General features: G+C 40.5%; 2 protein-coding genes across 3 annotated transcripts; both read left to right on the top strand.

Moving 5' to 3' along the window:
- The first annotated feature begins 10,767 nt into the window (after positions 1-10,767).
- LOC307156109 (uncharacterized protein) lies at positions 10,768-11,625 on the top strand. The gene is made up of 2 exons (XM_079867322.1): positions 10,768-10,839; positions 11,054-11,625. Exon 2 carries the CDS (start codon positions 11,087-11,089, stop codon positions 11,435-11,437), a length of 351 nt encoding a protein of 116 aa, XP_079723448.1. The 5' UTR covers positions 10,768-10,839; positions 11,054-11,086; the 3' UTR covers positions 11,438-11,625.
- Positions 11,626-49,766: 38,141 nt separating this feature from the next.
- Positions 49,767-53,386, top strand: LOC307155352 (C-type mannose receptor 2-like). 2 transcript variants are annotated; one of them, XM_079865957.1, is made up of 6 exons: positions 49,767-49,832; positions 50,046-50,084; positions 50,177-50,530; positions 51,575-51,919; positions 52,084-52,212; positions 53,056-53,386. In XM_079865957.1, the coding sequence occupies exons 2-6, from the start codon at positions 50,048-50,050 to the stop codon at positions 53,076-53,078; spliced, it is 888 nt and encodes a 295-aa protein (XP_079722083.1). In that variant the 5' UTR covers positions 49,767-49,832; positions 50,046-50,047; the 3' UTR covers positions 53,079-53,386. The 2 variants fall into 2 exon arrangements, with proteins under 2 accessions (XP_079722083.1, XP_079722084.1); XM_079865958.1 differs by lacking the exon at positions 50,046-50,084 and having other exon boundaries at positions 49,789-49,832.
- The last annotated feature ends 7,562 nt before the right edge of the window (positions 53,387-60,948 follow it).

Below are 60,948 nucleotides of genomic sequence, written 5' to 3'. Positions count from 1 at the left end.
ATCCCTCTGGGGGTCGATTGGAAGTCTTACCAGTGGCACAAACCGAGCAAGCCAAAACAAAACTCCGAATGTCACGAGCCATTAATGGCCACCAGAATCGTTGCTTGACCAAAAAGCTGGTGCGATTAACACCTGGATGACATGCTACACTGGAACAGTGACCCCATCGAATAACGTCGGACCGAACCCCCTCTGGCACAAATAAACAACTCGGTGGGCAACCGGGCGGAGGCATTACCCCTTCTAAGGCCGTCTTGACCTTCGATTCGACCTCCCATGTGAGTGTGGAGATAACTACTTTCTCAGGTAAAATACACTCGGGAGTCACCGGCGTTCGGATGGATCAAAAATACGAGATAAAGAGTCGGGTTTGATGTTCTTGGAACCCGGGCGGTACAATAGAACAAAGTCAAAACGTCCGAAAAAAAGTGCCCATCGAGCCTGCCTGGAGTTGAGTCTTTTGGCAGATCTAATATATTCCAGGTTCTTATGATCGGTCCAAACGATAAAAGGTACCTCCGACCCCTCTAACCAATGGCGCCACTCCTCCAGTGCTAACTTGACTGCCAACAACTCTCTGTTACCAATGTCATAGTTACGTTCGGCAGGAGATAAACGATGGGACAAAAACGCGCAAGGGTGCATCTTGTCATCTGAGGAAGAACGTTGGGATAGAACTGCACCTACCCCCACCTCTGACGCGTCAACCTCCACCACGAACTGACGTGAAGGATCAGGGGCAATCAGGATGGGAGCAGAACTGAAGCGACTCTTGAGGTTAGCGAATACAGCCTCGGCTGTATCGGACCACCTGAACGTCATTCTGGGGGAGGTCAAGGCAGTCAGAGGTGCGGCTAGTTGGCTGAAATTGCGAATAAAACGCCGATAGAAATTGGCAAACCCCAGAAACCTCTGTAGGGCCTTACGGGAATCTGGACTTGGCCAATCCATCACAGCCTTAACCTTGTCAGGGTCCATGCGTATTCCCTCAGATGAGATGATGTAGCCTAAGAAAGGAACAGACTGTGCATGAAAAGCGCATTTCTCCGCCTTGACAAAAAGCCCATTCTCTAGCAACCTCTGAAGCACTCGTCTGACGTGCTGAACGTGTTCCTGGAGAGAAGATGAAAAAATCAATATGTCATCCAGGTAAACATATATGAACTGGTCAACCATATCTCTCAGCACGTCATTGACGAGTGCCTGGAAAACTGCTGGGGAGTTGGACAGCCCGAAGGGCATGACCAAATATTCAAAATGGCCCCTGGGGGTGTTAAAAGCAGTTTTCCATTCATCCCCCTTCCTGATGCGAACCAAATGATATGCATTGCGTAAGTCCAACTTTGTGAAGACAGAGGCTCCCTGCAACCGCTCGAAGGCTGAAGACATCAACGGCAAAGGATAAGTATTCTTTACTGTGATGTTGTTCAACCCTCGGTAATCAATACACGGTCGCAGAGATCCATCCTTCTTACCAACAAAGAAGAACCCCGCCCCCGCCGGAGAAGAGGAAGGGCGAATGAATTCAGAGGCTAGAGAATCAGAAATGTATTTCTCCATGGCCTCCCTCTCCGGAACAGTAAGAGAGTATAACTTGCCCTTAGGCGGAGACGTACCTGGTATAAGATCTATAGCACAGTCATAGGGACGATGCGGAGGAAGAGAAGCAGCCCGAGACTTACTGAACACTTCCTTCAGGTCGAGGTACTCCGCGGGCACGTTAGACAAATTCACCGACTCCTCCTGCAAAACAGAACTAGACACCGAAGAACAAGCAGACATTAAACAAGACGCATAACACTTAGTGCTCCACGCAGACACAGAATTGTGGCCCCAGTCAACCCTGGGATTGTGCTGGGTAAGCCAGGGATGACCGAGGACCACCGGAGCATGAGGAGAGTCCAGGAGTAGAAATGACAGCTCTTCTGTGTGGTTGCCTGAGGTTATGAGTGTCAATGAATCAGTAGTGAATGAAATGACAGGTAGTTCTTGTCCGTTGAGTGCATTGACAGAAATCGGGTTAGTGAGTGGTATGATGGGAATCTGCAGCTTACGTGCTAATGACAAGTCCATGAAATTTCCCTCAGCCCCAGAATCCAGAAGTGCATGACCGTTGTAATACCGGGTTGCCCATTGCAGTCTCACCGGGAGGAGAGTGGAGGAGGTCTTGCTGGTGGAGATCCCGCCCGACAGTAGCCTCCTGCTTACTGCCGAGCTCGATCTTTTACGGGGCAGGTGTTGATGAAATGTCCAGTTCCACCGCAGTAAAGGCACAAGCCCCGGGATCTCCGTCGTTCTCTCTCCTCCCGGGAGAGCCGAGCTCTACCCACCTGCATGGGCTCGTGATCGAAGGTTGGGCTGACTGTATCGCTGCCACTGGCTCGAGGTGCTGGAAAGGCCTCTGGAACCAAGGTCCTGCGGGAATGTTGTTCCACTCGCTGCAGTCGAGCATCCACCCGCAGGGCCAACTCGATAAGTCCATTAAGATCCTTAGGAAGATCCAAGGCGTAAATTTCTCCCTGGATACGGTCAGCCAGCCCATGCAGGAATCTATCCCACTGCGCCTCCTCGTTCCAGTTACACTCCGCGGCGAGGGTACGGAACTCGATCGAGTAATCGGTAACCGATAGGCCTCCCTGGCGAAGATCAGCTAGTTGACGTGCAGCTTCTCTTCCGGCCACCGCTCGATCAAACACCCTCCTCATCTCAGCCGCGAGTGACTGGAACGAGGAACAGCATGGATCCTTATTTTCCCACACCGCCGTCCCCCACTGTGATGCACGTCCAGACAGTAGAGTGAGAACCAGAGCCACCTTGGCTTCCTCTGAAGCAAAAGTCTGCGGTTGCAGATCAAAAAACAGGGAACACTTGGTTAGAAATGCTCTACACAGTTGTGGTTCACCATTGTACCTCTCAGGTGCAGGTAATCTAGGCTCCGGTGGATGGTTAATCTGCGGCGGCGGGGGTGGCGTTGGCGGTGTGGGCGGCGCAGTGGGAGGCGTAAGATCTTGAATACGCTGGGTGAGCTCGGACACCTGCGCTACCAAGGCTTGAACCGCGCGTCCAGTCAGGTTCAAGTTCTCCTCCTGCTGGTCCATCCTCGTAGCGCTCCTGGACAGGAATTCAGCCAGGTCAGAGTCTCTTGCTGCATCCATGAGGTCAGATCGTTCTGTCACGTGAAATAAGGACAGAAGATGCAAATGCAAGAATAAGGTTTATTGAATGAACACGTAGTCAGAGATATAAAGCACACAGTCGATGGTCCCTGGTAGCGCAGGATGGCAGATGGGCAACCCGGATCCCGTGGTGTAAACAGGTGAGATGAAATCCTTGAAGAAGTTGACGGGAACACCAAACGAGTCCGCAGAGTGAAGAGACGAAACAGGATCCACAGAAGACGATAGGCAGAACGAACTCGACAGGAACACCACACCGGGAATCAGGAACACCAAACAAAGACTCACTACACAGGGGAAAAATCCCACAACGATCTGACAAACACAAGACGAAAGACCATGAGCTTAAATAGAGATCGCTGATCAGAATCAGCTGGCGCTGATGACAATCAGCGGCTGATCAGCGACCACGCCCACACACACACACACACACACACAACACAAACACAGCGCGAGAAGGAGTCAGTGAATTCATGAACCGTGACACCCTTGAGATGAAGGTTTGGGTTGAATAACTAGTTCTTCCAATGTTTCATTATCGGTCTCACGCTTGGATTGATATGGTAAAATCGACGTCATTGTTACTGTCTTTACAGTGTGTATAATCGCTGAGGACTGAGGAAGCCTCCGGAGCTAAGCTCAGTTATGGGATTGGGTGTTTAGCTTCTGACAAGCGTTGTAAGTGTTAGACCAATCACAACAGACTGGGCCATCTGACTAATCAGAACAAAGTAGGCTTTCAGAAAGGAGAGATTTAGAGAGACTGAGTCATCCGACAAGTCGGTTGAGAATCATTGAAAAATGTGGTGATGTGCAATGTTTATAATGAGAAAATGGATGGGTATTTTATTTTTTTTTTTTCACCTTTGATGCATGTAAACCTGTTGTAGGAGACTCCAAAACACAATTAGGAACCTTTAAAATAGCATAATAGGGGCACTTAAAATATATATATATATATATATATATATATATATATATATATATATATATATATATATATATATATATATATATTCTATAAAACATCAACATCTAAACCTGTTATGAGTGAATATTTTTTAATATAATATATTTGGATATATTACAAAATTTCCCGGCCCTCAGGCCAAACTACTGTAGATTTGTGGCCTTTCGTAGTAAAAAAGTTTGTGCACTGGTCTACAGCATCTCACTTTATTGCATTATTTTTGGGTCTCGGGTCATGTTCCCATTTTCTATGTTTGTTCATTGTATTTTTACATGTTTCCTGTTAGTCTAAGTACTTCATAGTATTAGTTTACCTACCGTATATTTTTTCATGTTTTGTTTACTTCATGCTTTAATAACTAAAACTGCTGTTTTACAGTTACATGAGCTGCATGTTACAAACAGAGCAGTATTTTTGAAGTTCTCTGGAAACATTAAAACAATCTCTGGAAACATTTTAAAAATGTATATTGCTAGTATGTCACCCAAAACTGTAAATACTGTGTGAGCTCCAGGCGCTGTTCGGTAATAGAAAGTTCAACACAAATGAAAGAGATCATGGGAAGTAACTGGTAGTGTAATCTGTACAGAGTTTCTGCTACACAGTTGCAAGAAAAGGTTTTTGAACCCTTGGAATATCCTGAACTTCTGCATTCATTACTCAAATGTCTTAACTGTGAATATCTAGTCATCTGTAATTATACTATGCCTTTGTTACTCAGAAAACCCAAGTTAAAATCAGTTGATTGGTTTGAGTATCATTTTGTCAAGTAAAAACAAAAGCTGGGGCAATTCTTAATATACTTTTCTCTCATGTCCTCCTCTTATTTATCTTTCTCCTTTGTTGCATTCAGTCATGTTCCAAAGTCATCTTGAACGTTGAATAGTTAATACAACCGAAAATTTTGAGAAAACATCACATATTTTGACTTCAAAATATGATTTTGATTTCCTGAAATGTTTTTTCACTCATGGTGATTAGTGTTCAGTTAGTATACCAGGGATGGGCAATGTCAAGCCTGGAGAGAGATTGTCCTGCAGAGTTTAGCTCCGACCCTGAAAAAAAAAAAACCTCACCTGCCTGTAGTCTTAGTAATCCTGAAGACATTGATTAGCTTTTTCTACCAATAACACACAAACACACTTTTTTTATTTTTTTTTTATTTACTAATTTACACTTATTAATTTATTATTAAAGAATAATCATTCACTGTACAAACTGGAGAGAAGAAAAAAAGTGAATATTAAACACAAAGTTTTCCGAACTTCCTCAGCTGATGTTCTTCTTTGAAATATTTGATTATGTACTGTCTTGTAAACTTGGAGAGACACATGAAAACCTGCTGTTATAACTGTACGTGTATATACTGTATACTGAGTGAGACTGAGGACCTTATTTTTAGTGAAAAATAAACTGATTCATGATCTGAATCAAAAGAACGATTCATTCACGGACCAGACACCACTTCAAGAGCTAGGGCGCATATCAAGATTTAGAAACATAATGAGCCAGTCTCTTACACAAAGCTATAACTTCAGAAGACTTAAAATCATTTTGTGTTTGCAAATATATATATAATTTTTACTTTTATTTATTTTTATTTATTTTTTTTTAAATTTTTTTTTTTTTTGACAGGGAAAAGTTTTTTTGACACTAAAAGACTGCCCCAGAACTTAATTTGCTGTCCCTGGGCAGGAGAGTACCAAATCACATTACATAACACCCCCCCCCCCCCACAAATGAAAAATATATACGACATAGCCTATAATCCATCACACCACAATAAAAACTGCAATCCAAATTACTACCAAATATCCCCCAATATACTACAAGACCTCACACACTGTTACAAATTCAATCCCCCAAAATTATAAAACCATTAAAAAACACAAAAATATTCAATGATCACAAACCTGATTCCTCTTTAACCACATTATCAAATGTAACTTGAACTGTGAAAAAGTAGGACACTGTCTAATATTGGTAAATTATTCCAGTTATTAACATCTCTCTAGATAAAGCTGATCGGCCAAACTCAGTTACTCTAGAATGTGCTTCAGTCACACCTTGACGAAGCTCTTGTTTGTCTTACAATTTCTGTACGCCGAAGAAACAAATGCTTTTAAGGGCGAAGGTGCAAGATATTTAACAATTTTGTACATTTGCCTTTTTTTTCTTTCTTTTTTTTTTTTTTTACAATTGTTGTTTAAAGTAAATAAAACAATGATGATATCTATTAGGTTTCTTGTCAAATACTTTTAAAGCTTGTTTATACAGTAAGAAAAATTAGAAAACATCAAAGGCCGCAAATAAATTCTTGCAGCTTCAAATGAAAGTTGACGCCGTATACATTTCAAATGTCTAAGTTGAGGTGTTGCTGTGCAGACTTTTTTTAAAATATGCTTTTCAAATGTTATATGAGTGTCTAAGATATCTCCAAGATAATTCAAATCTGACACAATTTGTAATTTTTCACCATTAACTATTATATATCTGGTTGGATCTCCTCCTTTTTAATTTTAAAATACATACAGGCAGTTTTCTGAACATTTAATGTTAAACAACACTGGGTAAGCCAGTCAAAGATTTAGGACATTGCAACACATAATTTGTTTTTGCCACTTGTTCATTTGTTTCATCATGTACATAAATCACAGTGTCATATGTGTATATTTGAATATGTACATCAGGACAAACATCTAGTTTAAACCTTTATAAAATACACATAATAAATAACATACTGACTACACCGAAACTGAAAAGACAAAGGCCTCCGGTAAAATTCCTTCATTTGCTTGACATGCAACGTCAATCAAAAAGCATTCATATGATTTTTCACTCTTTCTATGCCCTAAAACATGTAAAACTAAATATGACATTGTGATGTCTTTTAGCAGAGGCTTGTATTTCCAGCAACGTGCAGTACTTTTTACAGAGAATAACCTGAGGAATTGCTCAAGAACAACCTAAAGTTACATGTTTAGGTGTTTTGTACAGGCTTATCAGTAACATCATCTATGTACCAAACACCGATTATTAATTGATTAATGGCCAAATGATGATCTCCAGAGTTATTTTTTTCTAATGAGTTTATATATATATTGTATAGCTTTCTATGTCTTTTCACCAGATAAAACACTGATTAATCAATTATATGAGGGTTCATTTCAGTAAGTTGTACTATATCTTTCAACTTGTGGTGGAACGGATCACAAAATTCATGGTTCAGATCATTTACGGTTTTTGAGCCATCAGCAAAAAAGAAAAAGTGTGTGTTAGATAGGGGTTTCAAAATATATTGTTTCTACGATGCATCGCGATGCATACGAGGACGATTCGGTATCGGTTCAGTAATAGACCATAACCGATTAAAATGTACTGATGCTTTTCTGACGTCATTTGTGGCGTACGTGCTTTGTCGTGGTAGCATACAATGAAAGAGGGAGGTGAGACGCGAGTGCGAGAAAATTAAAAATGCTCCAACTACTTTAAAGCCTACATCTGGGCACATTTCGGCTTTTATGAACAACCTGGTGAGCACGACCTGCAGAAGACACGTGCTGTGTGCACTCATGTCAGGCACAAATAGAATATGCAGGAGATAATACCACTAACTTGATCAACCACGTTAGCTGTTTTCACCCCGAGCTGTTAACGCCTGGCAGAGTCTGACTGCTTTAGAGTAAGCGGATGAGCTCCAACGTCTCCCGAATCCGCAGCCAAAAACAAATCATCCACCCGCCCCAATAACTTTCTCTGATTTAAGTATCCGCACCTGATGGCCAAATTACAATTATTCTGTGTTGTTATGCGTGATTATAAATGGATGATCATCACCTTCAACAGCGGATTCGGCGACGGTTGATGCGTGCATCTTTAATGGTAACTTCACGAGTTCACACTTACATACAATTTGAGGGGGTAAAGTTTAATGCGTATTTGGCGTGCTGTCCGGAGGGAGGGCTCCGAGCTTGCTCGGCCTGAACCCAGAGTACTCCCCCCATATGTAAATGTTTTAGGACTAGAAGTGTGGAGAAGGTGTGGTAGGGGGATGCTGCAAAACTGTCAATGGATTGAGGTGAGACTGCTGAGTGTATATATATATATATATATATATATATACCTCTTACCATTGATTGCTGAGTGCTCTCCACTTGTGTTAATTATCTGAATGTGCTCCTCCCGAACATTGTTAATACAACCTCATATAATACACTGATTAATGAGCGCTGCTTTTAAATGAACATTTCTTTAAAACAAAATGTAGTTGACAGATTTTCCTTTTCTTAATGGCATAAACAAGCTTTACTCCCTTGAAACTTGAACTGGAATGTCACTGTTTCTGTCACTGCGACTTCCCGAACAGGCGAGCACGCGCGCACACACACACGTGCACATCACTTTTGAAGTAAAATTTCAAATTGAGAATGCGGTGCATCGCGATGCATCGTGATATCGAATTGAACTGAATCGATGACATGATAATCGTAATCGAACCGAACCGTGAGACCAGTGTAGGTTCACACCCCTAGTGTTAGATGCTGATTAGACAGCATGATTATTGCACAAGTGTGCCTTAGGCTAGCCACGATAAAAGGCCTCTCTAAAATGTGCAGTTTTATAACACAGCACAATGCCACAGATGTCGCAAGTTTTGAGGGAGTGTGCAATTGGCCCATGAACTGAATGTTCATTTCTCTACCATAAGCCATCTCCAAAGGCGTTTCAGAGAATTTGGCAGTACATCAACCGGCCTCACAACTGCAGACCACGTGTAACCACACCAGCCCAGGACCTCCACATCCATCATCTTCACCTACAAGATCGTCTGAGACCAGCCACCAGCTGCTGCAACAATCGGTTTGCATAACCAAAGAGTTTCTGGCGTCGTGTGGGTGAGCGGTTTGCTGATGTCAATGTTATGGATTGAGTGGCCCGTGGTGGTGGGGTTATGGTATGGGCAATCGAATGTTATGGCCAACGAACACAGGTGCATTTTATTGTTGGCAGTTTGAATGCACAGAGAGACCGTGACGAGATCCTGAGGCCCATTGTTGTGCCATTCATCCATGACCATCACCTCATGTTGCAGCATGATAATGCACGGCCCCATTCTGCAAAGATCTTTACACAATTCCTGGAAGCTGAAAACATCCCAGTTCTTGCATGGCCAGCATACTCATCGGACATGTCACCCATTGAGCATGTTTGGGATGCTCTGGATCGGCGTATATGACAGCGTGTTCCAGGTCCTGCCAATATCCAGCAACTTCACACAGCCTTTGAAGACGAGTGGACCAACATTCCACAGGTCACAATCAACAACCTGATCAGCTATGCGAAGGAGATGTGTTGCACCGAACGAGGCAAATGGTGGTCACACCAGATACACCCCCCCCCCCCCCAAAATAAACACAATGTTTATAGCTAACACGACGTTATTCAGAACATGGGCAAAGTTTCCCACAACTACCATCCCCGTCACCCGCACGACCTGCCCACATGCCCGCCCATTCAACAGTGTAGAAGCACCTTGTGCCGTAATGAACAATGTAGAGGGGAAATAACATGTTAACAAAACTGCACATTTTAGAGTGGCCTTTTATTGTGGCCAGCCTAAGGCACACCTGTGCAATAATCGTGCGGTCTAATCAGCAACTTGATATGCCACACCTGTGAGGTGGATGGATTATCTCGGCAAAGGTGAAGTGCTCACTAACACAGTTTTAGACAGATTTATGAACAATATTTGAGAGAAATAGGCCTTTTGTGTACATGGAAAAAGTCTTAGATCTTTGAGTTCAGCTCATGAAAAATGGGGGAAAAAACAAGTGTTGCATTTATAATTTTGTTCAGTGTAGTACTGTAAATTACGTTAAAAACAATGCAACTACTAGCAGGAATATACTGTTAATCTACAATAAATGCTTTACAGTGCATCAACATCAATGTACATAGCAGCGTTTACTGGAGTGTATTTCCACTGGTGGTACCTCTTCTGAATCAAAGCACCATGCCAAAATAATTTTGCTTAATTGTTTCCTCATTGGCAGAATGAGGTTTGGTGACTCCTTTTGAAACTTTCCACCCATATGTCTGCTACTTATTAATTTGTATGTTCTTCACACATGCAGCAGTTTTAAGGTTACTTAAATATTTAAAAAATGTAAACCGACAGAACAAACAGCCAAAACCCTTCATTCCTGTGAAAGCTCTAGGACATGTCTGTCAAACTGAAATACCTGGGAGGTGTTCTTCATCAGGAAGCAGTTGAAAAGTTAACAGCCCCAGGCGTAACTAAAGAAGACATTCCAAATAACAGTACATTCAATGACATATCACTTATTTAAAAACAAACTATCAAAAACATGTACATGTGGTGAATGAATTTGTGAACCCTATTTTTGTAAATGGTATTGATTGATCAGGCTTAGTTCGGTCAGGTGACTATAACATTTCCAAAAAGAATTTCAATACTCTATAACAGAGGTCAAATAGCTGAACTAATACACAGAGCTGAAGGTCAGATCATCTTCTAGAGAACTAGTCACATTAATATGCCAGTTAACCTCTTAACCAGTTTTGGATGTTTGTGGGAGTGTCTTTTCAAAAGTAAAGTATCCTGCTTGTATATAAGACCGCTTTTCCATGCAAAAAGAAACCTCACAGGATTCAGAGCGGGGAAAAAAGAAGGTAAGTGTTCACATTATGTATTCTTTACATTTTACTATAGCTAACTATCAAGATATATGTTTCTAGTGTTTCTGCAAATGTAATTCATATTTACTATACAGTGACCCCAAAAAGCATTTAGACACTAAAATATTAAACCAAATGGTTACTTTTTATCCAAACCAACTTTGCTAATATTTGTAATGAATTTTAATTCGTGTGTGTGTGCTTACAGCTAAATTCACTAGTAACTTAAACATTATACCCCATGATGGCTGGTCGTCAACCTCACCACCCTGCTGGGAATCAGTATCACCCCACTGTGCGTCAACCTCACCAGGTGCCTGGGAATCAGTATCATCCCACTGTGCGTCAACCTCACCAGGTGCCTGGGAATCAGTATCACCCCACTGTGCGTCAACCTCACCAGGTGCCTGGGAATCAGTATCACCCCACTGTGCGTCAACCTCACCAGGTGTCTGGGAATCACCGTAGATATGAAGAGCTGGGGGAAGAGCTGGGGAAAGAGCTGGGGGAAGAGCTGGCAGAAGAAATCTCTCAATATAGCAGCGAGGACGAGAACCAGGGAGACTACAATTATGGTCAAGAGGATTACTAGAGTTTAATCAAAATGATATGATGACGGTTGCACTTATAATCACAAACACCTGAGCTAATATCTGACAAACTTCCATTCAAACAGCAGAGGTGTAGCTCTCCTAGAAAGGGAATGTGAAGATCAACATACACCTCAAAATGAAGGACACTGAAATGGAACACATCAAATAAATTACTGCAGATTGAGATGCAACTGCTTGACTTTCATGCAATTTTAATACTCTGTAATATGAAATCAAATAAAATTGAACATTACAGTTTCATATGACTATTTTTATGAAGAAGGTCATGCCCAAAGGTGAATGTGTATAATGTCTGACTGATTGGCAACATTATCTCAGTTAAAGGTCCATATGAAATGCAGTGACCATTGATGCAGTGAATCCATGATAAATCCCAAACACTAACTCGCAGTTATAATTAAATGCATTAAGAGCGTGTCGATTGTATTTGATCACATAATGTCGTCGTCTGCCTCGCAAAGTTTGGAATTACTTGGATGAAAATGATATTACAAAATGGAAGTACTTTTAATCAAATTAAATAATGAAACTAAGTTATCATAATATCACCACCACAATGAGAAATCACATGAAATCCAAACAGCAGTCGACTGAGGAAAGGCCGCTGTCCATCACTGAATTAACGATTGTGGGTAAGTGCAGCTGTAGCACGAGTGATCAGATATATCTTCTGATAGCAAAATGATTTTGAGACATATACTTCCTTTAAGTTTCGTTGAGGGAGACAGGTTTAAGAACAGAAAACACAAAATGCTTTTAGAAACTTCGCTTAGCAAACCGTTATCTTTGTATCTCTGCAATGTCTGTCAGCGCAGTGCGTTTTCTCACTCGAGCATGTGGATATTATTGTTTTTCTCAACATGAACGTGAAACAATATAAACACGATAACCATATGCTGACACGAGTGCGTATGTAGGCCTACGTTCTGTACGTTAACTGCGCAGTCTGCTTTATTAGCCTTTTTTTCCGTTCAAACTAAATAAATATGATTTCAAACAAAAAGTGCCCAAAATGCTCAGAGTTTGCATGTCTGTTGTTTTTTAACAAGAACTGGAGTAGTCTATGTCAGAAAAGAAAATGAAGACTCAAAAATATTTATAGAAAATGTATCCATTTAAATTTGTTTTTATTATTCAGTTTGGGTGTTCAAGTAAATGGTGTTTTATAAAAAAAAAATAGCCTATATATATACAAGAAAGATGTTATTTTTTTAGAGATGCACCGATTATATATATATATATATATATATATATATATATATATATATATATATATATATATATATATATATATATATATATAATCGGTGCATCTCTAAAAAAAATAACAACTTTCTTGTTAAACATTATTTAAATAAACGAATATTCGATTTTTATGAGCCCAAATATTCAAATACAATATTTTTGAAATATGCCCATCCCTAGTCAAAATTAGACAATAATCAACACAATACAACACATTACAAGAAGAAGATCCGACAAATGAACAGGACAAGCATTGTGTATTTCTAAACTGTTTTGTGCACACACATACAAAAAAATAAATACAAAAAAAAATTAATTGCGGCCACACCATTGCTGGCTCTCTCGCCACAGTATCACAGGGTTGGTAAAGTAGTATTTAAAGGTATATACTGACTTTACACACTTTTGATCAGTGATAAACCTTGGGATAAGTTGTGAATTATTAGATTACATGTTGCTGTCATCATCAATAAATAACCAACAAATCATCCCCAGAATTTGGAGGTGTAGAGCTCCACAGTTGTGTTACTGTTTTTGTTAGTTTGTCCTGTCCTTAGCTATATTCCTACAATCAGTTTCACCAGGGACGAGTTGCTGAACTTTTGCCAGTACACACCACCAAATATTTTACCGGTTTTCGCCTATTTTGGCATTTTTCTGGATATTCTAGTCGGAGGGGCTGCAGTGCTGCTCAAGCACTTCAAGACGCGCAACCATGGGAAGCGAGCCAGCGAGCTCAGACAGCGTAACCTTAACAGGTTCAAGGCCAAGAGCAAAGTCAACTACACCGCCATCACAGAGCTTCAGTACGTGGACAATAATGTCATCGCTGCACATGCCGCAGAAGACCTCCAGGGCATCCTGAATGCCTTTTCCGGTGTGTACAGAGCCCTGGGCCTAAAATTAAACCTCAAGAAGACAGAGGTCCTATATCAACCTCCACCCAACCAGCCAGCTATCCAGCCCACCATAAAAGTGGGCAACACCACTCTTGAAAACGTGGACCACTTCCCCTATTTCGGCAGCCTTCTTTCCTCAAAAGCTGACATAGACTCTGAGGTTAACGATCGCCTGATTTGTGCCAGTGGAGACCATGCCAGACTTGGGAAGAGTCTTTGAAGTCTGAGACCTAACAGCCCAAAAAAAACTCCTAGTCTACAGAGCTGTTTTCCTCCCCATCCTGCTATTTGGTGCAGAATAATGGACCACCTACACCAGGCACCTGAGAGCCAGGGAACAATACAATCAAAGATCCTTATTCTAAGGATCAGCTGGGAGGACAGAGGCGCCAACATGACCAGCATCACTGTAAAATCTAACGGTTTCCTATTCCTTGTTTACTCAGAAAACTCAAGTTAAGATTAATAGATTAATTTAAGTGCCATTTTGTCAAGCAAAATCCATCTGATACAGGGCAATTCTTAATAGACTTTTCACTAATTTACTCCACTTATGCAGTTTTTTTTTCTTTTCTTTTTCTAGTTTCATTCACTCATTTTCCAAAGTCATCTTAAATGTTGAATACAATTGAAACATTTGAGAGAACATCACATAAGCTGACTTCATACGTTGACTTCATTAGTGGTCGACCAATATATCGGCCAATATTTGGCATTTTTAAAATATCGGCATCGGCAAGTTTTTCTGATTGGCCGATGTGTTGGAAGCGGGACTTTTATTTTGACGGCGCTCCAGACTTTTATTTTGTCAGGCGGCACTGAGAATGGCAGCACCTGATCACACAGCACTCACTCACATTCTCCCTCTTCATTAGTTTACGATCTCTGTCGGTCAGATCTAATACTTTGCTAGACAGAACTGGTAAACAAAGAAAGTAAATGGTATGCGAAAAAAAGTAAAGCGATGCTTTTATATTATTTGAAACATCTTTTCAATATCGCACATAAGGGCAACGGGTTGTTGTCTGAATCTTAAAAGAACACCAGTCAGCTTATTCATTAAATCTGGGCCTTGGAGCAAGTGATCATTTAGGCTGGTTCCCTGGTACTTGGTGGAGCAGTCAAAGACAACACGGAGCTTGTCTGGCTTCTAAGGATGATACACCCCATGCTGAGGGATGTACCACTTCTCTCCATCCTTTCCTTCATCATGCACTTCTTCACCTCTCTCAATGACCTCTTCCATAAACCTAACATAGTGTTCCTTGTGCCTTTCATCTTAGCAATTTTCTTTTAAAGGAGTCATAACCTAGTCTTAATTTGGATACCTACTGCTGTATTATAGTCTTTCATGCCCTTCTAAAAAATAAAAGTGAAAAAAAAAAATAATACAAATAGAGCTCCTAAAACCTTTATTTCTGAAGGCATTATTGTCTCGCGAGATCTGATGCGATGTTTTGGCTGTCGTGGACGTAGAGTCCATTCCCCGTGTTTACCTTGAAGCTAACGTTACATACAATAGCCGCATTAGTAGTTAGCTGCTGTTTGTTACACACAGTAGAGCAATAAAAACAGTCTTACCGTTTCAATTTCAGGCAAGTCCCGGATGGTTGGAATGGCACCTTTTTTCAAACGGAGCTTCGTGGCCAACTTCGCCTGATATTGGCCCAAATTTGTGAATGATTCCGGCGTAAAATGTTTAGCGCAGACACCGAACAATAAGCCAGTTGAAAGTGTTGCTGGGACAGCGTCATTAAAAATGAATTTTATCCACTGGTCCCTGATAGTTTGGTCCGTTTTTGGTATAGAAAACACATTCGCATGTTGTTTCTGGCAGTCAACCACAGAGCAACTCACGTGTGCACTCGGTTTCTACATCTTTCGCGACTGAACTGAATATGAGGGGGAGAGGGGAAGGGCGGGCTTCCTGCTGCGGTGTCCATATATGGTATATCCTGCCCCGTCTTGACGTCAAGACGGGGCTGAAATCAAAATCTCGTTTTTTAGTGCGCGTGCACGTGGGCTATTTTACAAACCCTGAGGTAAACAAACGCTTCACTTTTAAATATCGGCTTCCCGGCCAGTGTATAATCATTATGCAATCATAACATACATTGATTCTCGTGGAAAAGTGAAATTTGCAGGTTATGACTCCTTTAAGATTGAGCCTTACGATGGCAAGCTGCTTATTGTTAAGGAAGTAAGGTCTCTCTTTGAAGGGGATGGGCATATCGTAATGCCCGTGGTCGTTCTTCCTTATGCCTTGCTGCAGTTTGGTCAAGAAGAGGATGTCATCCTGAGACACAGTTTTATTATCTTCACCAGTGTCTTTGAAGTCAGACTCCAATACCTTAATAACACCTGCTGGAGTCAATGGGGAACCTCTTTAATGCTAACTCTATGACAGATGGTGTTGAAGCTTTGTGATTCATGGTGTGAAGACAAGTGACCAACAATGCTCCATTTAAGGTCTGTATGGACTGCATAAGGTTCATCATCTCCTCCTAATATCACCTGTTTTGGTGCCAAAGCCTTTGGACAGCTGTAGCCAATCAGGAGTCCAACCTCACAATCCTGCAGATGTGGAATTTTGTCCACTATTGTAGAGAGATGCCTCCAGTGTCGTGCTGTGTCACAAGTATGGATGTGAGTACGGTTCACTGGAATGGAGTCCTTAGTATAGGCAGGTTGAGGACAACGGGGGAGCTGTAGCCTCTTACTTTGAGACCTGACACCCTTTCACTCGGCATGACAACATCCTTTGCGGTCATGGTTGTCAACTTCAGTCTCACAGGACAGGAGTCAGCTTGTAGCTTGTTGCTCAGCTCTTGATTGACAAACACAGTATCACTCTGGGTGTCAAGCAGAGCATAAAGAAGTTTTTCAGAGCCTGGATTCCTCTCGGCCGATACCCACACTGTCACGATCATTGAAGTATTGGTGGATGGCTCACCATTCTCTACTTTGTGAGACGTAGTAGTAGTTGTCTCATGTAGTTGTCAACTTGGTTTGAGACTAGTGCAGAGTTGACTTACTTTCTGTAGTTTTCATCATGTAGACAAGTTGGATGTCTACCTCTACGGGTGTCACAGGATAGACGGTGACGGCAATCTTTTGCGCTGTCGCCTAGTTTCATGCAACCGTAGCAGAGTTTGTTCTCCTTCACATATTTACATTTCTCTTCTAATGATTTTGCCCCAAATTTAGTACAATTGTGAATCATATGCTTGCTGTATTTGGAGAAGAGACACATTTTAAAAATGAATTTAGTTAGCTTTTGTTTGTTTTCGTCATTTTGTTTGTTTTCCGTAGCTGTTTGGATGTGAAAGACATTAGCTCTGTTCCTTTTACTGTCCTTAAGGTTCTATTTTCTGAATATAGTGTAGTCACATGAGAGCAAAATTGAACTGTTTGGATGCCATAATACACACCATATTTGGAGGAGAAATGGCAGTGCACATTACCCTAAAAACACCATGCAACTTAGTGTTGGCTCTTGGACAACTCTTCTGATTATTCTTTTCACTCCTCTATCAGAAATCTTGCGAGGAGCACTGGTCGAGGCAAATTTATGGTGAAATGATTGTCTTTCCATTTCCGTATTATGTCCCCAACAGTGCTCACTGGACCATTCAGAAGCTGAGAATGGCGCCTATAACCAATGCCATCATTATGTGTTGGAACAATTAGGTTGCGAAGGTCTTGAGACAGCTCTTTGCTTTTACCCATCATGAGATGTGTCTTGTGTGACACCTTGGCAATGACACCTTTTTGTAGGTCATCATTTGGGACTGAACCAGCTGTTATTAATGTCCACTGACAGGGGGCTGGATTGCTTTTTAATTACTGTAAGTTTTCAGCAGTTGTCTTGGCTTTCCATGCCTTTTTGCGCCTCCCTTTCTTCATGTGTTCAATACTTTTTCCCTGTGTCATTTCACATTATTACACATAACTTAATTTCTGAACTTATTTTTGTTTGTTTCTTTGTAGGTATGGCTTACTTGGGTTGTTACCAACATCTGGTGAAAATTTCATGTCAATAGCACCTTTGGAAATATATTTACTGAGAAAAATTATGACGTGTTCAATACTTATTTTCCCCGCTGTATGCTAATGACACACTAACAGCTTCAAAGGAGATCGATACAACACTTTAGGAGGAAGTGATTTGTTCCTATTTTCAGAATTCTGATTGGCTAACGTGGGCTTGAACTTCTCGTTGCACTGCCACCTACAGGTTTGGCATGCTCTTGACGGCATATACACAGGTTGGTGTAAACGAACACTTTTCTGAAAACTGACAGGTGTGCACAATGTTATTTTTGAAAACGGAGAGGGTGAAATGTCCGTTTATGAAAATTGCCGGCCATATGTAAACGTAGCCTTGATCTCATCGGATTTTTCATCAGTTTCATGCGTGAAAAGGTTTGCTCACAGATATACGTCCTGCCAAAAAGTGTGGACATCTTCATTGCTTGCCTTTTGATGTTTGGGTAGGTCTCGTTAGGGAGGGCAGCATAGAATTCAATAAGTCAAAGCAAAGGGGTTCTGAAAAAGGCAGATTTCTTTAGCGTGGACATGTAGCTCAGGGAACGTCAAACTCAAACTTGTGCACGTCAAACTCCGCCTTCAGCATTTCCAGCGCTTCCACTGACTTTTCAGCTGGGAATGGGGCCGCTGGATTCCCAGCTGAGAGGCTTTGGGTAAAAGGGAGATGAGTGAAGTCTTGCTTTTGCTCTTGTCCCACAAGCAGTGCTAGTTTCACCTCAAATGCTTTAATGTGGGAATACATGTCACATATTAGTTTCCCCTTGCCTTGGATATGCAAGTTGAGGCCGTTCAACATTTCTGCCACATCAGTGTTGATCAGTTCTCCTCGGACACTTCAAAGTTTGAGCTAACTCCGCAAAGAAAAATTAGCATCTGTGCTGTGTCCTGCACATCATTGCTCTCATCCAGTGCTAATGCAAACCATTCTAATTCTTTCACTTTCTCCTTCAGCTGGGCATATACATTATACCCCATTTATTCAATTTGTCTGGTGATTGTACATGCAGACAGACTTCTCAAGGCATCTTTCTTATCTGGGCACACCTACGCAGCAACAGCATTCATACATTCTTTGAACAACACGGTTTCTTGATTTTAATAATTATAGTTAATAACTCTTGGAAATTTTAGTTTGAATGCCAACCTTTATTATCAAATACAGATATGATAATGATTAAAATATATATTTAAAATTACATTTTCAAAATATTTCTCTGGATGGCATTGCTCAGAGGGCCGGTCCAAATGTGGGGGCGGGCCGTAGTTTGGGGACCCCTGGTATAGTAAATTGTATCGAATTGTGACGTGATTGTTACACCCCTGATCATGTGTTAAGTTTACATGATTGATTATAGCAACCTTGTGATTTCACAGCATGGGTCTATCATTGTTTTAATAAGAATTGTTTGTTTTTTTTTGTTTTGTTTTTTTTTACGTGCACAAATAAATGTAACTATGGCATTTGCTGGACAAACTCACAGACATCAAGAATCAGCATATGAATCTCACAATCAACAAAATATTCAGTAACATGACAAATATTCTGGACATCACAAAACAATCTACTAGAAAGTCACAACAAACAGAAAAAAATTAAAGCAAATAGTAAGAATAAAAGAAAATGTTAAGACAATTCAGCTGCATCATTTATTTATGCCGCAATGCTTGCTGGGAGCCATGGATGAGTTTTGATTGGTCGCTCCCATCATGCACTGTGACTTTGTTAAATTGTTACCGTTGTTGAGATGTCATCAAACGTTGTTGTTGCATAATTTTTTTATGTCTCTGTGTGTCTAAATGATAAAGCAGTTCAAACATATGGGTGCAGAAAACTTGATCTTATCTGATAAAAAAAAAAAAAAAAAAGATGATCTGATTAAAACACTGCTGGTGTCAGATCCGCCAGCTGGAGTGCTCTTAATCTCCACCAGAGGGCACTCCTCACGACTCCTGGGCCTTCCCAATTATGGACTTAATTTCCCAGTATCCATTGACTGTTCTCATTCTGTTACCAGCTGCTCAGAGAATTGGGTTGAAGATCCCAATACAGCGTTATTGGGACAATCCAGAATCATAATCCATACAAGGAATATAAATGGTCCTCCGAGCAGGAGTCGAACCAGGGTAATATGGAAATATTACAAATGGGTTGTTGCCTTACCTACAATTCACAATGGCCGAGTTTTTCGCCCTGCTAAATAAATTATCATTTACGGCCCTCATTTGAATAAACTCAGCTGTCTGCTTCTTGCTCCCTATAACAAAACAAAATATTAGAAAAAGTTTTGCCTCAAAACATCCTATCAAATGAAGGAGCACAGTGGTAATTCACATTTTAAAGAAAGAAAGTACTTCCCACAGTATTTCTTCACAGAAGACTTCACAGGTCCCCACAGAAGTACTATCACCCTCCATTTTGTTTGAAAAAAATATACAAATCCTTTCGTATCCGGGGCGGGATAGACTAGGCTGTGAAGGATCCATTCGTTCTATCCTTCCCGGCCCGGGGAAAGAAGGACGGTATGCAGGGTTGCCAGGTCTGTGCAACAAAAGTAGCCCAAAAAGCCCATCGCCTTTTTCCCATCGGGCGGCCGAATTCTCTACTGGATTTGTGCTTCTGAGGGATGTTTTAGGGGTGTTGGAGCACTGAAGTCGTACTTACGGGGGAAACAAATATATTATACTGTAGTTATACGAGGGATACTGGGAAATTAAGTCCATAATGGGAAGGCCCAGGAGTCTGGAGGAGTGCCCTCTGGTGGAGATTAAGAGCACTCCAGCTGGCGGATATGACACCATACACCATGTTAATATTTACAGCATATAATATTGCTAAACAAAACACACGGCAAGTTTTAGGCAGACATTAGAGGCATGTAATGGATTTTTTTTAATACACTAGATGCAGCACAGTTGAAAAAGAATGTTCTGTAATTATTTCAACAGCTGGGAAAAATAGCCTTAGTTTAAAGTTAATAAGTTCAAAGGTACTTGTCAAAGGAAATACTAATCACCACAACGGACTATCCCATAATGACATGGGTTATGACTATTTGACTTTTTATTTTTATTTTTTTTATAATGTTTATTTGGGAATTAAATGTATGGTGTAAAATAAGATATTTATTTTGTGCTGAGCCAGTTGTAAATTACCACTGATAAATAAATAAAAATGTTGAAACGCACATGGCTTTACCTCAGATGCCGATAAGTTACGTCTGGGGAAAGCAACTGACATTTCACCTGATAATTCAGGTATGTGTTAAAGAGTGAAAATTGCTGTTTTACGGTTACATGAGCTGCATGTTAAGCAGTGCAACATTGTGAGGTTCTCTGGAAACATGCAAACAATCTCGGGAAACATTTAAAAAAATGTAAATTGCTAGTATGTCACAGAAAACTGTAAGTACTGTGTGAGCTCCAGGCGCTATTCAGTAATAGAAAGTTCAACACAAATGAAAGAGATCATGGGAAGTACCTGGTAGTGTAATGTGTCTGTACAGAGTTTCTGCTACACGGTTGCAAGAAAAGGATTGTGAAGCCTTGGAATATCCTGAACTTCTGCATTCATTACTAGAAAATGTGGTCTGAGCTTCATCTAAGTCACAATTACACTTAATGTCTTAACTGTGAAAATCTAGTCATCTGGAAACATATTATGCCTTTGTTACTCAGAAAAACGAAGTTAAGATTAATTGATTTGTTTGAGTATCATTTTGTCAAGGAAAAACTTTTTTTTTTTTTTTATGAGTTTTTGAGGCGGGAAATTCTTAATAGATGTTTCACTTATTTCCTCCACTTCTGCAGTTATTTTTCTTTAGTTGCATTCAAGTCATCTTGAATGTTGAATTATCAATAAAACTGATATTTTTGAGAGAACATCACATATTCGGACTTCTTAAAATGGTTTGGTTTGAACTCACCATTGTGTGATTAGTGTTCAGTGTTAGCATAGACAAACACAATCTGACTAAATTAATAACATACAAACTCTAGTCCTGTTTGAGAGTTATTTTTTTTTGTTAAGAATTGGCATTTATTAATGATACAAAAAGAAGGACAGCACTGTTGGATGGTTGAAAGACTTTGTCACCCAAATGATGTGCTGCTCTTTGATGGCAAAACACTGATAAATAATTAGACCCCAGTGATAGGCTTTGCCTTTTCTACCGAGCTTATCAAAACTTCTCTTTCTGCAGCACTTAATTAAAAGCACGTTTCTCCATTTTAATCTCTAGCATTTCACAGCAGCTGCTTGGTAAAAGACCAGAGAGTTGATTACTAAACTCGATGGATTGGTTTAAGATTTCCTAACTACATAAGATGAGATTTTGTAAGTTAGGATAAGAATCCTAAATGAAGTTAAGATTTGATTCTGTAATACAAATTTGTAAACAATTACTAAATTAACTTCTTGATCTCCTCAGAACTCTTGGCCATTTCAAAACACAAATCTTCTACCTTTTCAGCCTGAACAGCAGACCTATCGGTGGCGGTCCCATTTAGAGACCAGAAACATTACATCTGGTTTTGATGTCGTAGTCAGAAGTAATTTAAATATAATCAGTTTACATTGTAGGTTTTTGTCTGAGGTTGTGTTCACACTTGGCATGTTTGGTCTGATTAAACTGAACTTTGTTTTGCGATTGCTCTGTTAGGGCAGTTCACTTGAATAAGCATGAGCGCTGCCTGGTGCGAACTAAACAAGCAGACCGAGAACGCTGAAAAGATGGGTCTCTGACGGCTTCCAAACAAACTCTAGTGTGGTTCGAAAGAAACATGAACGCAACACGGACCAAAGACATGTAAACCAACCAAAAACAGGAAATGATGTCACAAGATGAGACCCTAAAAGGACAGAATGCTCAAGAATACGTTTTTTTTTTTTCTTCTCATCATAGGTGCGATGTTGCCCATCACAGTTCAGTACAGGTGTCAGAACCGCATCACCTCACAGCAGATCTTGGTTTGTGTGCGTGACGGAGGGATTCCTGCCACTTTTTTGACTTCGCACATTTTATAAGCTCTTCACGAGTTCTCAGCTGGTTAGAATACCATCGTATGTAGCTACACACATACAGCGAGCACATTTATCCCAGAACACAGTATTTTTTTGGATACCAATCAGGTTGTGAACATATCCCTATGCCTTTAGGTTTGTATCTTTAGTTTAGGTGTTAAAAAGCCACTGTGAACGCTAAGCGGACCAGGACTAAATGTTGTTGTTTTTTGGGGTTTGGACCAAACAAACCAACCAAACCTAACTACAAGTGTGAACACACCCTGACAACCCCATAAGAGAACTACATGGGGCACTAAAATCGAGGACACACTATTAAAGGAGAACTCCGGTCAATTTTAACATTGAGCTCATTTTTTGTACATTTGGAGTGCTGTCAATACAGAGAACAACGACAAAAATCGGTGTTGCCTACACCGTGTTATCCTCTTTTTAAAATTTGCACCCTGTTGACTTCAATGGGGCAAGTACTAAACCTGCTTTTAGCCTCTTAACATCCTTGATGTGTCATTACAAGTGCACAGAAAATGTGAGTGATTCCTTCTGAGTGAACACGAGTGAATCTGACTGCAGTAGATGTGAAAGATATTAATAAATATGATGTTTATTCAGCCAGCGCTCATACCTGTATTTACATCCTGTTTTCGGTCGAAGTCCAAAGTAGTCGATTGTCGAGTTCACGCGCATAGGTTTAGTTACCTATGATCACGCGCGTGAAATCGACAATCGATTATATGGACTTCGGCCGAAAACAGGAAGAAAATACAGGTATGAGCGCTGGCTGAATAAACATCATTTTTATTAATATCTTTCACATCTACTGCAGTCAGATTCACCCGTGTTCACTCTGAAGGAATCACTCACATGACCTGTGCACTTGTAATGACACATCAAGGATGTTAAGAGGCTAAAAGCAGGTTTAAAACTTGTCATTGTTCTCTGTATTGACAGCACTCCAAATGTACAAAAAAATGAGCTCAATGTTAAAATTGACCGGAGTTCTCCTTTAACACTAAAGGGGCAGTTTATTGCTCATGCGCTCATTGCAAGTCTTCTGAAATCAAACGGTAGGTTTGTTTGAGAAACAAAAGACTTTCATATTTTATAGTCAAGTCACCTTCATTTATAAAGCGTTTTTAACAATATAGATTGTTTCAAAGCAGCTTTACAGTGATAATAGTAAATTAAAGTAACAGAGATTGTTTTGGCTTTATAGCAGCTCTAGAATACAGTTATTGTCCAGCTAAAGTTAGTTTTGATTGATTCACTTCCATCGCAACGATCATTATTTATTAACTTAGGGTCCGCTAACACGACACCGTTCTAACAGAAAACCCTTAATGTGCCGCTCATTTGCACAGAACAGTGCCTGGTGGCTCGAGAACGCAAACCATGAAATAGGTTCCTGGTACAAGCCTTGAAAAATTTGTAATACAGAATGTTTTATTGCTTCTGCGTAGCCATGTGAACCGGAATTATCCCGACAACATTTTATCTGTACTGAGGTAAAGGGATGGGGGGATGGGGGGATGGGGGGAGGCCTTCACGAGAGAGAGAGTTGACACTTTAGGACTGCGTTGTCGTCGTGTCCAGACACTGGTCCTTCATCAGATCCGGATGCGGCCTGGATCCGGCGGACTGCGGTAAACCTCGGGATAAACAGAGAGACTAATATTAGCGTAGATGCCATGATGTAACAAGTACATCAGGATTTATGGGAAGTGTTTCCGTTTCCGGTTCCGGCTGGCCTAATCTATGCAGCCTAACATTGAATTATAGAAGTCTATAATGTGTTATGTGTATGCTAGGTCAAAGTGTTTTTAGTCTAGATTTGAAATGACAGAGAGAGTGTCTGCTTCCCGGACAATGCTAGGAAGAGTTAGGTGTTGACAGAACCGGGCTAATATGGTCATATTGAGTGGCTCAATTTTGAGTGTCATGGCAAAGGCAGTGAATGTACATGTGATTTTTTTTCTAATACATTTACAAAGATTTCAAACAAACTTCTTTCACGTTGTCATTATGGGGTATTGTTTGTAGAATTTTGAAGAAAATAATGCATTTAATCCATTTTGGAATAAGGCTGTAACATAACAAAATGTGGAAAAAGTGAAGCGCTGTGAATACTTTCTGGATGCACTGTATCAGCCTCTGTCCAACTCTCCGTGACTGCTGGGCTCCGGTGGAAACCCCAAACATGGGTCTTAAAGGAACATACCCCCAGACATTACAAATGGATCAGACTCATCACTTCAAGAGCTAGGGCACGTGTCAAGATTAACAATAAATAAGGAGTCTGTTTCTGACAGAAATAACTTCAGAAGACAGATTCCTTGCGTGTAGAATTATTTATTTGTTTAAACCTGTTTTATAAAACTCACATAAATAAATAACCTACTCACTACACTGAAACTGGAAAGACAAAGGCCTCCAGTAAAATTCCTTCATTTGCTTGACATGCAACATCAATCATAAAGCATTCATATGATTTCTCATTCATTCTAACATGTAAAATGAAATATGACATTGTGATGTCTTTTAGCAGAGGCTTGTATTTCCAGCAACGTGCAGTACTTATTATAGAGAATAACCTGAGGCCTTGCTCAAGAATCAAGCACAACCTGAAGTTACACGTGTAGTTGTTTTGTACAGGCTTATCAGAAACATCACCTAAGAACCAAACACTTTCATTTTCATTTACAGCTTAAAAAAAAGCCTTGTTTACATTGAAAACAAAAATGTTGTAATTTTACTGTATTTGACTATGGGTAAAAATGTTGCTTAACAGCCAATTTAACCCTTACTGAATACAGGGAAGACTGTAAAAGATCTAACCGGACATTTTTATTGGGCTTCCTGTTACATCTTCTGTTAATGAATGTTTATTGCATTATTTAAGTGTCATGTTTGTCACCATGATGGTGTTTTCTGTTACTCTATATACACCTTTAGTGTGTTTACAGTTTTTCACAAGTGGTTCTGTAAATATCTATACATTTTTACTGTATTTTTTCCAGAATTATTCTGAGTTTTTTTCACAATGTACTCTGTGAATCATATAATAATGAACTCATTAGGTGTCAAAATATTGTTAGAACTAAAAAAAAAAAAAAAAAAAAAAAAATGTTCCCATCCACTGCAGCATTTTACTATGATGTGATTATTAAAGAAGAAAGTAGTGAAACTCCAGTGCATTATGGGACAATCCGTTGTGGTGATTAGTGTCCCTTTGACAGGGATCTTTGAACTTATTAACTGTAAACTTATTTTCTCCCAGCTGTTGAAATATGAATGAATGAACATTACTGTTTACATCACATGGAGAAAAAATCCATTACCTGCCAATATCATGTCTGATTTAAACTTGCCATGTGTTTTATATGGCAATATTATATGCTAAAAATATACACTCTGCCAAAGGTTTTAGATTGGTTGGATTTTTTTTTTAATAATTGTATTTAAAAAAGCAATGCAACAACTAGCAAGGAATATACTGTAAATCTACAATACATTTTATTTTACCGTGTACATAGCAGCGTTTACTGGAGTGTATTTCTACTGGTGGTACCTCTTCTTAATCAAAGCTCCATGCCAAAATAATAGGCAGAACAGTGCCTTTGGTGACTCCTTAAGAAACTTTCCACCCATATGTATGATATTTATTCATCTAATTGATTATTTGGTAACACTTTACAATAAGGTTCATTAGTTAACATTAGTTAACATTAACTAATAATGAACTGCACTTATATAGCATTTGATAATCTTTGTTAATGTTAATTTCAAAATTTACTAATACTTTATTAAAATCTTGTTAACATTAGTTAATGCACTGTGAACTAACATGGACAATGAACAGCTGTATTTTTATTAAGTAACGTTAACAAAGATTAACAACAGCAAAAAAACATTATTGCTTATGGTTAGTTCATGTTAGTTAATACATTAACTAATGCTTAATAAATGAATCTCATTGTAAACTGTTACCGATTATTTTTACATACGCCACAGTTTAAAGGCTATTTATATGATCGGTATGTAACTGGCAGAGAAGCAGTGTGAAGAAACATTTAAAAATGTAAACCGACAGTACAAGCAAGACCCTTCATTCCAGTGAAAGCTCTAGGACATGCTGTCAAACTGAAATACCTGGGAGGTGTTCTTCATCAGGAAGCAGGTGAAAAGTTAACAGCCCCAGGCGTAACTAAAGAAGACATTCCAAATAACAGTACATTCAATGAAATATCACTTATTTACTTGCATGCTCGAAAACAAAAGATAAGTCTTTATTGACAAAGTTAGATCATATGGATGTAGTCAAGTCATGTCACCTTCATTTATATAGCGCTTTTATAGGATTGTTTTGGCTTTACAGCAGCACTTTAATAAAGTTATTGTGTGGCTAAAATAAGTTTTTGATTGATTAACTTCCATTGCAAAGATCATTAGTTATTAACTTAATAACCATTTTAATTTTATGAATATTTTGAAGCTTGAAAATTTTGGGTGCACAGACTTTCAATCAGGGAATAGATATCTCTCCGTTTTCAATAAATATATCTTCATTTGTGTTTCGAAGATGAATGAATTGCTTATGGTTTTGGAACAACGTGAGTTTGTGTAAATTATGACTTTTTCATTTTGTAGTGAATTAAACCTTTAAGTCACAGTATACAGTCCCATTTCATTGCATTAAAGAGTCAAACTAGCACTGTAAGAATTCCATTAAAAACAGTGCAGCTACTAGCAGGAATATACTGTAAGTCAACAATACATTTGTTTTACAGTCAATCAATAACTGTACATAGCAGTTTACTGCAACTAACTAAAGTAACTGTAACTAAAGAAGACATTCCAAATTGCAGTACATTTTATGAAATATCACTTATTTAAAAACAAACTGTATCAAAAACACGTGCACATGCTGAATGAGTTTGAGAACCCAATTTTTGTGACTGCTATTGATTTGATCAGGCGACTATAGCATTTCCAAAAATAATTGCAATACTCTATAACAGAGATCAAATAGCTGAACTAATACACAGAGCTGAAGGTTACATCATCTTCTGGAGAACTAGTCTCATTAATATGTCAGTTAACCTCTTGTAGGCGTGTCTTTTAGCTTTTTTAAGAGTTTTGGATATTTGTGGGAGTGTCTTTTCAAAAGTCTCCTGCTTGTATATAAGACAGCCTGCAAAAATAAACTACAGGATTCAGAGTGAGAAAAAAAGGAGGTAAGTTAACATTATGTATTCTACATTTTACTGTAGCTAACTATGTTGAATACATTTAATGAAATATAACTTATTTACTTGTAATCTCGAAAACAAAAGATATGTCTAAAACTTTAATTTTGTTAACAAAAATAAAGTTTATAACTCATAACTAAATAAGAAAAATATCGCTACGGAAAACATCCCTCTCTGAATACGACACGCTCCAAAACACATTACAGGCCTGTGAACATAAATTCCCAAACTAAACTAATACATGAAACAAATTAATAATAAACAAATAAAAGAGCAAAATAAATTTCAAATATTGAAAATAATAACTGCATCGGGCTGAAACTAGCAAAACACACTTACGTCTCGCCGGTTGTATGATAGGGCCCATGACATGAAAATCGTGTTTAGTCGCATGTTGTTTTTGCTATTCTGATTTTTGGGATAAATTAAATTCAGAATTAAATGGGAACCCGGAGATGCAAGCTGTTTTTTTACATGTGAGTTAGTCTCTGGGTTTCCATCCAAAATGTTTTGTATTTTGTATGCTCTTTTCCAAATATTCGACTAAAGAAAATGTGAATCTGCGCATTTCCACTACGTTATGCGCATTGTTTCTTGAGGTTTGGCCTACCTTTTGTCGTGATGAAGCCCATTGCTTCAGAGAGAGTTATTTGTGTTGCTGGACATTGTTGTATTAAATGCTGCGAGGAGACACAGAAGATAAAATATCTCACACGGCTTAAATGGCTGCTGTGCCCATACGCCAGTGCAGCAACCTCCGTATAACCTACCTGCAAGCGTCCGCACGCAAATAACTATGACTTTCAAATTCCGTATGAATGTCAAGGGCTATGTTGGAAGATTTGGTTGCCAAGGTAAGACCTTTTGTTGGGCCTAATGCATGATTTACATGCAAAAAATGGTCACAACATGTCATAAGTATGCAGATATACTGTTTCCATCACCTTAATGCACATTTGAACTAACGCAAAACTCAAGATAATCTGCGTCACATTACATTTACATTTATTAATTTAGCAGACGGTTTTATCCAAAGTTACTTACAAGTGAGGAGAGCAATAGAAGCAGTCAAACCAACAACAGGGAAACTGTAACGTGTCTGAGGAAAGCAGGCGAAGGAGAGGATCTAAGTGCAGGATTTTTAATAAAGTAACGCATAAGCAGATAAAACAGAACTCAAGGAACAAAACCAATAGGATCACAGAAACAAAAGCAACCAATACATGTACAACAACTGACAAAGTAACAAGTGAAACAGAGCCAGTGGTTGTTCTGTAGGCAAGCATCAGTGCCTTAAATTTGATGCGAGCTGCAATTGGCAGCCAGTGCAAGTCAATGAGGAGAGGTGTGACGTGCATCTCTTCAGCTCGATCAAGACACTCTTGCTGCAGCATCTGGATCAGTTCCAGAGTTTTGACAGTGGATACGGGAAGGCCTGCCAAGAGAGCATTACAATAGTCCAGTCTGGATAGAACAAGAGCTTGGACAAGGAGCTGTGTAGATCTGATAGGAAAGACATCATCCAGCTGTTAGAGCTGATGAAGGAGGATTAATAATAGAAGAGAAGGTTTTGAAAAGAGTCAGAGAGTTTGAAGAATTGTTCATTTTGTTGTGGTAGTAAGTTGTTTTAACAATAGAGATATTAGCAGAGAAGGAAGAGAGGAGGGATTGATACAAACCAAGGTCAGTGGGATCTTTCGATTCGCGACATTTCCTCTCTGCAGCCCTGAGATTAGAACAACGCTCGCAGAGAACATCAGATAACCAGGGGGTGGCGCGGGCTGGCCTGGATGCAAGCAGGCAGAAGTTGTCTAAACAAGATGTTAGAGTGGAGAAAAGAGTGCCAGTTTTACTGTTAGTATCTAATGATGTGAGCTGATTAGGGGAGGAAGTTTGGATGAGACCAAAGAGGATAGGCGAGAGAGTGAGAGTGAGCGTAGGTTTCGTCAAAAAGTGACCTGTGGAGGAATGTATGTTGTGTGTTGTGTCCTGAGCCAGGTTCAGGTTAAGAGTGAGGAGGAAGTGATCTGAGGTGTGCAGTGGAGTGATCAGCGTCAGTGGAGCAGTAGTGCATGTAAATAAGGTCCAATTGTTTACCTTATTTGTGATTAGCCGCAGTAGATACTCACTTGAGGTCAAACGAGACAAGCAGAGTATGGAAGTCAGCAGCCTGAGTTTAGTAGTCTCCAAGAACTACGAGAGGAGTACCATCCTCAGGGAACTGAGGATGGTACTCCTCCAAGAAATTGCATAGCTGGCCAGGAGGACGATAAACAACTACAAAATTGATTTTAATAGGGCTGGTCATAGATATTACATGTGATTCAAAAGAGCTATTGTCACACAGAGATGGTAAAGGATTAAATTTCCATTCGTTGGAGATGACCAGAAAAGTACCCCCGTCCCCTCCAGTTAGATGAGGGGTGTGTGAAAAAGTGAAGTTAGTGGAGAGGGCTGCAGGTGTGGCAGTGTCCTCTGGTTCTCTTACGAGAGGTTCTCTCGTATTGCGTAAGTTAGTTTACGCTACGGGTAAAGTCATCTTTCCTCGAGATATGAAGCCAAAAAATTATCCTTCATTTTTATTCATTGTCAACGCAGTGCAGCAGCTAGCAGACCTAGAGCAGGCTATCTAGCGCGCTCATTGGCTGCTCTGCGGCAACTGCATAAGCCTACCAGTGAGCCTGGCGTGACGTCACTCCCAATGATGGCGCGCGCGCCCTCTCGCGTCACAGCCCGCCAGAATGGGGGGTGGCTAGCGTATAAAAGGAAGGCTCGGAGGCTGATTCTCTGATTTTCGTCTCTTCCGCGAAGCTCTCCGCATCGCTGCACTCTGAGAGAAGCCGCCGCCGTTGAATCAAGCGCCTGCAAGCCGAGGAAAGCGTCGGAGGAGCAGGCCGTCTTCGCCGCCTTCAGCCATCCATGCCTGCTTCGCTATCCGGCGACAGTATCCTTTTTACTTGCGCTTCTGCTGTGTGTTCGCCGCTGCGACACATTTTGACTAAAAGAGCCGAGGCGTTTGCTGCAAAATGCCTCATATTTCCTGTGGCTCGTGCCGAGCCCATCTCAGTGACAGGGACCGCCACGTGATCTGCGCTCTCTGCCTGGGACGTGACCATGCAGCCACCGCCATGTTTTCGGGCGGCTGCGAGCTTTGCGAGGAACTGCCGATGTCGACACTGCGGGCTCGACTCGCCTTGTTCGACGCTGATGCTGCCACTCCGCCTGTCTCTGGGCCGTGTAAGAAGAAACGCCGCTCACAGAGACCACCGGAGTCTGATGGGCCAGCCAGGGCTTCGCCGGATCCTCTCCCGCGAGCCTCGCTCTCTCCCTCTCCGCCCCCGCTTCCCGACGCGCAGCTGCCGGCTCCTGCCCGCACTGCCGTCGCCTCAGGGGATGAAGCGGATGAGAACGCCATCATGGACAGCTGCTCTATCCTGGCTTCGGACAGCGAAGAGTGGTCCGGATCTCACCGCTCCACCTCCTCTTCGACCCAGGACTCTGTCCGGGCCCGCGCCAGTGTGGACGACGAGCTTCTCCGCCTCCTCACTCAGGCTGTCGAGCACTTAGGCGTCGCAGGCCATGAACCTCTTCCTGCCTCGCCGCTCGAGTTTCGCTGCAGGCCGCTCTCAAGCACAGCCTCCTGCACGCAGCTCTACACAGCGCTCGTCTCGACCTCCGTCTTCACAGCAACGACAGGGCAGCCGCCCTAGGTCACGCTCATCCAGCCAGCGCAGGCCGCCTCCCCCTCGGGGCCCCCGGCCTAAGATCTCGCTGAAGCCCGAGCCTGCGAAGTCCTCCTAGCATGCACAGGGAGGAAAAGACGGTTGGGTCCCGCCGCGGCTGGACCGCCGTCAAAACGCACATTTTTGCCTTTGCCAGTCCCCTTAGAAAAGGCTACTGCAGTAGTGTTCACCGCAGCCAACGAGTCAGTTACACAACTCGCTCGCCTGCACACAAACGCCGTTCTCACGGCGACCCAGAGAAATCTCAAAAAGAGTATAAAGTCTGGTTATCCGGCTCACGCCGACGGTGTTATGAGTGTAGTAAATGTGCCCACAACTCAGTGTTCACCCCTACACACAAGCACGATCTCCCCTGTGTACCCCACAGAGCACACTCTCATAAAGCGGGCACGCGCCGCTCGAGTGTTAAGGGTAGGAAATGTGCCCACGATCCAGTGCCCACACCTACACATTGCCCGCTCTGTCTCACAACTGCCTCGGGGGTTAGATCACATAAAGCTCCCCTCCACTGGCCGTGTTATGAATGTAAGTCCTGTGCCCGCCTACGAGCGCCCACACTTACTGATAAACACATTAACGCCCACGCCGCTCTCGCGCCACGGGTTTCTCACTGCAAAATGTTCTCCGTCCCAAGTGACCGAGTCATTGAGTGCTGTCCAGCCAGTTATCGCTATCAGCGAGCCCCCGTTCCCCAGCATCAACAGCGCGTGCACCGCGCGAATTCCTCTGTTACGAGTCCCCCATCCCCCATATTAGATCTGAGATATTTGAACAAAGCTCTCATGAGACGGCCGTTCAAAATGCTCACAACCAGACAAATCCTCGCGCAAATCCGCCCGAAGGACTGGTTTATTTCTCTCGATCTGAAAGATGCGTACTTTCAGATTCAGATTATACCCCATCACAGGCCATTCTTGAGATTCGCCTTTGACGGTCAGGTATATCAATACACCGTCCTCCCGTTCGGCCTGTCTTTAGCACCCTGTACGTTCACGAAGTGCATGGACTCGGCCCTCGCCCCCCTGAGAACACAGGGCATGCGAATTCTGAACTATTTGGACGACTGGTTGATTCTAGCGCAGTCAGAGGAAGAACTCATATCCCACAGACTAGCGCTTCTCAGCCATCTGAAAAGCTTGGGTCTCTCGGTCAACTGGACCAAGAGCTCATTAATACCCAGTCAGTCAATCTCTTTTTTGGGAATGGAGCTGGACTCGGTTGCTATGACGGCCAGACTGTCGACACAGCGTGCGCGCCGTATTCGACATCTCGCCGCGTATTTTCAGAAAGGCAGGTGTTTCCCCCTGAAAATATTTCAGATGATGTTGGGCCACATGGCTTCAGCTGCAGCGGTGCTTCAGCTGGGCTTACTGCTCATGCGCCCGCTTCAGCGCTGGCTGAGAGCGAGAGCACCCCGCAGAGCGTGGATTGCCGGCGGCGCGCGAGTCAGTGTGAATCAAAGCTGCGTCTCAGCCCTGCAGTCCTGGCTGGCGGCCGAATGGTACCAACGGGGAGTTACAATGGGAGTTATCTCGCACCGGAAAACGATCTCGACAGACGCCTCCAACCTAGGGTGGGGGGCGCTTTTTCGAGGGCAGACCGGTCTATGGCCTCTGGTCAGACCGGGAGAAACGCCTTCACATAAACTGTCTGGAGATGCTAGCGATCGAGAATGCACTGAAACATTTTCTCCCATACCTGCGAGGACACCATGTACTAGTCCGCACAGACAACATGTTTGGGCTACAACAAGCCCTCGTTTGGGCTCAGGGCTCACTGCGCTCGCTGAGAGCCGCGCATGTGCCCGGTCACCTGAACGACGGCCCAGACAGACTGTCCAGAGACAACGTTCCCCCCGGGGAATGGTCTCTGCACCACCAGACAGTCCAACTTCTATGGCGCCTTTTCGGCAGAGCGAAAGTCGACCTCTTTGCGTCAGACGACAACGCCCACTGCCCGATGTTCTTCTCGAAGAGCGAGGACGCGCTGGCCCAAGCCTGGCCCAGCGTCCCACTGTACGCTTTTCCCCCGATCTCGCTGTTACCTCAGGTGATCGGGAGGATCAGAGAAACGCGCTGCTCAGTGCTCCTCATAGCCCCGCACTGGGAGAACCAGACATGGTTCCCGGAATTAATGCGGCTGGCAGACCTTCTCTCTCAAGCCCGCGGTTCGATCTGGCATCCCCATCCAGAGCGCTGGTCTCTGCATGCGTGGAGAATCAACGGATACTCGTTGATTTGCCAAAAGGGGTCGTGAACACGATCACGCAGTCTAGAGCCCCCTCTACGAGACGGCTCTACGCGTCAAGATGGTCTGTGTTTAATAAGTGGTGCACGCTCAAAGTTTATGTTGCGGCTATTGCAGCGCTCGCCGACTCGCCGCGCGGCCGCGCATTAGGGAAGAATGAATTCATCATCCGCTTCCTTAGAGGAGCCAGGAGGATGAATCCCCCACGGGCCACCTCGGTTCCGATTTGGGATTTGTCTTTGGTCCTAGAGGCCCTAAAAGCTTATCCCTTCGAACCTTTGGACACTGTGGATCTGAAATACCTCACGTTCAAAACCATTTTTCTGATAGCTCTGTCTTCAGTTAAACGCGTGGGTGACTTGCACACGTTATCAGTTAACGCGGCGTGTCTTGAGTTTGGACCTAATGACTCAATAGTCATTCTCAAACCGAGACATGGTTACGTCCCCAAGGTGATGGGCACTCCTTTCAGAGCGCAGGTCATTTCCCTCTCAGCCCTACCGGCATCCGGCAGCGAGGCTGATAGTAACCTCCTCTGCCCTGTCAGGGCTCTGAGGAATTACGTCACGCGCTCCACCGCTTTCAGGCGCTCTGAGCAGCTTTTCGTTTCGTTTGGAGGGCGCACCAAGGCTCTCGCCGCCTCGAAACACAGTCTGTCCAGATGGATAGTGGACGCTATTGCGGCAGCTTACGCGTCCAGAAACCTGCAGTGCCCCTTGGGCATCCGGGCTCATTCCACCAGAGGCATGGCCTCATCGTGGGCTTGGTCCAGTGGGATTTCCATTCATGACATTTGTACAGCGGCAGGTTGGGCCTCCCCCTCTACATTTGTTAGGTTCTATAACCTGGAAGTTCCCGCCCTGCAGGCTAAACTTCTGTCAGTCTAAGTTGTGTGTATGCCCTGCCCAGACTATTGTGCGTGGGCTACTTACTCGATATAGCTCTCCTGGTTGAGCTGCACCAGAAAGGGTTGTGTCAGTATCTGTATAGACCGGCCGAGCCGCTCTACACCCCCTAACGTGTGGTTATGAACATGTGCTGGCCCACTCTGTTGGCCACCTGTTTTCCCACCTATCAGTGTTCCCCGGGCTTCCCCTGGGACTCATATTGTGGATGCTAGGCGCGCACGCCGTTGACAAGGGGTTCCCGTAGCGTAAGCTAACTTACGCAATACGAGAGAACCTCTCGTAAGAGAACGTAATCGGTTACTAACGTAACCTCGGTTCTCTCTAGAAGAGGGAACGAGTATTGCGTAACCCGCCGTGCTCGCGCCACGAGCTCATGTCGCTTCAGTCGACGAAAACCAGAGAATCAGCCTCCGAGCCTCATTTGGGCCCTCATTGGGCGTGACGTCACGCCAGGCTCACTGGTAGGCTTATGCAGTTGCCGCAGAGCAGCCAATGAGCGCGCTAGATAGCCTGCTCTAGGTCTGCTAGCTGCTGCACTGCGTTGACAATTAATAAAAATGAAGGATAATTTTTTGGCTTCATATCTCGAGGAAAGATGACTTTACCCGTAGCGTAAGCTAACTTACGCAATACTCGTTCCCTCTTCTAGAGAGAACCGAGGTTACGTTAGTAACCGATTACGTTTTATCCAGGTCTTAGTCAGGGCAATGAGGTTGAGACCTGAATGATTCGAAATAGATGTAGTGAAGTCTGCTTTGTTTACAGCTGACTAGCAATTCCAGAGGCCAATAGGAAAAGAAAGTAATGTATTAGAAGACAAAGGAAAAGTATGCAGGTTGTTAGGATTGCACGGCCTCCAACGTGTGACACGCGATTTACGAGTGTCAGTAATAGTAGGGATTTGGAAGCACATAGTGAAAACAGGTCACAAAAACAAAGATGAGAACAACCTGTATAAAAGAGGAAGGAAAGAAAAAAACATTGGTCAAGTGCCTTGTCGTTGGCCTTGCTCAGTCAAGTCAAACCACCTTCATTTATAAAGTGCTTTTAATAGTATGGATCGTTTCAAAGCAGCTTTACAGTTATAATAGAAATTACCATAACAGATTGTTTAGGCTGTACAACAGCATTAGGATAACGTTATTGTCCAGCTAAAGTTAGTTTTGATTGATTCACTTCCGTTATGAAGATCATTAGTTATTAACTTAGTGGCCGCTAACATGACACCGTTCTAACAGAAAAACCCTTAACGCGCTCCGGCCGCTCATTCGCACAAAACAGGGCCAGGTGTCTCGAAAACGCACTCCCTGAAATAGGTTCGAAGGTGCAAACGATAATCTGTTATCTCTGCGCAAACCTCAAAAATGTTATTAACTAAATGTTCTGCATTTTTAATTGAGAGCATATGACATAATTTAGATATGTTTTTAAGATGAAAAAATGCAGTTTTACAGATACTAGATACATGACTTTCAAATGAAAGATTGGTATCAAAGAGCATACCCAGGTTACTAACCGACGACGAGGACTTAACAGAGCAGCCATCAAGTGTTAGACAGTATTCCAGGTTATTAAGTGAGGAAGTTTTTTGTCCAATAATTAGAATCTCTGTTTTGTTTTTTGTTTTTTCAGAATTAAGTAGTAGGAAATTGCTAGTCATCTTTTTTTTTTATATCAACTATGCATTCCGTTAATTTTGTGGATTGGTAAGTTTTGTCAGGGTGTGAAGAAATATAGAGTTGAGTATCATCAGCATAACAGTGAAAACTAATGCCATGCTTCCTAATGATATCTCCTAAGGGTAGCATGTACAGAGTGAACAGCAACGTTCCTAGTACTGAGCCTTGTGGTACACCATACTGAACTTATATGACATCTCTTCATTTACTACTACCAACTGATAACGGTGGAGTTGCGCAGGTTGGAGTCACTGGTCTTCACACTCATCTGTCTTCACATGATGAGGGCTTCTCACAAGGGCTGTCGCAGTATACTAATCAGTCATATACACGCCAGATACGTCGTTAGTTAATTCAGCTGGCTAGACCTTATTATTTCACAGAGCGCAAACTGACAAACCATGCTAACAAGCAAGAGCCAACACGATTTCAGCAACGCGACTAGAGCACAGTAAACACAGAAACAACCAAAGACTCCTAATAACGACAACTGCACTAGAATCAACTGAGAAAAGTCACTAATCCTCTTAGAGTATGTTTTCCACTTCGGTTCGCTCAACTGCTTCTCTTAATGAGAGCTTGTTTACACTGCTTAAGTATTGTAGCTGGCCTTGGCCACACCTCAGTATTTCACAGGGCGAAACCGTTAACAAGTGAGAGCAAACGCGATTTAAGCATCGCGATTTCAATGTCTATGTTAATTCTGAGAGTTTGTTATCATGTCAAGCGTTTCCATTCAGAATTTCCTATGTGCACATCAAAATAGTTAGATGCAAATCTGACTGATTATGTACAACCCGAACATGAGCATATGTTGCGATACCTTTCCTTACCCCACTAACTTGCCAGATGAATCACCTCCCATTGTTCCGGGACCTCAGAATTAGCAAATTAAGCAATGGACAAAACATACTTATTCTAGTGTGTGTGTGTGTGTGTGTGTGTGTGTGTGTGTGTGTGTGTGTGTGTGCGCGCGTGTGTGTACATTACAGCTAACTTCACTGGCAACTTAAACATTATTCTCCATGATGGCTTTCCGCTCGTCTCTCCACACGTCTACGTATCAGCATCCCAACCCAACTGAGCATCATCCCAACCCAACTGTGCATCATCCCTACCCAACTGAGCATCATCCCAACCCAACTGTGCATCATCCCTACCCAACTGAGCATCATCCCCACCCAACTGTGCATCATCCCCACCCAACTGTGCATCATCCCCACCCAACTGTGCATCATCCCAACCCAACTGAGCATCATCCCCACCCAACTGTGCATCATCCCTACCCAACTGTGCATCATCCCAACCCAACTGTGCACCATCCCTACCCAACTGTGCATCATCCCCACCCAACTGTGCATCATCCCAACCCAACTGAGCATCATCCCCACCCAACTGTGCATCATCCCTACCCAACTGTGCATCATCCCAACCCAACTGTGCACCATCCCTACCCAACTGAGCATCATCCCCACCCAACTGTGCATCATCCCAACCCAACTGTGCATCATCCCAACCCAACTGTGCATCATCCCTACCCAACTGAGCATCATCCCAACCCAACTGTGCATCATCCCTACCCAATTAAGCATCATCCCTACCCAACTGTGCATCATCCTTACCCAACTAAGCATCATCCCAACCCAACTGTGCACCATCCCTACCCAACTGTGCATCATCCCCACCCAACTGTGCATCATCCCTACCCAACTGAGCATCATCCCTACCCAACTGAGCATCATCCCTACCCAACTGTGCATCATCCCTACCCAACTAAGCATCATCCCTACCCAACTGTGCATCATCCCTACCCAACTGTGCATCATCCCTACCCAACTGTGCATCATCCCTACCCAACTAAGCATCATCCCTACCCAACTGTGCATCATCCCTACCCAACTGAGCATCATACCTACCCATCTGAGCATCATCCCTACCCAACTGAGCATCATCCCTACCCAACTGAGCCTTCATATCAATACAAGAAAGAAGGCTTTCCTGGAAAAAATATGCAAAAAAAGATCAGAAAAGGACTCAAACAATATGACGAGGCTGAAAACGAGGATGAGGATGACAACGAGGACAAGAACGACTATGACAACGAGGACGTGAGCGACGATGACAACGAGGACGTAGGCAACAATGACGATGAGTACGTGGACGACAGTGACAGCAACAACTAAACTGATGATGACAACACGAGCTACGACGATGACAGTGATTACAGCAGAGGTATTGATCTCCTGGACAGGGAAGGTGGAATCAATATAAAGGTGACATGGAGCACATAAAATTAATATTGCAGATTGGAATGCAACTGCTTGACTGTCATGTCATCTTAATACTCAATCAAATAAAATAAAATATAACAAAATTACTGTTTCATATGAGTTTCATTTTTTATCAAGTAGGTCATGGCCAAAAGTGAATGTGTATAATGTTTGACTGATTGGCTAATGAAAGATCCATATGAAAGGAAGCGAATCTCAGATCAAATATGAATCTATTTATTTGCAAGTTTGTTCAAAGGGGAGGCAGTTAATTTCTTATGTAATGCTGCAAGTATAGCTCTTAAATATATTATCACAAAAGGCAAAAAAAAAAAAAAAAAAAAAAAAAAAAAAAGAATTACACTAACGATATAGGACAATTAGACAGATTCTAAATTAGACAAAAATCAATACAATACAACAAATTACAAGAAGAAGATCTGACAAAGAAACAGGACAAACATTGAGTGTATTGACGCGCACAAGAATATACTGAAAACTATTAAATATCTGCTCATTCATTATCCTTTTAACATGACATTCCACACTGACAAAATCAGATTAGATAGAGCAAACCCCACCCAGCAAGCACAAGATGTCGGTCGGATGTTGGATTTTGGTTGAAAGTGATAATCGGGTTGATAATTGGGTTACTTCATATTGTAAAATGACATGCTTGCTATAATTAATAATACAAAATTGTAGAATTTGGTACACTGGTAACAAGTATGAGACTTTCACTGATCTCAACCAGTGTTTAAACAAAGAGAGAGGCTAGGGGGAGTACTTTGGCCACGCATTAAACAAGCGCGAGCTGAAGGAAAAGTGGCATTCTTTCATGGTCCCTTTGCTTTCATTGAAGGGTAGCACATTTGCCTGATGATGAAGTCTTGGAAAATGGGAAATGTGTTGTTTTTTTGAGAGGCTTTTTTTGTTGCACTTTTCTTTTTCTGATCTCATTGTCGATATCTTATTGACACTCTCGATCCGTTCACTGTGAGTTCCAGTGGGCGTATGTTCTCGTTGAAATCGTGTCTATCTTTTTGTTCGTTAAATGCAAGGGGTCTAAAGGACAAAGTAAAACACAAAGGTATATTTTTGTTTTTCAAGGGGCAGGAGTCACATTTTGTTTTTCTACAAGAGACTCACTCAACTGAAGAAGATGCTGCTTTTTGGAAGATACAGTGGGGAGAGACAATTTTGTTTAGTCATGGCTCCAATCGATCAGCAGGTGTCGCCATATGCCTTAACAATTGCCCTGGGAATATTGTGACTTTTCAGTCTGATGCTCATGGTCATTGGCTTACTGCTGTGGTGAACAGTGAAGGTACTTTTCTTACAGTATTTCACAATTGCTAAGACACATTTCTTGAAACCTTCACCCATATTCTCAAAACTTTAAACACAAAACCCAGTCTTTAAACTACATTCACAAAAGTACTGACTCTTCTGGCAAAATCAAACACTTGCCTCAAAACTATTTTATCTGTGCTCAAAATCAAACAATGCTTTCAAAACATAAACACAGCCAGTCAATATATAAACACTCATCAGCATTCATTAGACACTACATCAAAAAATTGAGAACACAGCGTCCAGGGCATGTAGTTACATAGAAAAAAAAAGTTTATTGCATATAGAAAATAATTTTGCCATAAATAAAAGTAAATAATTCACAACTCAGTACAGCAAATATATTGCATACTGTAAGTACTGCAAGTAATACAGTATTGAATGTCTGTATTTTCAGTATAAAAATAAAGTAAGCCCAAAGAAGAAAGACAACTCTGATTTTGCAATTGCACAATATTTTGTGCTTTTCATTTAAAGTCAATGAGAGCCTCTTGCTAATGGGAGAACAAAGGAGTCCTTCCACCCTCATTTGGTAGTCTTGCAATTCTACAAAAGGGAAAATGCTCTTACAAATGTATACATACAGTAACAATAGTAATGGACATCACATTCATGTGTAAAATGTATTGTAAATCTTTTTTTCTTTTTCCCCCAGTCCCTTGACAAACTGATGTACTGTATCAAATGTATACAGTAAACTTTCAGTCGCACAAATTAGAAAAACAATACATTTACCTGTTCTCTTCTCTGAATGTCCTGATTATGGTGGCCACAGAGAATCTGCTCAAATTGGGTTGTACTCTTTGTCCTGCTTCCCTCATCGTCATTCCATGAACAAGAACATGGTCTATCACAGTTGCCCCAATTTGATCTGAAATTACTATTCTTGGTCTTGGTCTTCGTTGTCCTTGTACTCTTCCTCCTCGTCCACCACCTCTTACACCAACTCGTCCTCCTCTGGCTCTCACACTGTTTCCATCCATTGTTGGAATCAACATTCAACGTACCTGGGCCCCCTGTGTACTCTGAACTGGCTTATATTCTAGACAACTGATTTGATCACATCATTAGAAACAAGTGTGAACAATTTTGAGTTGTTGTGTGTAAACGATGACAGCGGTGTTGTAGTTGTGTTTAACTTTTGCCACATGTATTTACCATTTTGCAACACAGTGCAAAATGTGTTTTAGTGAGTGAGAATGTGTTTAGAGTTTTGCAAAAAGAGTGGATGAGATTTGCAAACAGTGTCTTAACTACCTGAACTTGTTTAAGGTTTTGCCTACAGAGCGACTGATTCGACAAATGGGTTTAGGCCACTGAGCATTGGGGTCAGAGAATGGGGTTTAGTGTTTTAGCAATTGTGAAATACTGTATTTTAGCTAATATTTATAGTTATAATAGTAGTGGGTAAAACAAGATTTTATTTTCTAAAATTACAGATGTTGTTGCACAGCTTAAATCGAAATTTCAAACAAATTTTCTACTAATTGGGCGTGATTTAAATCTAGCACCAGATGAGTGGCTGGACAGATCTCCTTCTACAAGTCAACATTTTAATAACATTATTCAGGAGTTTTGCCTGTCAAATTACCTTAATGACATCTGGAGGTTAAATCATCCTAATGAGACTCAGTTTTCCTGGGTCAAACCTAATGGATCCTCTAAGTCACGTATAGGCTTTTGGCTTATTACTGAGGAACATACGTTTGCCACTAACGTTTCCATTTATGCTGCACCATTGACAGATCATTGCCTTATTTCATTAATTTTGACGCCAACAATAAAACATACCTTTAGAAAAAACTACTGGAAGTTTAATGCGGAACGTTCAAAGGATAAAGATTATTGTAGTCAAATAAGAAATTTGATTATTGAGATTAAAGATGACCTCACCTTAACTTCTAATCAGATTTTTTTTTTTTTTACTTCTGTTTATCAACATCATCTTGAGTAATTTCCTATCTCTTCAAGCTAAATTAAATCATTTGTATTTAATGAAAGCACAAGGAGCCTTTGTAAGGTCTCGTGCAAAATGGTTGGAGGAAGGAGAGAAGAATACAGCATATTTTTGTCAATTAGAAAAGAGGAGACAGATAAGCAATGCTGTGAATAGTTTGATTGTTAATGAGAAGGTAATCACAGACCCCAAATTAATATCCGAGGAAGTATACTCATTTTATAGTAATATTTATTATTCTTCATATTCTGTCAAAAATGGCCAAGAACTTCTAGAAAAGATAAAAGATTTTATTCCGCAGATTGATTTTGAATGTAAAGAAAGCTGTGGTGTATTGGCGGAAATCGATTCTGCTATTAAAAAAAATGCCTTTAGGTAAATCTCCTGGTCAGGATGGTCTGACTACAAATTTAAAAAGAGAAATTCTGGGAAGATATATTTGTTGTTTAAAGCTTTAAAGGAATGTTTTGAATCTAACTCTTTACTTCCAACTATGAAACAGGGGTTGATCATTCTTATCCCAAAGTCAGGCAAAGACAAAAGCATTATTGATAATCTGAGACCGATTACCCTACTCAATGTTGATTATAAAACTCTTACATCTGCTATTGCAAACAGGCTAAAATTGAGGTTAGGTCAAGTTATAAGTGAAACCCAATCTGGTTTTATTAAAGGAAGGTTAATACACAACAATATTAGACTTATTTTGGATTTAATTTACTATGCACATTTGATTAAGGATGATGGGTTTGTTTTGTTTCTTGATTTGAACTTTTGCTAATTTATGTGAAAAATAGTAAAGAGATTAGGCCGTTGAATGTTTTGGGGAGTCAGCTATTAATAAGTCAGGACTTATGTTGTAGTTTTTATGTTTTATTATGTGACAGCAGTCGTCCGTGAGGGGCTGCTGTCTTTTACTTTCGTTTTGTTGTTGATTTATTTTATGTCATTAAAGTCTTTAAATATTCGCCGGTTCCCACCTCCTTCTTCCCATAACAACGAACTGCGTTACACTGTTGTCACATAATAAAACATAAAAACCATAACATAAGTTCAGGTCTGTCCTCTCTCGCTCTTCACTGTCGTCGCTCCTCCTTTATGCTTCTGCTCCTCCGTGAGAGATACAGTTTTAACATTAAGTGACATGGCATCTGATGCACAGAAGCCAATGGCACATGTCACTATGCGCATTGGCACATCTGGTGGCACATCCGGTCTTCATTGGCATGTGCCAGTGGTGGATAGTGGCATGTGACACTGACATCGCGACACACTGACACTGACATGACACCTGACTGACACCGACATGTCACCGTGTTGCGACACCTCCAGTTGTGACTGACAGATTAATCGAACACCTATAGCCTACTGACGTAATTGTGGCACAACATCCTAAATAAATAGCCTAAGTTTGTGATATTTAAAGGGATACTTCACCTCTGGGAAGATGAATGTGTATTTAAAATAGGTCATTTAAGTAGAAGAAATGTGGAGAAATTTTTGAATTTGGAGCTTTCTAGACTGAGAAAAGCCAGAAAATGTATTTTTGGCTCATGTGGATGAAAGACAACAACTCCCAGAATGCACTTGCTTCGCTGCCTTAGGAGGCCACGCCTACCGGTTAGAGAGCACAGTTGAAAACAACAAGGCTAGCCTAAGTAAGTGATGAGTTTGCCAGGGATTTAGAGACCCAAAATGTCCGGGATTCGGCTTTTGCGTTCTACAGTCGCCATTCATCATGTTTACCGTGGCGAGCAGGACGAGGCTGACGGTCGCGGGAGAACGGCGCGAGACCGGTGGCGTCATTACTGAGACGCGCCGGGTCTCGCATCTCTCACGGAGGAGCGGAAATTTTCTTAGCAAGGGTAAAACGCACATCAACCGATCACTTGTTTAGCGTTCATGTAAACACTACAGTCAGATTCACCGATCGGAATTAATTCAGTTAGATTGAAACAAAAGGTGTGCATGTAAACAATGAATGGCGACCGCAGAACGCAAAAGCCGAATCCCGGACATTTTTAACAGTCTCGCCCGCCGGACAAGTCCGGGAAAAGGAAGATGGTAACCCCTACTTACTCAGCTTTCTCCTATTATTCAGCTTTCTCCACAGAAAAAGAGCCTGCTAGCTTAGCTTCCAAAGAAAGACGGCTGACACTGTGTACATTCTGTGAGTGAGATCCCACCCTGTATGGGCGGGTTGTAAACATGCGGAACAGCGCCTCCTACTGGCTGTAGTCTTTAGCCTCTGGACAGAAAATCCTCCGATGACGCAAAATGACGATTTTTGCGTCATCGGAGGATTTTTTCCAGACAAAAAATACATAAATCTCTCCTCTCAGGGGGATATGAGGGGGGAAAGCATGGTAATTCGAAAATACTACAGGTTTTCTACTAATACAAAGCTTAATGCTAAATCCTGAAGTAACCCTTTAAAATATCAATTAAACTAATTAAAGTGCATTAATATTTTTTCAAACGTGTTATTTGTGTCACGTCTGTATTTGATTGGTATGTGCCACTGAATGTTGTGTAATACCAGTGCTACTTTATGTTGTTTATCTCGCAAAGTCACAAACTGCCCATTCTAGGAAAGACACGAAATAAATCTATCATGGGTCACTACGAATACAGTCGCGTCCGTTACTGTAAAGCTTTAGTTTTCCGTGATGCTGCACAGACGCACGCCAGTAGGTGTCAGAATAAGTGAGTGAAACACTGGCCAGCGCAAGATTCTCATCTGTGGCTTTAATTTTTCAAAAATAATTGTATCGAATTATGTATGTTGTAGGATACACATTAACTTAGCAATGTTATAAATCATATTTTTGACAGCATAAAGCAAATTGTTATGCAAGTGACATTTGACGCAATCCATTGGCACATCTCACGTTTTAGTGACACATGCCAATATCCACTGGTACATGCCAGTTGGCCTGTGTCACTAAAGCTGACATGTCTCTTTATGTTGTGGCACCTCCAGTATAGTGACACCTGCAGCTGTTTGCCGGAGTATAATGTAGATTAGGTAACATATGCACAGTTAATTTGTACAACAAAAAAAATATTTTATTTATTGAATAATTCCATAAAATAATTTTTGAAATATTAAAGGTACTGAGGAAGGTCCTGCGCGACCGAACATTTGTTGAATTTTTTTAATGCACTGAGCACTTTTTTGCACTTGTATAAATAAAGAATATTGCTAGTACCTCGGTCTACTCATTTTCAAATACATAGCCTAACAAACAAATTATTTTTAATAATTATTTTTTTTACACTGTTAATACGTTATTCGTAGTGACCCATGATAGATTTATTTCGTGTCTTTCCTAGAATGGGCAGTTTGTGACTTTGCGAGATAAACAACATAAAGTAGCACTGGTATTACACAACATTCAGTGGCACATACCAATCAAATACAGACGTGACACAAATAACACGTTTGAAAAAATATTAATGCACTTTAATTAGTTTAATTGATATTTTAAATATCACAAAATTAGGCTATTTATTTAGGATGTTGTGCCACAATTACGTCAGTAGGCTATAGGTGTTCGATTAATCTGTCAGTCACAACTGGAGGTGTCGCAACACGGTGACATGTCGGTGTCAGTCAGGTGTCATGTCAGTGTCAGTGTGTCGCGATGTCAGTGTCACATGCCACTATCCACCACTGGCACATGCCAATGAAGACCGGATGTGCCACCAGATGTGCCAATGCGCATAGTGACGTGCCATTGGCTTCTGTGCGTCAGATGCCATGTCACTTTATGTGTCGCTCATCAGTAATCACGCTACCGGCCTCTTGCCGCTCTCTCACGGCCCGCGTCCTCGTCCTGCTCGCCACAGTCTGTTTATACAAGAATAAAGTTCAACATAAGCTTATATGTAAATACCAATGTAGTGGGGTCTACATTTTTTTATCAGTTATATTTTGATAAACATGACACAATAACATCGCGACTAGATGAAAAGAGATTTTACTGTTATAAAAACAGATTTGTGAGCATTAGTGGAACTGAAGGTGTGAGAATAACCACGACACACACCTGATCGTTGTCATGCGGTGAATCCGGCCAATCGTGGAACAGCTGTGTCGTCATCAGAGCTCGTGAGTCGCTCTGGAGAAGCTGCTCTGGCTGAGTCCTCCTGCTCTGATTCACTCTCCATGTACTTTGATGGCATACACTGCTTCAAGTCAGCCGCCGATCGGTCTGTGCAGCGCTGCATGCAGTCGAACTAGCCTATAGACACTGCTATTCTTTTATATTTAGAATGACTTTTAGAACTATATCTTTAATCATCATCATTATCGTACTTGTTGTGACCGAGCCTTTACCAAGGAAAAGAGAAAGGTATTCAGGATTGCGACTGTCAGAATAATAGCTTACCAATATTTCTGACCAGAGAGCTCCCCCTGAAGTAGTGTTGAAGTTAATGAGATAATTAAGTGACACCTGATATTAATAAGCAGAATCACTGAAGGAAAGAGTCTCGCGGGTTCAGGTCTCAGTACCAGCAGGAAATGTAGGTGGTGGGAGTGAATGAACATTACCCACATGTAGCGAGTGACATAAATCATATGATTCAAAATTAAGTGTCCGTATTAAATACCATACCATGATGGTAGTTGAACAAACTCCAAACCAATCCACTCAGGTGTGTTGGTACCGTGACTATCGTGATGAATGCTAAAAGCAGAGCCACTTTCATGGTGCCTAAAATCCAGGGTTGGAGCAAACTAAACTGAAACATACTTTGTTAACTTAAACCGGCTTCATGGTTTAGGGCTCAGGCCACTACATGCTATCAGCAATACATACTAATCATCTACTACATAATCATTTGTCACTGATTTTTTTCTATAACAAATGTGCTTTATAACAGCCAGAGAAAAACTAATGTTAGAGTGAAGTGTAACTTAATAAAACTAACAGATGAATAAGACTGAATGAAACAATGGAATATATCTAGAACAATCACACACTGTTTCTGCTTCTGTTTCACATCAGAGATGTAAAGATTGTCCACCCTGAAAGTCTAAATGTGGACCTAAACAAATGAGTGATGAGGATGTGTTTACATGCAAATGTGTTCATGTTCTATAAACAAAGAACAGCAGGTGTATGACACGAAACACAATAAGAATTTTCTAAATAAGACATTCTTAAAGGGACTGTGTGTAGGAATTTGTCCCATCTAGTGGTGAAATTGTATTTTGCATTCAAACGAATAATGCTCTCCAGTGCCTCACTTTTTCAAATGCGTGTTGCATCTACGGTAGCCGTTATGTACCAAAAAGCTATGACAGGATGTCTTATAATAGCACTTCAAGTTTTTCTTCGGGTGAACTGGTTTGTTGTTTAAAACAAACTCAAACTTGAAACAACGAAGAAAAAAAAATTGTTACAGTTATCAATTACTGACTGTGAAAAACATTAACTATGGCAATTAGTAGTAATGCCTTCTTTACTCGTTATATTTTTTTAAGTACGTGCATTGTTAGATATCATCATCATCAGAGCCTTTCTCTAACGTTACTTTACTCAATAGCTGCTATTCATCAAAGAGCCTGTTTAACTTTTAACTATAAATGTTCTACTGTCTATATAATAAAGTACACAACCAAGCAATGAAAAAAAAGCTTGTAATTAAGACCGTAACAATGACTTACCTGTCGAGAAGAAAGCAGGCAACTTCAGGGTCGCTTTTGAAAGCTTTCTCCTGCATTAGCTATCCCGACATTAACCCTTGTTTTTGTCATCTCCGGTCACGTTTCCTTTTACGGTCTATTTTGGACTATTTTCGACGACGAGGACTCCTTATCCTGTGACTCATATGTATGAATGAATGGTGAATAAATAACCGTGGACCTACCCGTCCCATGTATATAAAGATAATAAATTCTTCGTTTACGAGGATTAGTCTGATCATTGGCAGAGGTATTTGTACATCATTGAGGGCATATTTCTGAATAAAAATATTGATTTTAGATAATAAAATACCTAAAAAGCTACACATAGTCCCTTTAAAAATTTAACTGTTTTAATGAACACATTCCAGCCAATCACAATCAAGTATTTAGACGGAGGAAATAAAGACTAATTTATTCTGAAACAGCAGAAGAAGATGATGATATTAGTTCAGTGAGTTTAATAGTGAGTTTAATAATCTTTACTAACATTAGAAATGGACTTCAGGGGAATGAAAGCAAGATATTAGCACTTTAATGTCTTTATCTCGTCTCTGTTGGGAATGTCTTCCATGATCTCCTCCTCCACACCAGCGATCTCGGCTCTCAGAAGAGGAAAAAGAAGAAGCCTATATATATGATCAAAACAGTTTATACCTTTTTTCCACAAAACAAAAAACAAAACAATTGTCTTCCTTTACTCTTCCTTATGTCTTTTTTAATGTTTCAAGCCCCTAAGTCCAGTCTTCACTACTGAACTCAACCCTTCTCTGTTCAGGTCAAACAGCAACAGATAAAAGTGGCCCAAAACAGAGAAACTCAAACATGGGGTCTGTCCAAATACCCACACCTGCAGTCTTGGCCACTAGAGAGTATGTGCACGCTACAGGCTATAAGTGAGCACATTTTACTGGTGTAAACATGAGTATCTGTATTTGTAAATTTGACAACATTTGCAAATGCTTTTTATCACTTAATTAAAAGCACCATCATTACCAGTAAACTGTGTCACATAGGCACTGCTGTACAGACACTTAGAGGATTATTTAAAAGTGCAAAGCTTTGAGAATCAAAATAAAGCTCTGTAAACACTTGCATTTTTACAACACTGTAAGTGTGTCCCATCGGGTAATCAAAAGTTCTACACACACTTGCGGTCTTCATGACCTCTTGAACACTTGGGCCAAACACAAGGACAATGTCATGCAAATGTAGCTGGTGTGCATTAAGAACATTTATTTTGTGATTCCACTTGCCATGACCATTTTTGGGCTTTCCTCATTCTTTCCGTCCGCCAGTGACACACTTTGCTTCTTCCCAGTCTGCATGCGCATTCACAGCGGTGGGTCACGCACGTTTACATGCTGATTTATTAAGGCCATAATCTTGTAAATGATTGTTTCATAAGTTATACTGTTGCATTGTGAATTCAAGTCCCTCTGTGATGGACACATGTATGTTTTATTAATTATTTATTTTCTTTACGTTGATTTGATCCTTTATCTTTCTCAGCGTCGTTCATTACTGCTCTAAGAGCTGCACGAGTCCTCATTATCTCTTTTTTACTACAGATGTTATAAAAGGAGGATTTGATGGGACAAATTTCTGCATTCAAGAGTGATTCTGAGTAGACACAACACAGATAACACACCGTTACACACGCAGACAAATGGTGAAGTGCAAAGATCGCAAGAATGGAACGGCCATTTATGTCAAGATGATCAGGGATAAAACACGAGTTATGCAGTCCAGCAATATCTTTAAAGCTGCTGTTTAGTTGTGAATGTTCAAATATAAATTGTAAATGTTCATACAATTTTTTGATTAAGGTTCATATTAATATAGACTAATACTGACACAGGCGTCAATATGCAAATATAGAGAAACAGAGGAAGACAAACACAAATAATGAGGAAGTAAAATATGAAAATTAGTTTTAGAGAAATACACAAATGACGTGATGAGCTGAATGAGGGATGAGAGCAGATATAATAATAGCGTAGTGTAAATCTGCAGACAGAAACATCAGACTCAGGACAGAAACACATGACCCCTAAAGTAAGAACATGTTCATTCTTCTAACACAATTACACTTTCAGATGTTAATATTGTCTCAATGATTATGTACAGTGAATTCATCCTGCTGTTCAGATACTAAATGAAGTTGTCATATTTTACTCCAAAATTAATCTGGGCAAACATTCCCAGATGAATTTTGGAGTAAAATATGATATAAATATTTCTGAGTTTTTCTCTGTGTTTCTTCCTCAGGAATGGAGCAAACTCTATATGTGATTCTTCTTCTCATTGGTGTGTGTGTTTGTTGTATTATTTATGGTTTATAGTTTCATCAGGTTTGACCCTGTTATGAAAAGCATTAAATCAAACGCTGTCTTTCACAGCTCTCTGCTCCGTATCTGAATGTGTTCAGCGTCAGTATCACTTTATAAACGAGAGGAAGAACTGGACTGAAGCTCAGAGATTCTGCAGAGAGAATTACACAGATCTGGCCACCGTTGACAACATGAACGACATGAACGAGCTGAAGAAGAGTGTGAATGGAGTTGGTCAGGATGTCTGGATTGGGCTGATGAAGACGAGTGTTGATAAATGGCAGTGGTCTTCAGGTGAACCTGCGCTCTATCTGAACTGGAAACCTGAACAACCTGAAGGCAGAGATTATTGTGGAATGATGTCAAATGGACAATTTCATGATTTGCCATGTAGTGATACTCGTCATTTCATCTGCAACAACAGTGAGTACAGCTACTTAAAATTACAACAACCGTTCATTTTTGCACCATATACCAAATATGAAGGCTCCTGAACATTTTCTACTAACATACACAGTAATAACTTATAAATTAAAGGCAATTTCCGAGAGGCTAGCAATATCAAGTTAGCTTTGAAAGCATTCAGAGCATCTCCAAACCCATGGCTGCCTCAAAACACATGAACACACACAGCAGAGTCTGCTAGTCACGAGAGACGGTGTTAAATTACTGCATGTCTCAAACCACATAATCTAATGTTGTTCTTTTCATGTTTTGCTTTTGCATTTATTATAAAATAGCTATAATAACAAATTATTAATGCTAATAAAATAATGCATTAAATACTTTTAAATATTTTTAGATTTAACTAAAAAAATCAAATGAGGACACGTGAAAAAAGAGTGCTTTATAAAATGATCTTAAAAGCTGCTAAAATTACCCAGACAACACAGACCTGTTTTCTTCTTCTGGTCTGTGTTGCTGCAGGTCTATTAGTCTGCATTTACACTACAGCACTAAATGCACTTAATGCACAGGTTTATTTTGACAAATGTTTTGTCCCGTCCATTGCTACGTTTATCACTGTCAATCACAGCAATTTCAGGAGTGACTGAGGAACAGTGTAGCGGATTCACTCATGTAATTATATTTTTTCTCTGCAATTTGGCTGCAGTTTTCATACTCTACGCTTTGCCTATCCTGTTTTATAAAGTCCTTTCCATTTCTGGCCTCGCTCCTGGTGTGTGTGTGTTTTAAGTTTCCTCAGAAATACTTCCATATTAATTGCAAATGTTTCCTTACAGTTATTATCAGCATGAGAATTTGAGTAAATGTATCTGTCTAAAAGGTAGAGGATGATGCCCTTAGAACAATGTGCATTTATGTTTAAAATGTAACATTTTCTATGGAATGGAAACATGTTTCTGATGCTTCCACCACTGCTCTTATTCACATTAATAACCGTAAAACAGCGCAAGACAAATTGACATTGATTTATGAAACAGTTTTTTAAATGTTTTTTAAAAGTGAACACAGGACTCGTCTTGTACAATCAGACGAAGAACTGGAGAGACGCTCAGAGTTACTGCAGACAGAAACACATGGATCTGGTCAGTGTGAGGAACCAGAATGAGAGTCAACAGGTTCAGAAGATCATTAGTGATCATAAGTTATCTGCATCATGGATCTGGATCGGTCTGTTCAGAGACTCATGGCAGTGGTCAGATCAGAGTAACTCCTCTTTCAGATACTGGGCTCCTACTCAACCTAATGCTGGAGGAAATGAAAACTGTACAGTGATCAGACCAAACGCTCAGGGTCAATGGCATGACTTCTCTTGCAACAACCAATTTCCTTTTGTGTGTCATGAAGGTGAGCAGATCCTCACAAACACACACAATCCATCCATCACCTCCAGATATCTTAAAGTTCACGCTACATGTCTGACATGACAGATTCCTCCACAGTGTTTGTTCTGCATGTTGTTTTTGATCAGTCTCTCTCTAGTTTTTGCTTGTGGTTTGTTTTGTGTCCAGATAAACTGATTCTGATCAACGAGACTCTGACGTGGCCTGAAGCTCTGAGATACTGCAGACAGAATTATACGGATCTGGTCTCGGTTCATTCAGAGGAGATGCAGCGTCGTGTGATGAATGTGGTTAAAGGTGCGTCTACTGAGGCGGTGTGGTTGGGTTTACGTCACTCCTGTATTTTGGGCATCTGGTACTGGGTGAGCGGAGAGACCGTGTGCTATCAGAACTGGGCTTCTGGAGAGGAGAACTGTGTGTCTGGAGTGAGATCTGGAGCAGTTCAGTCTGGAGGAGATCCGCGCTGGATCAGCCGTCCTGAACACGACAAACTCAACTTCATCTGCAGCAGATCTTAGGAGTGAAGGATATGTTTGTGTTCTTACATAACTGACAAATGTTTTTTAACTGGCAAAAACCTTTTTGTATTGTTTTAACCATCAGATAATGTGTTTGTATCAGTACATTGAAATTAATTTATGTAATTTAAAAGTATCATATGAGTCTTATTACTATCAATGTGATGTTCTTTGGGTATTTAAAATACTAATGTGCACTATATGTTTTAAAGACCCCATCACATCAACATGAGTTTTTATTTGTGGCTTTTAGAAACATTTACATTTTAAATTCGCATTAGTTCTCTTCAGAAAAAACGCTCATTATTTTCAACACAGACTGTTCAGTCAAACATACTTGCTGTTAAATAGAAAGTAGAAGATCATGATTCGAGGATGTGGCTCAAAGTATATCGGCTGTTATAAAGAAAATAAACGCAAAGCAAAAGCCACGTCTGTTGATTTCATGGGATCTTGTTATTCTGGTGGTGTGGCTTCTTTCTTCTCCTCACTCCTGTGTTTTGCACTAGTCATATATTTACTAATTACTTGTTTAAAATATGATTGTGAGAATCTATATGTGTCTCAAAATGAAATATGGTTTATTCTTAAAGCTACAATAAGTCATTTTTTTCGCCACTAGGGGTCGCTAACCTCCAACAATAACAGAGGCGTCGGTTGATGATGCAGTGATAAGAGGAATCATGGAACTTGCCGTCATGCTGAAGGATCTAATAATGTTTGTGGATGTGTGAATACAGTCATGTTTTTTATTACATGGCTTGGTTGAATTCTAATGTAGAAAGCATAGAATTATTTCTTGATAACAGCCGCTGCTAAGGATAACACACCGTTGCCATGATAAACAGAGCGTTGCTATAGACGCAGGATTTTAACCGTAGAGACGGAACGGACTATTTTCTTCAGCGGAAGCAATACAATCGTTTTTAAATCAATAAACTCCTTTTTAAATCAATATTTTGTGTCAAATGATTGATTTATTTGGTAGTTAGCCATGTAATAAGCGGGATAATGTAGAGCGAGGCAGTTATAGCGAATAAACCCTCTTCAGGCTGAATCAAGCTCCGCTTCGCGTCGGGTCCTGATCAGCCTGTCGGAGTTGTATTCGCTATAACAACTGCCTCGCTCTACATTATCCCTTACATATCATGTGGTATGACGCAGGGCGCGATTGCTAATGAGAGACAGACACACGAGTCCCGCGGATATTAAAGGAATGAGGATATTTCATTCTACCGAACTACTCACACAGGACAGTTTATTTGACGAATTAAACTTGTGAGGTAACTCAGCGCTGTTTCACTTGGTCTAACATTATAACTTTCAACACACTCAAATGCAGTTTAGTGTGATAGTGTAATGTTATTTATTGTGTTAGTTTGTTGGCTATATGAGACTTGCAGTGAGCTAGATCATAGGTCTCGTCAAGTCTTAAAGCTCTGTCAAGTCCAAGTTTGTTGAGAAGCTCTTGGCATCTCGAAAACGACATGCCAATATTGATCATCGTTTTAGTTCTCCTTTTGTCCTAAAGTCTGTTTGCAATGGTCAAAAGTGTTTGAACGAAACAACAACAGCGTGAGCGTGGCGCTAAGCATTACGCAGTTGTCCACGTCTGTTGCCATGGTTACTATGGCAGTACGAGCAGAAACCAGGGATATGTGGCGGCCTCAGCTCATTAGAGATAATGAAGGGACAACGAAAATATTGTACAACTCCATGGTTTCAAACGGATTACATAAACTGAGAATATTTGTTTTTTATATGAATTACTTCATTTAAAAGAAGACAATTCAAGCTTTATAAAGACATATCTCTTGTGAAAGTGTGGCAAGCATTCACTGAGTTACAGTTCATTTTCGGATGCGTTTCAGAATGGACTTCACTGACAGAAAGACAGCAGAACTCGCATCATGTTTTTTTTGTTTTTTGTTTTTTTTTTGCGAAAAGCACAACAGTGTACACACAAAGTAGACACTTAACACAATCAAATGATGTATAACACTATGATAATTACTATGAACAGTCAAATCCTATACTTGAATGCCGCTAAAAATAGGTCAGATATATGCGGTGCTTGCCTTGCATTATGATCATTGTATATTAAACTTGAGCATTCACTTAACCTGTTAAGCTGCAACCCCACTTTTGAAAAATCCCCAGAAATGACATACCCAAACTGAAACAGATACAGTTCATGAACCCTTTGCACTAAAAGCACAAGTATGATCTCATTTGAAAGCTGACACCTGGTAGTTTATTGTAAATGTAGAATTAATTATTGTCATAATGATTTTTTTTTTTAAATAGCTTCAAAGTTTTGTAAAGTTATTAGAATTTTTTTTTTTATGAAACATATTAATGAAAATAAAATTGAAGTTGGCACTGGAGCAATCTAGAAATGCACTACAGCTAAAGCCACATGTCTGACCATGTTATATTTAAAATATGAAGATAATAAGTCTAAAACTCTGTATTTAGTTAAATGTTTTTCAAGATCATGTCATGACTTTATTTTGATTAGGCTACTGATGTTTAGTCATCGTCTAAGCATCCATTCAGTCTTTTGTCTCTATTGTTTTGTGGTGCAAACGAGCCCCATTCAGTCTCAGTCTCCCCCTGCACACATTCACACCTCTCCAGACTGGTTATGGCTCTAAATATGCATTTCTTTTGTCTGCATTATAGTTACTAACGACTGGCTATTCACAGGCTATTCATAGGGTTTCAATCCCTAATTTCTTTTATCAAAGTTCTCACTTCACATTTGAAGTGCACTAAATAGTGGTCAAATGCACTAAAACATATCAGTAAGCATTCTTATTTAGAACAAAATTCATAAAAGAATAACCCCTGGTGGCAGGTGCACCTGGGCTAGCTAGCATGTTAGCTTAGCACACCATCAATACACGACCATTTATGAGATTAAAACCATGTTTGTGCTCCAAACTTACTTCATAACGCAATCGAGTGTTTTAAATAATCTTATGTGATCTAATTTGGCTTCAGATAAAAAAAAATCAGACAGAAAACATTATGATAAAGTCTATATCGATTAGCATTACATTATAAATATAATCTATTATTATGAAAATACCTGACATGGCTTGAAGAACACAGGCAAATCAAATATCATAGCAAACATGTTTATTGTCTTCAAAACATCTTTTATCTGCATATTACAGCGGGATCTCTGTAGCTTTGTGTGTAGCAGTGACGTCCTGGAATGTCACATGATTATGGCTCTTCTTCATGTTCCATATATGGATTATTTTTTGTGCATATAGCGCCCTCAGGCTATTGGTATGAATTGAAAACACTGCACATCTCAGTAAGAAGCGATCACAATGATTACATCGACACATTTGGGTATAAATTCAATAAATATTATTCCTGTCTTTAGAAATATGACGTGAATCTATGAGAATATATCAATATTTCTCCAAGTTTGCACATTTTTGAGCTAAAGCCCTGAAGGACGTTGTTTTGTGTATCGCTGTCATGAGACAGCACGGGAGTTTTTTATGAATGAAAGCGGCTGACGCGCATAATTCATATTAAAGGTATCGACTCATTTTTTCATTTCATAACTCCTGACACAAATTAAGACATAACTGTCACTATAAGTTTCTCAGAATACAATAGTGGTCAAATACTGAAACTTGAGTATTATATCTTTTTAATGATGTATAGTTTGTCAAGGTATAACATTAAATCTGATAGTAACTTTGAACTATATAAATAAAAAAACGCTTCAGTGCGCCCACGCACTGGTGAAGCTTAACAGCATTATAGCCAATTATAAACAGATTTCCTCAAATAAAAGTTCGTCCACATAAGTCAGCATGTTAAGGTTTCCACGGCAACCACTTATGTGTCCAGGTTTGAACTCACTTCTAGTGTATGAAAAGTATCTGTACACATGACGGACGGCAAAAATCACAAGAACAGCTTGACATGTACTGACCAGTATATTATTTAAGTGTATTCTCTTTGTTAGGATCAAGTAAGTGTCAAGTAAGTTTCATTCATAATATTTCATCTTAAATCTGATATACAATTTCATACAGTTTTGTCCCTCATAACCAGTAGTATAAGAAGCCTAATCAAGCTTAATTTTTGACATGACAGAAGAAAACGGGAAGGTTTTGTGTAGGTTTTCAATGTTTTTATCATTCATCAGCTTGAAACAAAATCGTTCTAAAAGTGATTCCAACGATTGTTCTTCTGAGCTGTTATAGACATAGAATATTGTCTTTGAACTTCCGTTTTAGCGGTAGCTCTGTATATTTCTAAGGCATCGCTGTGGAAGAGTAATTAGCTGGTGAAGTGTATTTACTTATTGTAGAGTTAATGAAAGTTATCATGAGCATTGTAATGATTAAAGGAGATGTCTTAACAAAAGTCAGTAGACCAGGAAGATTTTAAAACGGGCAGTTCATTCATAAAGTCTTAAAGGGGTCATATAATGCCATTTTTGTACAAGCTAATATGATTCTTTATGGTCTAAATTAAAAGTTTGTAATATACTTTAATTAAAAATTCTCATTAGTAGGCTATTGTAAGAAAACACTAATTTTACCTGGTCAAAAACAGCTCTGTTTTCAGCACTCCGTTTCAGTGCATGTGTCTTTAAATGATAATGAGCTTTGCTCACCCCGCCCCTCTGTTCTGTGCGTACACCGTTTGAAATAACCATAACGCGTTGTTCATTATAAACGTGGGATTATGAATTATATTGAGAACGTCGTACATAGAAAACATGCTGTAATGTACCCTGAGTGAAAACCTTAGACACATTCATCTGAAGAGTGCAGCAAGGTTTGCAAATTTGCAAAGATTAATATAAATATTAATATAAAGGTTAATAAAACATTACACTCACTTCATCTGGAGGTTCAGCAGGAACACGTTGGTACCGATCCGTTTTTATTCGTTTGTAAAGCTGTCTGGTGTGAAATGATTCGCAAACATGAAAGCATGGATGATCGTGGGGAATCCCCGTGTTGGAATCCCCGCGTCAATCCTTTGGGCATATCCCTTCAAAAACAAAACTCAGCCACTGCATCTTCAACGGTTCGGATTTAGGAACATCAAAATGACTGCTGTGTTCCTTATTACACCGAAGAACACAATCGCAGACGCCATTCTGCTCATAGACAGCGCTCCAGTGAGGGTATCAACAATGACGCGCGGACCGCGGACTATGATGATTGACAGCTCACTGATGAGCGAGGGCGGGTCTGTGTTGAAACGCTGCTGTCAATCACCAATCGTGGGAGGGGCGACGATTTTGTGACGTCACAAAATCGAACGGCTTGATTTCAGAGAGGGTCAAACATATAAGGAGATTTAAAAAAAAAAACACTGGATGGATTTTTATAATTTTATGATGGTTGTGTACAGGCACTGCCAACACACATTTCAGTACAATCAACTTGTAAAAGTGCATGTACCATTATATGACCCCTTTAAGATCGCTGTGGAAATACAAACCGGAAGACAAAAGACAACAAGCGCAGCGCTGAAAAGGGCCGAAGCTACATAAGGTCTATAGCTGTGATGTAAGGTGTGTTGGACATCGGCTGCGGCTGGATCGATCGTGAGAAACTGAGACGTGAAGTCGGACACTTTCTGCTTCTCGTAGTGACGCTAGCGCTGTGTTTGCATACTTTACCACAGCTAAAGTGAAATAAATGCTATATTTGTAAAATACACAGACGCTTCAGATACTTTTCTGTTTAATACGTTATGCAGCCTACACTGTAGTAGCCTACTGCTTAATACAGCGTCTGTTTATACAAGAATAAAGTTCAACATAAGCTTATATATTAATATCAATGTAGTGGGGTCTACGTTTTTTTTTATCAGTTATTTTGATAAACATGACACAATAACATCGCGACTAGATGAAAAGAGATTTTACTGTTATAAAAACAGATTTGTGAGCATTAGTAGACCTGAAGGTGTGAGAATAACCACGAAACACACGTGATTGTTGTCATGCGGTGAATCCGGCCAATCGTGGAACAGCTGTGTCGTCATCAGAGCTCGTGAGTCGCTCTGGAGAAGCTGCTCTGGCTGAGTCCTCCTGCTCTGATTCACTCTCCATGTACTTTGATGGCATACGTCACAGTCACGTGGCGTCGGCGCTGTCTCATATTAAGTGACACCTGATATTAATAAGCAGAATCACTGAAGGAAAGAGTCTCGCGGGTTCAAGTCTCAGTACCAGCAGGAAATGTAGGTGGTGGGAGTGAATGAACATTACCCACATGTAGCAAGTGACATAAATCAAATGATTCAAAATTAAGTGTCTGTATTAAATAGCAGACTCTGATAACAAACATAATTGAAATTATTAACACTTTGGGCTATATATGTGTAAATGGACCAGGGGCGTAGCACAAGATCCCGGGCCCTATGCATAGGCAGTCCTGATGGGCCCCCATGTTCCTCAACCCTTATAGCTTACACATATTGGAGTTTTCCCCCCAGTAAATGCCATTGAAGGTAGCCTAATATTAATGCCATATGTGCTCAAGTCATCATTTCAGACTTTCTTAACATACTCTGGCCTACAGTCACTTTACTTAAATGATTGAAAGTGAAATGCTCCGAATGTGTATGTTCTGCTCTTTCAATGGGTTGTCTCAGTTCATTTTTAGCACTAACGATCGCGGAGATATTCAAGCAGTTTAGCACTATAGATTTCGCGTTCTTGTTTGTGCTCACCTTTCTTTGAAAAGAAGTCAGTTACCAATTGTTTCCCTTCATTTTGTTTTCTTTCCTTCTCCTGTCTTTCCTTTCTTTTTTGGTGGCCTGATTTGGCTTTCTTTCAGAAAGACATTTCTACAGCAGAAGTTTGCGCTCCACCAGAACTAACTTAAACAAAATGTGTGCAGATGGACTAAACCATTTGGCGCATTAGCAAGGGGTGGGACCGTGAGACCTTAGATAGTCTTTACTTTTTTCTATTCAAAATGTAGTCAATCAATCAACCGAGTTATTCAGCCAATACACTTACTTTACATTTCATCTGACATTCATTCTGAAATTTAATTATGAAATGAAAATATCCAGGTAAAATAAAATATATTCCAGACTTTTCAAGGGCCCTCTCTCCCCTCGGGCCCTGGTAATCAGTACTGGTTTTACCCCCACAGTCCGACGCCCCTGAAATGGACCAATTGCCCACCAGAAAATCACAGGAAGAACACAGGAGCGTGTTGTGATTCATGTGCTGATTTTTGATCTCTGTGAAGTACAATTCTTTTTTTATATGAACAATGAGTTTAAAAATCCTTCATAATAGCTCATTGCTGTAGTTTCACAGTGGTGGTAATGTAGAATTCAAGTGTGTTAACAATATAACACATGTTTGTTAACTGATTAAACACTGGATTAGATCAGTAAATCAGGGGATGATGGTAGTTGAACAAACTCAGGGTTACAGGATTAGTTTTGAGTTGAAAAACCAAACCAATCCAATCAGGTTTGTTGGTACCATGACTGTCGTGATGAACACCGCTAAAAGCCGAACCACTTTCATAGTGCCTAAAATCCAGGGTTGGTGCAAACTAAACTGAAACATACATTAACTTAAACCGGCTTCATGGTTTAGGCCTCAGGCCACTACATGTTATCAGCAATACATTATAATCATCTACTACATAATCTTTTGTCACTGCTTTTTTTCTATAACAAATGTGCTTTATAACAGCCAGAGAAAAACTAATGTTAAGAAGTGTAACTTAATAAAACTAACAGATGAATAAAAAAGAATGAGACAATGGAATATGTCTAGAACAATAACACACTGTTTCTGCTTCTGTTTCACGTCAGAGATGTAAATATTGTCCACCCTGAACGTCTAAATGTGGACCTAAACAAATGAGTGATGAGGATGTGTTAACATGCAAATGTGTTCATGGTCTATAAACAAACAAACAACAGGAGTATGACACGAAACAAAATAAGAATTTTCAAAATAAGATTCTTAAAAAGTTTTCCTCATTCTTTCTGTCCGCCAGTGACACACTTTGCTTCTTCCCAGTCTGCATGCGCATTCACAGCGGTGGGTCACGCACGTTTACATGCTGATTTATTAAGGCCGTATTTCATGTAAATGATTGTTTCATAGGTTATACTGTTGTAATTGTGACTTCAAGTCCCTCTGTGATGGACACATGTATGTTTTATTAATTATTTATTTTCTTTACGTTGATTTGATCCTTTATCTTTCTCAGCGTCTCTAAGAGCTGCACGAGTCCTCATTATCTCTTTTTCCTACAGATGTTATAACCGACGATTTGATGGGACAAATTTCTGCATTCAAGAGTGATTCTGAGTAGACACAACACAGATAACACACCGTTACACACGCAGACAAATGGTGAAGTGCAAAGATCGCAAGAATGGAACGGCCATTTATGTCAAGATGATCAGGGATGAAACACGAGTTATGCAGTCCAGCAATATCTTTAAAGCTGCTGTTTAGTTGTGAATGTTCTGTGGT

This window comes from Squalius cephalus (assembly GCF_949319135.1).
Source record: "Squalius cephalus genome assembly, chromosome: 3".
Taxonomy (NCBI): Eukaryota; Metazoa; Chordata; class Actinopteri; order Cypriniformes; family Leuciscidae; genus Squalius; species Squalius cephalus.
The sequence above is the reverse complement of the archived record's forward strand: the minus strand, read 5'-3'. Positions and strand labels throughout refer to the sequence as shown.

What these genes read in the sequence shown, in the direction of transcription:
- LOC307156109 (XM_079867322.1), top strand. Translation starts at nt 11,087, where the DNA reads ATGATGGCTGGTCGTCAACCTCACCACCCTGCTGGGAATCAGTATCAC.
- LOC307155352 (XM_079865957.1), top strand. Translation starts at nt 50,048, where the DNA reads ATGGAGCAAACTCTATATGTGATTCTTCTTCTCATTG. An exon ending in TGTGATTCTTCTTCTCATTG is followed by an intron (nt 50,085 to 50,176) that starts GTGTGTGTGTTT and finishes TGTCTTTCACAG; the next exon opens with CTCTCTGCTCCGTATCTGAA. An exon ending in TCATTTCATCTGCAACAACA is followed by an intron (nt 50,531 to 51,574) that starts GTGAGTACAGCT and finishes GTTTTTTAAAAG; the next exon opens with TGAACACAGGACTCGTCTTG.